General features: G+C 40.3%; 1 protein-coding gene across 2 annotated transcripts; it reads left to right on the top strand.

Moving 5' to 3' along the window:
* Positions 1-24903: 24903 nt before the first annotated feature.
* Positions 24904-58610, top strand: FBXO25 (F-box protein 25). 2 transcript variants are annotated; one of them, XM_086482504.1, is made up of 11 exons: positions 24904-24932; positions 28707-28850; positions 36680-36789; positions 38098-38147; positions 40791-40883; positions 45225-45318; positions 46066-46250; positions 48172-48354; positions 50457-50600; positions 54610-54636; positions 57356-58610. In XM_086482504.1, the coding sequence occupies exons 2-11, from the start codon at positions 28714-28716 to the stop codon at positions 57443-57445; spliced, it is 1113 nt and encodes a 370-aa protein (XP_086338630.1). In that variant the 5' UTR covers positions 24904-24932; positions 28707-28713; the 3' UTR covers positions 57446-58610. The 2 variants fall into 2 exon arrangements, with proteins under 2 accessions (XP_086338630.1, XP_009954548.1); XM_009956246.2 differs by lacking the exons at positions 24904-24932; positions 28707-28850; positions 38098-38147; positions 54610-54636 and having other exon boundaries at positions 36703-36789.
* Positions 58611-72089: the final 13479 nt, after the last annotated feature.

Here is a 72089-nt window from a genome sequence, read left to right as displayed (position 1 = left end):
GAGTTAACTCGACAACCGGCAGGCAGTTAAGGTACGTTTCACTGCCCACAGTGCCTGTGCTGCTGCATGCGAGTCAAGTGCAACCGAGCTCTACTTGTCAAAGGCTGTAACAGAACAAGTTGCAGTGCAGGAAGCAGAAATATAAAGCCACCAAAAAGAAGCTGAAAAATGTAACCCCATAACCCCATTGCTAAGGGATACTCCTCAGCTGGAACTCAGTGACACCCTTTGGGAAGAAAAAAACACAAAAAAGTGAAGGTAAAGACGAAAGATGGTGTGAAGATGCCTTTATCCTTAGCTAGATCTGAACTACTCTGTAATGAATGCAGCTCTTAACATCCATCAGAGCATCCAAAAGGTGCTGGAACTAATGATTTCCTTATTTCGCAGCCTTCAGTAGACAAGATACCACGTAGCTGTATGTACTGTGAGAACGTGCCTTCTATTCCAGTAATGCCCTCTTTCCCTCCCTTCTGCCCTAACCTGACTGCCAGCATTTGTAGAAGGTTATGAATTGAATTTTACTTGCTTTTGTCTTTTTTTTTTTTATGCTTTTAAAAAATGCAGTTCCTGAATTTTTATACAGGCACATTCAGATGGGCTCCTTCTCTTGGACTTACAATTTCAGAAATTAAATGGGTGATGTTTAATGGCCTAATAGGTCATGCTGAAAAGTTTGGTTGATAACCTGCTTCACAACTATATAAAATCTCCATGTGGTGTGAATGTACCTCTCATTTTCATCTACTGCTGTCACATAAAAAAAAAACCCAACAAAACAAACCAGGAAAATATGAAAATTTTTTACTAATAATGCAGGACTTGCGCTATCCTGTGTTCACATGTCTCAGAACTAGCTAAAAAAAATCAGGTCTCAATCACCTCACAGATACACTAACAGAAGCTAAAATTATTGTTAATTTGAAATTTAATTTAAAAGTCAAGAGAAAAACCCAGAGTTTATACAAGGAAATGAAATCAAGACTATGACGGTAGACACTGTAAAATTTAAGGTTGGTAATTTATATATTCCGTAGTCTTACAGTCTAACATATTTCTGTTACCCTATCCTTTTCTACACTTTTCTCTAAGGTACAAGCTGACAGATTTTTACTGAGACTTCTGCGAATCAAACTCAACAGAGACATGGCTCTGAACCACCTCCTATTCTAAGAAGTACTGTTTGGTTTTGGCTTTCCCAATCTTTGTTTGTAATGGTAAGAAGCCTTTAGGTGGGTCTTGCAGTCTGCTCCAAAGGAAATCTTACTATGGTTGTGTCTAATCTCTTTGAATCAAATCACAAGGAGATTTGATTCAAGAAAAATGCTCTGAAAATACTCCACTACATGCTCACAGTTACAGTAAGCAATAGTTCAGCAGTGCAAATAGCACAAAGAAAACATCATGTCCCCATGGTTTTGTGACGTATCGGAGGCTGTGAGAGCAAGAAAGGGAATAAAACTTATTTTAAAGGAGATTTAGGATTTTTCCTTTAAAAATCCAGCTTGGATGCATGAAGATGAAACCCTACATTGAGCATTGGAGCAATCCTGTCTATCAGAGTGTATGACAAAAATCCTGCAATAGTCAAGTTACTTTATTGCTGGGACTCTCATGGAAAAGAGTGCTAGTCATAGCAAGTGTTGCCTAGAATAAGAAAAACAGTACCACCGTAGTGACATATCTGTTTCCACATTGTGGATAACATTACTGAGCTCTTTTGTATGTCTGCTTTAGTACAGTGTTTAATTACATACTGCATACAGTTCTTCCCAAGCTGTGCTGAGGATCAAATCAAGGCAGAATACTGAAGGAGGCTCTTATCTGTAGCAGTCTCATTTCCTGAGGGAATAAGAGGGTCTCTAGTGAACGAAGCAGGGTACTTCTGGAACAAAAAAGCTGATCTCAAGCTTAAGGCAACTGAATCTTTTGCTCATCCTTTTGTTTTCTGTCTTTGTTTCTTCCACAGAGCTCCTGTGTGACGCCAGGCTCTCTCTTAGCTAAGTATTTTACAGATTATCACTATGTTCTTGTTTTCTGTCTGTCTTAAGAGCTGGAGGCTTGACAAAAACACTAAATGCCCCTTCATCCCATCCCAAGCCAATCAATTTGGAAGATCTGCCTCAAAGACATGAGAATCTTATACTTTTACAGAAAAAAAAAAAAAAAAAGGTTGTCAGTATGTTCTCCCTTGAAAAGACAGCTGTATTTCTCTTTTATTTCATTCTTAGTAAAAAATTACTTTGTTTTCATTGAAAATTTCTGAACAAAAATCAGGAGGAGGCTGACACTTGAAACTTAGTGTATTAGTAAATCAAACACTTATATTAGTAAATACTTATATTAGTAAATCAAACACTCCAGAGACAGTGCTCTAGCATTGAGTAGCCAAATATCACAATATGATTTGCAGGCATACCACTAAATTTTCTTACATCCCAAAACAGAATGGCCACAGCCTGACTGTCTCCATGGTTTGTGTTTACTGAACTATGCCCAGGCATCAGCTGGGAGACTGCTGGTTTGCATGTGAAAAAATTTTGCCAGGACCCAGGCTAACAATGAACAGTATAGGCAGTCAAGTGCCCTGTCTGTATGTAGCCTTATAGTGTAAACATAGACTCCAGGTTTCAGCTTGGATGGGTACAAGTAGTAACACTATGAACAACTGAGAAGAGCATCTGATCATGATACATCTGTAATAACAGGCAGTGATGCAAGTACTGATCATCCTGCCCTGAGTTCTTCTTTAGGGGCCTTTTTTAAGTGGCACTTTCATACTGTCTTCACGAAGTTGCCATATGAGTTTTATAACTTTTAATTGAAGCGCTCTAGGATCAGGCCATTCATCATTTCTATTTCATTCATTTTTTTTTAAAAAGGAAACATATATGAATTTATGTAAGTAAAATAGTTTGAAGTCTGCCTTTGTATGACAATGTCATCTGAAGTGCTGTTTTTGGTTTACATTGATTGTGCATTTATAGTTCAATATCAGTATAATTAATAATAAGAAGAATAGTTCAATAACAGTATAATTTGGGGGTTGGACTAGATGACCTTTAAAGGTCCCCTCCAACCCAAACTACTCTATGATTCTATGATTTATTCCATGAAATGACAGTAAAGCTATATATGTATTAAATACTTGATTAAATCTCTGAAACATTTGGTGTTTAGACATGATAATAACAGGACAGCTGATTCAACATTGTTTCAGCACTGTTATTCCCATGTTGTTCTTAATACACAAACTGTACCAACCTACCACAATAAAAATACCACACACCTAAACAGCACTTTTCTCTGTGAAGGATGCCTAAACATTTTACAAACTATCCATCATTCTTCATTACAGATATAAAGACTTTCTGGAATTGCCTCTGGCATTTGATTAATGGTAACAGCTCAAGTCAGTCTGAGTCAGGAAATAATGTTATACTACTCAAAATGGGCAAGAGTTTACATATCCAGGATAAAGTCACCTGAATTAGACTCCAAGGCAGTCTCTTGAACTAGTATTTCAGCATTTTCAGAAAAGGGCATGGATTATTTCACAAGTAAAATTATTTAGGACCACACTTTTTATCAACCATCCCTCTTCAATGGCACAATAGTCTTCTTCTCATTTTGGGGGTCTCATCCATTGCTAATTCCTGGGCCTCATTAGCACTTCTGGGTTGGATAGTACTCATACCTAAAACCCAAATAAATGGCTACTGGAGCTGCACTGTTGCCTGATTCATCTGAATGACAGCGTGAACAGGCTTGCACAATCACCAGCACTATCTACAAGACCCTGGTTTCTTCTCAGCGTGCTTGGGTGGTTGCAAACAACTCGGTTGCTGAGAGTTGTTAATAACACAGTCTGAAGTGACTTGTAGTAGCTACAATACAAAGTTACTGAAAAAGATAGCTAATATTACTTTAGAGAAATGTGAGGAGGTTTAATTAGAATTTAAAACAGAATCACAGTATGGTAGGGGCTTGAAGGGACCTCTGGAGATCATCTAGTCCAACCCCCACTGCTAAAGCAGGTTTATGTACAGCAGGATCACGCCCAGGTAGGTTTCAAATATCTCCAGAGAAGGAGACTCCACAACCTCTCTGGGCAGCGGGTTCCAGTGCTCTGTCACCCTCAAAGTAAAGGTTTTCCTCATGTTCAGGTGGAACATCCTGTGCTCCAGTTTGTGCCTGTTGCTTCTTGTCCTGTCACTGGGCACCACTGAGAGAGCCTGGCCCCATCCTCTTGACACCACCCCCTTAGATATTTATAAGCATTGATAAGGTCCGCTCTCAGTCTACTCTCCTCCAGGCTAAAGAGCCCCAGGTCTCTCAGCCTTTCCTCATAAGAGAGATGCTCCAGTCCCCTCATCATCTTCGTAGCCCTCCACTGGAGTCTCTCCAGCCCAGAACTGGACACAGTACTCCAGATGCAGCTTCACCAGGGCAGAGTAGAGGGGGAGAATAATCTCCCTCGACCTGCTGGTCACCCTCTTCTGAATGCACCCCAGGATACCATTGGCCTTCTTGGCCGCGAAGGCACACTGCTGGCTCATAGTCAAGTTGTTGTCCATCAGGACTCCCAGGTCCTTCTCTGCAGACCTGCTCTCCTTTTAATGACAATTCCTAAAGGGTATAACATGCTTGACACTTATATGATCTTACACTAACATGTTTATGGGCAGATTTAATGATGTATATGCGAAGTGACATTAGTAAGAAAGCACATATGAAAGTTATTCCAGAGAAAACGCAGCTTTAAAGCAGAATACCTATGCTAGATCAAGCCACTTGATGGTGGCCCACAGAAGTTTAAGTAACTTAACCAAGGACAACCAGTGAGACAACAGCTAAATGACGAAGAAAATATGACATTGTATATATGAGAAATGTGAACAGTGATAGCTTCAAAGAGGCTAGTTATGGAGGTGGCTAATTACAAATAATTGATTAAAGAAAAACAGTATTACATATCTGTCTGTTGCAAAATTAGACATGAGATGCAGCATTTAGTTTTAACGAAAAGATTTGGAACTACATTTATGATTTTTTTTTAAAAAATCACAACTAAGTAAAAGTGGTTTTCTGAGGACATCGAGCTAATGAGCTATGGTATTTGTAAATAAACAAGCCTGTGCAGATTTACTTGCTAAGTACCTGCATGAGCTCATGTCTGCAAGTTAAGTGAAAACCTACTAACAATACAGAAAACCCATTTTTGCTTCCATATGACAGAACATGGTGGGATGTTTGCCTGAGACACTAGACACCACAACAATTAACAGCATCATTTCAGAGCTCACTGAATCTGGATGACACCTTACTAGATCAGATCCCTTTTATGCGTAATGTTTACTTGTGAGTTAGGCTGCGTGCGACATACTGTATTTTCTCTCTTCAAGCTACTTTAGCACATTTCACACTCAAGTATGCAAATGTCCTCCATAACCTATAAAGCTTCAGGCCTGATTCTGCAAGGCCTTGCAACTTCATAGCAATAATTCACTTTACGGCTCAGAGTAAATAACAGGTGGCACCACATTCTCGGAGACTTTTCTGTGCTAGGCCAGACACTGACATCTCTCCAACCTCACCTGTGCTATCCGATCTCGACTACTTGGAACTACAGATCACCTGGGGATTACCATCACATTCCGTATGCATTGGAAATTTGCCTTCTAATCTAGAATTGTCAGGAAGCTTATCATGTTATATCCAAGAAGGTCAAGTTAGTCCATAGAACATGTTCTGGAACATTATTTCTTATATATATTTCTTTAGGACAAGAGGAAATGGCCTCAAGTTGCGCCAGGGGAGGTTTAGATTGGACATTAGGAAAAATTTCTTTACCGCAAGAGTAGTCAAACATCGGAACAGGCTGCCCAGGGAAGTGGTGGAGTCACCATCCCTGAAGGTGTTCAGAAACATGTTGATGTGGCACTTGTAGACGTGGTTTAGTGGGCATGGTAGTATCAGGTCAATGGTTGGACTTGATGATCTTAGAGGTCTATTCCAACCTAATGATTCTATGATTCTATAATTTTCTGAAACTCAACTAAAGTCATTGCCTCAGACAGGTAGGACAGTTTGATTGCCAAGGGAACCTCCCTCATGAGAAAGCAAGTGAAGCAAAAGGAGTTTCACAGGCAGTTCGGCTGAGAATAGCTTCATAGTCAATCCTCACAAGCAACGACAGTGCTAGCGCAGAGTGTAAGAGAAATCGTTCAGTTTCAACTATACGTTGTCTGCAGATGCTCTTCAGCACTTTTTATCCTGCAAAAGACAACAGGGGCACAGTTCGAGAGTAGATGTCGCATTTTGTTCCTTCTACAAAGACCTGCCCTCTCAATGGCAAAGCCTTTATTCTGAACCGGTTGAATCTGTCCATAGAAACAGCCCTTTGTGGAACACCACCAAAACTTCCGCAACACAAATGCTTTTTATCTCCTACCTCCTCCGTTTGGAGTTTAACCTCCCTCCAGGATTGGTTCCTCGATGCACTGCAATATCTTTGGTTCCACAACATCTCTAATTAGGCAATTTGACATTAAGACAGTGTCTTAATTTTCTGGTGCCTTGACATATTTCAACAGTTCAAGCATGAGGTGTTGGTTTTACTCCCATTTAACTTTCAAATCATCCTATTGTACACTTTAGTCAGATGTGTAAAAACATACCTGTGATACTGCCAAAATAGTTCCCTCGTTTCACCATAAACATTGTAGTCCAAGTCCCTAGATCCCAACATATAGCTTTGGGAAGCCAGTTATATCCTGCAAGGTCTGGGAACTGGAATATTCTGTGCAAGTTGTAGAGCAACAATAAAATGCCTTGTCCTGCTATGCAATTAAGGGCTTCAAATACAGTAGGTATATTAGTCAGTATATGCTAAAACCCCATTGACTTCTGAGGGATTTGCATGTGTTTTATGTCAAGAATGTTTTTTGTTGAATCGTTGTCCTTTGAGATATACTAGCCTAAGAGTTAATGTACCGCCTACACCAAAGAAGAGGGTAGCTCATGTAGACACGTATTCAACAGGTCTGCTCTTGTTCAACCTGAAAATCTCCTTCTGTACAGACACAGAAGAGTTTCTGGAACATAGCTCTGCAGTGCCCAGGAGAGTCTTCCTGCTATTCCCAAACATCTTAGATTCTCTTCCTTCCCCTAGTGAAAGGATCATTTGAGGTTTACGCTGAGTCTTCTGCTCTTGCTGACTGTGTCAGGGAAGGCGAGTGTGCAGAATCCGACTCATATGCAGACACATTATTCACCAGACAGGGACAATAAGATAGTTCATATCTGAAAGAGGACAGAAAATAAGTAGGTATTATCATTCAGAATCAAATGGAGATATGTCCTGAAATAGGAAGGCTCACATTAGGGTTTTTTTTTTCTCTCTCCATGCACTGTTGCCACCAAGAAGCTTATAATATCTTATAAATACCTCCTAAGGATGGAAAAGAAAGGCATTGTCAGGAAGTGGACATGACTGCAGAGTCATTTTTACAGGCTTTGGAAACTACATTTTGAAAAACAACAATAATAATAGGATCTTTTTAGATAAAAGCAAATCCAAGGACAGTCCTGGCAAGGCAGGGTTGACACACCACGTGTTTTGCTGGATTTAGATTGTGAATGCTTTGAATATGAATAAATGCTTTTAAAAGTTAAGAATGATTATTGCTGCACATTGATAAAGAAGTCCCTTCCTTCTCAACAGTACTAATAGCATCTGCAGTGCTGAGCCTCATAAAGCATTACTGTTGGCTTTTAGGATGATTCATAGGCTTATTTTAACAGAGAGAGGTATCTTAGCATAGCACTGGGAGTCAGCAGTTCCTCCCTTCTGATCTGGGCTCTGATACAAAATTTATTTTATAGCCTTGAGCAGTTCACTTAATCTTTCTGCCTCATATTCCACGTCTGTGAAATATGAAGTTACCATATTCTCCCAACAGTAAAGAAAGGTCATTGTTTCTCTCCTCCAAAAATATTTCCCTTAGGACATACCTCATCTCAAAGTCACGTGAGAACTGAAAGTTATCCTGTGGATTTTGAACCTTTGAGACTGACTTAAAAGGTTGCTTGTGCTTGATGCTACAGAATTTCTCTTCACAGAAATACCTACTGGCAAGCTCAGAACCTGAATCCTGGATACACACACTATCTGACCATAGCACAGACCTGAATATAGATAATGTGGATCCTTAGTGAGCTTCTGCTTGAAGGTGGAAGGAAGAGTCCACTTAAAAGACAACATAGGTGCAGGTCTTGCAGTTGGGAAGACAGCTTCAGTGCCTATGTTTTAAATCTCTACACTACTGTATGATTTTATACCAACAAAAGCAGGTAATTCTCACTCTGCCCCAACAAAAGATCCCTTTATATTCTTTTATTGTGAAGCCATGAGTACTGCTGTGGTTTTAGTCCTGTAGGAAACTGCAGCATGCTAATTCAGAAGAATATTCTACAAAAGAAATAGAACATTTTTTTCTTTCAAAATAGTAGAAATACTAAAAGGATAGCTCCACAGCCCAGAAAAATATTCTACAAAAGAAATAAAAGGTTTTTTCTTTCAAAATGGCAGCAATATTAAAAGGATATATTTGTGAATGGCCTAGGAGTTTTACTCCACATTTTTTTAACCCTTAAATAGCCCATTCATCTATTCTTTAAAGGTCCAATGATCCCATTTACTTAGAAATTGTATTATGGTATCACAGAACCAATGACTCATCAGCACTCATGGGATGTTGACAGTTATGTGATGCTCCATAAATGATGTGACTGGGAACCTGGCAAGTTCAAATGACAGTGTACTGGGTCTGGCCAGGATGAAGGTATTTATCCTAAAAATCACCACAATGAGAGACATATATTCAGAAAAATTATCCTAAACCAACAAGCAGTGAGGATTAGTGAAGTTTCCCTGAGCAGCTGGGAAGTCCTATACAGATATATTCATGCTATCTCCTCAACATGGTATCTCAAGTACATCAGGAAAGAAAAATGAACCACCAGCATCAAAAATTCACATCCTTCTGTTCCTCTGCACTGGCTAATGACACCGACCAAACCAAAAGGTTTAGACCATTGTGAGAGAAGTGCAGCTGTGATCTCTCCTCCCAAACTAATGCTACAATTTCATCTCTCTGCAGTCTTTCAGTCTATTTTTTTTTTTTTAAATTAAATGAGTCATACAGCATAGTGTCTCTACTACTCTGTTGCAGAGCCGGAAATGAAAATTTCATTTGTAAATTTTATGAATGTATTTGATCATAAAGTAAAGCTGCTCTCAAGCTCTATGAATACACTCATTTGTTTAGGAAGTTGAGGAGCAAAGGAGTGGAGCCTTTGACTTTCAGACCCCCTGTAATCATCCAGTCAGTAAAAGCTACATTTAGCCTTTGTTTAGACTGATGAACTTCTAATAAATATTCTTGCATGGGAGGGCAGATTCTAACACAGTGTAACTATAGGCTTTTCAACTAGATTTACACTCGTTTCTTGAGGTTCTATATCCTGATAGCAATACATATGGTACCCTAAACATGCTTTATTTTTTTCTAATTTCATGCAAAATCTATCATCTTTGTGATTCTCCTTCATTCAATTCCTTGAGTAATGTTTTATTTTTGCTGGTTGAGAATCCACTATTTCTAATGTATACTGTTGCCATCTAGTGTCAAAAAACCACCTGTGTATTAAAAGTTCTATTTTCCATTTTTATGAGGTTAAGCACATATTTGCATGTCTCCATTAATTTGTTTGTATAAAATTAATGTTTGTAACATGTTTAGGAGCAGTCAACATGGCTTCACCAAGGTGAAGTCATGTTTGGCCAACCTGATAGCCTCTTATGAAGGTGGCTGTCCTTCAGGTGGATAGATGATGGTAGTGCCGTGGATGTGGTTTATCTTGATTTCAGTAAAGCATTGGACACCGTCTCCCACAGCATCCTCGCAGCTAACCTGAGGAAGTGTGGTCTGGATGATCGGGTACTGAGGTGGATTGTGAATTCGTTGAAGGAAAGAAGTCAGAGAGTTGTTGTCAATGGGACAGAGTCTAATTGGAGGCTTGTATCTAGTGGAGTCCCTCAGGGACTGGTACTGGGACCAGTAGTATTCAATATATTCATCAATGACCTGGATGAAGGAACAGAGTGCACTGTCAGTGAGTTTGCTGATGGCACAAAACTGGGAGGAGTGGCTGACACACCAGAAGACTGTGCTGCCATTCAGTGAGACCTGAACAGGCTGGAGAGCTGGGTGGGAGAAATTTAATGAAATACAACAAGGGCGAGTGTAGAGTCTTGCATCTGGGAAAGAACAACCCCATGTCCCAGTATAGGTTGGGGACTGAGCTGTTAAGAGAGTAGCGTAAGGGAAAGGGACCTGGGGGTCCTGGTGGACAGCGGGATGGCCATGAGCCAGCAGTGTGCCCTCATGGCCAAGAAGGCCAATGGCATCCGGGGGCGTATTAGAAGGGGTGTGGTCAGTAGGTCGAGAGAGGTTCTCCTCCCCCTCTACTCTGCCCTGGTGAGACCCCATCTGGAATATTGTGGCCAGTTCTGGGCCCCTCAGTTCAAGAAGGACAGGGAGCTGCTTGAAGGAGTGCAGTGCAGAGCCACAGAGATGATGAAGGGGATGGAACATCTCCCTTATAATGAAAGGCTGAGGGAGCTGGGTCTCTTTAGCTTGGAGAAGAGCAGACTGAGGGGTGACCTCATCAATGTTTATAAATACGTAAAGGGTGAGTATCAGGAGGATAAAGCCGGGCTCTTCTCGGTAACGGCCAATGATAGGACAAGGAGCAATGGGTGCAAGCTGGAGCACAGGAGGTTCCACATTAACATAAGGAAAAACTTCTTTACTCTGAGGGTGACAGAGCACTGGAACAGGCTGCCCAGAGAGGTGGTGGGGTCTCCTTCTCTGGAGACATTCAAAACCCACCTGGATGCGTTCCTGTGTCACCTACTCTAGGTGGTCCTGCTCTGGCAGGGGGGTTGGACTAGATGATCTCTGGAGGTCCCTTCCAACCCCTAACATTCTGTGATTCTGTGATGTCTACTGCATAACTTCTCCAAGGTCAGCTAGTGGGAATTAGTGCTTTGGTTTCAACTCTATTGGGCCACGTAGGCACGGTACAGCACTTTGGAGCTATGGTGGGAACTGAAATCATTCCCCAAAACCTGCGAGGAATATGAGGCGCCCTACATGAAAGTGAAAGGTGATCAGAGAGGCAGTGAATTTCACCTAACCAGACATATTTACAATGTAGACATTTACCTTTTAGGCTCCCTCTCCAGTCATTGGAAAGACTCAGGTACTCTCAGGGAACAATTTGTTTCATCCTAAGGTAGAAGTGTAAAACAGGTCAAATTACTGATGTGCCTTAAAACTGCCTATTTCTCTTCTCCCCACCCCGCCCCTCAGTATATAGCCAGCATCAGGTAGAAAGCTCAGGTGGAGATATCTAACTTGAGATGGCTAAAGTCAGACGAGAGGAATCCTACCTTAAGTCACTCTCATGAGGTCTGGAAAGAATGTACTAACTGTCCAAATTTGGACTTGAGCCTGTCATTTAAATAGCCCTGTTCTGAATATTCCTCATGACTGGTAATAAGATTTTTGAGTTCCGTGCTCACTGAGGGCATCTAGTATCCTTTAAATCTTTTCTTAATCATTTCAAGAGAGGTCTACAAGAACAGAGGAGGAGGAAGGACAATTTGATTACATAACTGATTGAAGTGAAGATAGAGTAAAATTGCCAAGACAATCCCTTTAGACCTGGAACCCCAAAACACAATAGAACCCAATAATTCATCATAATGGCAAGTAACTGGAGAACAGGAATCCACTTGTGGCATTTTCCTGTACTATTTAGAAAGACAGCAGAAAGGGTTTTGGGTTTGTTTTTTTTAAGCCAACATTTTTCTTGGAACGGAATGTACATTAAAAGAGAAATTTTATCTCACCCTAGTCCACTGGAGTCTTGTCACTGACTTCAGTGAGATCAGGACTGCATTCTCAGTGTTACTGCTGTACTGCTACATACTCTATCAAATAGCTATGACTTATGGAACACAGTGATACATGAAGGAGCATATGAGGTGAAAGCTTAAGCCAAAAGGGAGAGTGTCTTGGAAAGAGTAAGATTCAAGAAATGTGCAACTTCTTCCTCTCCTTTCTGTCAAGTGTTCCTGTCTGACTATTAAATGTGCACTCCCAGGTCTCATAATTCCTGTGACTCTCCCCACATGTGTTTAAATTTCTGTTAACAGTTAGCTCTGCTTCCATATGGCACAGCAGTGGCACTTAGTTGCTGTGATTAACTCTAAGCATTGGCTGAGAAGGTAAATGAAAAGGCATGCTTTATGCTGAAGCAATTTGTCAGTGAAGTACTGCAAGCCATATGTTTCTCTATCTTCTTCCAAATATTTGTGCTGATGTTGCTAGAAAGCGATTTCATCCAAGGAAAAGGAGATGCATGATAGACCATGCTGTGATAGATTAGTGAAAGTATATAGCACTTGCTTAATGCATTTTCATTCTCTGAACTCAGTGCTTTACAGCCACTGAACTGCCACTGTCATTAGAATTCATCAGACTATTCTTCCCACCACCAAGACTGCCAGTTTGTGGGCCCCATTACATTCTTGCAATGTTGGAAGATGTGAAAGTTTTGCTAACATCTATCTCCTGATTACGCTCAAAGTACATACATACCGCATAAAATTGTAAAAAAAAAAAAATTAGAAAAAATCTTAGATCAGTGTCTGGTAGTCCATTAAATTAAATGGACAGCCTCAAGTAAGGGTAAATAACTTCAGACTTATTTTAATTCAGTAACTTTTCTGACATGAATATAAAATAAATTCTCCAGACTGGCACAGACTTACCTGAAAAATGCTGTCTTTACATCTTTATGCCTATAATTAACCCAGTGCTTCTCTTTCTACCACACTTATATCAGCTAGGATACAATAAAAGTTGAGGATGAGGATGCACTGGTCTTAGGCAAGAAGAATAAAAACCATAAAGAGCACTCTGTCACCGGTCTCATTCCTCCTTCACACACAGGAAGGTTCTGCCAACTTCTGGATTGGCGTCAGGAGCAAATGTGCAGGTGGTTCAACTCCCTTAGCACTGAAGAAGGCTGCTAGACCAGAACATTCCAGCTACAAGGCTTTGAACCAAGTCCCAGGAAAATCATGCCACGTTGCTAGCCATGTTGACTAATCAGTTAGGGCATAATTATGGGTGGAAACTGCCTTCAGCATCCTCATGGGAAAGGCACTGTACTTAAGACAGCATTGTCAGCACTAATTTACTTTCTGTGATCCCATGAAAATTACTAAGAGCTGGATATTCTGGAAGTGCAGCTGCTGCAAGATCCGTGGGATGTGATTGAGGCTATGTTGAGAAATAGATGGGAGCTATTTTAAAAGTACATAGCCTAAATCTCATACCCATATGCACAAGCATTGGGCTTCATAACCTGGGGGTTCCACTAATTCTGGGGTGCAGATATTTTGGCAAATAGCTTTTCCAGTGTGACAGAATCATAATGTTATGAAGTAACATAGCCTGTGTTCAAGAGATGACACAGCTTTTGACACAACAGCATCTTGTGGCCAGTCTTCTCCCTGCCAAATTCTGACTGAAGTTACCTAGCCCAGTTCATCTCACAGATGTAATCTCTGCAGCACCACTTTATTCCAGTTACTCTTACGGGACTAACACTCCTACAACAGGTAGTTTCCATAACAAGAATATAAGTGACAAGGACATAAGGAATGGCCATCCAAAATGGTAGTTACATCCAGATGAAGCTTCTGCTTTTCCCCTGACCCTCTTACCTCTACTATGCCAAATACGTTTTGTACAAATCCCAACTCTGGAGCTGAAAGATCTAGTATATAAGGTATAAATTACTTCTTCCCTCATACTTTTTATTTAATTAAATCAATAAAACATAACCATCCTATAAAATAGAAACTCAAAAACACTACATGGCATGCATTTAGATTTTAGAACTGTCAGCAAATTTAATCAGGAAATTATCTCCTTAATATAAATTATTACAGGAAAGCGATTAACTGTTTTTAATTTAACAACAACAAATTGTAATATCTTTCAGACAGGTAAATCAGAATGATGTGCTAGCTCTAATGATCAATAGGTAACTGCTGCATCCTCCCGAAGCTGAAGAATTAATATAAGGGTAGAGGTTAACAGGCAATACAGTACAATCATAAACAGGTTCTTTTAAGCATATTGATTTAAAAGTGATGAAGATCCCATAGAACAGAATTCTGTGAGGTGCAATCCTGTTGCCACTACCTAGGCAAAATTCCTTTTGGTTTCAGTAGTTTTCACAGCTGGTGGCACGACAGAACCGGGCCTTTATATCCTAGAATATAAGAGATCTGACTGGGCCATCTTTAAACAAGTTAGCTATATCTTTAAACAAATTTGCTACATCTTTACTGTACTTTACAGACTGCTTCAAATTCCAGTTCATCCCAAAGACCTACTGCTACTGATTACGACTGCTAAACTCCCCCATTACATGAACTCTTCAGTTTTGGGAAGGTGAAAGAATTACATATAGACCATAAGAGATAGCACATCTTTCTGATTTACATACTTCCCCCACATGTATCCTGTTTTCTGTTAATTTTCTATGAAGGATCCTTAGGAGTTGTCCTTGAGATTGTCTTTTTGCAAGAGCGGCTGGAACATCCAGAGCGTGCATAGTGCCAGATCCACGCAGCAGGTGATGCACCCTGCAGGATGTTTTAAGCACTGTACACACCTGAACATTCCTTGAGGGATACTAGAGGCATACACCAGAGAGATCTGAGATGCCTGTTACGTTACATCAGATGTAAAAGAATGCCATTTTACCCTAAAATTCATTTTCCAGATGTTTAATATGACAGTGTGGATGCAGTCATTTGGTACCATTTTTTTCCTCAAAGGGCCCACAGGATGATCTAGGTGCTAAACACCATCTCTTCAAAAGAGCAGAGAATGACCAGTCTAGGGAGACAATACTGGCCCAGGGCAGCCTTTGTCTCAGGTCAGAACTGGGAAGAACAAAAACCTGCACAGAACCCAGAAACCAACTGAAATGAGACAAGCGACCAGTTATCTGCTCTGTGTGTGCAAGTTCTTTGCTTTTTTACTGAGGAGCAGTGTGAGACGTACACTGTCTGAAACCTAGAACGTCAAAGTAGGAAGAAAGAAGCAAAAGAAAGGGCAGAAACAAATGAGAATCAAGGAAATGTGGTTCCTGTTCTGTTCTCAGAGTTTTAAAGACATTTATTTATCCTTTGGGTACAGATAGGCAATCATTACTGCAGTAAATGTTATGTTCATTTAACTACGATGACTGCAGGAGAAAAATATACAAGTGATTCTCGCTTCTAGATGGTGGGATAACTGTACACCTAGCTATACAATGTCAGTCTAAATAGCATTCCCAATGCTATCAGCAAGACTATTCACATTGTTTATCGGTATTTGCTAGCATAAATTTCCAACTTGAAAGGCTCATTGCTCACTTCCTGCTGTTTTTTTAGTCTAATATGAGGTTAATGAGTCAGTTTTATCTTAGTAGGTTTAAAAATTATATAATTCTTTGCATACTGCTGGTGTTCAAATAATGAATGAAAATCTATGTGTCTTCCAGCTCTATGTGCTTCTGAAAATGACTATGCTTAGTTGAATTATAATCCTCCTTTTTCTATCAAAATGCACCAGAAAAAAATAATTTTGCTACGCACAAGGCCTCTAACTGTTTCCTAAAAATTCCTGTTCATTTCCATAGATTTTATATTTAAGATATCTATAAAATCATAATCAAACTTTCCAATAAACATGTGAAGAAACCTACAGTCAGAATTAATAGTTCTAAACCTTGCTGAGAGCTCAATAAACAGGCTGCCAAGGGTCCTGGTTTGTGTAGCAGAATAGTCCCAAGAGCTATGCAGAGATCTATTGTGACTTTGAATAAAATGCTGCTTTTGTTTCTTCCTTCTTACAAGGCAAAAAAAAAAAAAAAAAAAAGAGAGAGAGAAAAAAATAAAACCACCAAGAAAACAAACCTGAAATTTGCACAGATCTTTTTTGACTGTTTTTAGTACTAGGCTGGCACTGAATTTCACTACAAAATTTAGACTTGTCATCGCATATATGCAGTTGCTTTCCTTTCTATAAACAAGCCTGATTCATTTCCTGTGAAATAAAGGTCAAAATTCTCCTTGACTCCCATGGGACTTGGATGGTACTTAGGAAAGGCTGTCATACAACACGGTGTCCATATTAATACAGTAAGCAAAGAACAAATAACCAAATGCAGGAAGTTCAACCCATAAAGCTTTACTGGACAAACTCACAATAACAATAAAAAGCTAGCCTTCTTCAGCAGGAAATGCGAATTTAGGGATTGTAATTACATGGTGAGCAAGACTATGAACAAGGATCATATAAGTATATTGTGCTCTATTTCACAAAATATATTACTTTTTAATACTTCCTCTGGTTAGTGCCAAAGTGAACTCTTTACAACCACAGATCACATAGGATCACTAATCATCAGGATTACTGATAATGAGGTATAGAATTACTGATCATGTACTAATCTCTGAAAGACTTTTGAGTAGTTAAATTAGCTGAAAATATACAATACATAGAGCATATATTTTAAAGCAACCTCCAGAAAAGTCAATGGTTTCACTCATTAGAATCACTTATTTTCGCATCTTTCCAAGAAAGGATAACATTATTCTGAACCCCATCACTCTAATCTTGCCAGCTAAAGGCTTTGTCAGCTTGCTTGCTGTTTCATGTCTGGGTCAGATTGATTGGTGACACTCTTCTTCAGCAGCACTGCAAATTACTCTATTGAAAAAAAAAAAAACAAAACACCATTATGTTATTAATAAAAAAAAAAAAAAAAGCCTAACAGGTAGGCTTACATGTGCACAAAGACCAGATAAAAACATTAATTTCCAGCTGCTGTGAGGAGATGATGCATTTTAAATATGACAGTGACTCCCTCTGGCCAAAGCCATGAACAGCCTGAGCTCAAGAATGAACAATGGCTTTAAAGAGAAAGCCATCATAATGCAGAACCTCCTGAGAAAGGAGCGAGTGAAAATGTGAGGTTTCAAAGTCATTACAGGACACCTGAAAGGGATGAAAGCATAAACTGTATCTATCCATCTATCTGTCACTGTTAACGGCAGCCATAACACATTTCAAAGAAAGTAGCCATTAAAACCCCATCTAATACACAAATGCCTACAATGACTCAATGCCCCAAAGCTGCTAAAACATCACTTCTTGTCAAAAAGTCACACTATTTTGCTCCTGTTTTAAATCTTGGAATGAGGTAATAAATATAACCCATGGTACTAACTACATTCGTAATAAAAAAGGGATCAGGGCAAAGCCTGCATCCCACGGAAGCAGACACACATGCCAGCAGAATTTACAATGGTCCAGTGTTCATCATGTGATTATCCCAAAATCCTAATTCTGCTACCTATCTCTACAGAATTTTTTTTTTTCCAATTATTTTCCTTCTTCCTTGTGCCCCTACCTCATTACAGCCTTTTCCCCTCCTCTACATTGTCAAAACTGCAAGAACATAAGACATGGAAACAGAACTACCAAAACCTCAAGAAATTAAGCCATTCAGTTCAACATGCAAATTTACCAGAGAAAAATTTCCAGTAAAAGTGGAAGATTTTCCAGTTCTGAACAATAACATAGGTATACTATCAAAGTTGAAGTAAGAAATTGGTTATCTTGTTTTAGAACTTACTCTGGAGTCTGCTATGGCAGTGGAAACACACACTGACTTTAAGGACCTTCCATCAGATTTTGTATTTTACAAGATTTTTTCTCTTTCCTTACTACACATCTGCAGTTCACTTCAGAAAGCAAACCTGAAACACGACATTTAGGAAGCCCGAATCACATTTCTTTGACACCGCTGAGCTAAACTGCAGGAACTGAGTGTATGTGTAAACCAAGAACACATTCATTTCTACCTTGAATTACTGTAAGTTAGGATTCTGCATCTCATGTGGATGAAACACTTAGAATAAAATGTGTTTGTTGGCTTACATTAAAATTTTTGATAAATCAGAGACCCTGATTCTGTTCTCACACTTCCATAAGCAAGACAACATAAGTTGACTGACTTAGCTATTATTTAAGGGCGCTTCACCTGTATAAGCAAAAGCTAAGTAAAGTTTAGGTGGTTTTTGTCTTCTTCAAAATGCTTTCTTTTTTATTTCCGGAATGGTCAGGTTTGTCCAAATGTTACTGTTATACCAGACTACAGCTTCTACTGTTGAGATAAAGACAGCTACTGATAGCACCAGCAATTTATTTTGGTTTTATGCAGTTCCATTAAACAGTGGTTATATCATAAGCACAGCTAGATGGAACAGAAGCACACTATAGGCAGATGTTTTAATTATGAGTAGATGTGCAAAAGAAGGTCTGTAGGGAATTTCATTATGTTTTTCAGACCACTTCTCCACGGTCATTTTTAATTCTGAACATATATTTCCACTACTTAGAGATCCTGCCAGTTTTCCTACTGACTGCTAATTTACCCTGCATACACTCTATTCCATATTCCAGCTGACTAAAGAGATCATGTTAGTTCCAGATTTTTCCACCAGAAGTTAAATTTCTATTTTTTCTTTTTTTTTTTTTTTAAATAGACACTGTACTTGCTTTTTTGCAGTTCTGCCGTACTTCTCCAATCCCCCATATGTTTTCTACATAACTGCTAGAATCTTTAAGATTGCTTCTGTCTAAGTAAGCCAATTTGTCAGGTCCAGCCAAACTGATGAACATCTAACTTCTCTAAATACTCCCTAGCTATCTTTCTTTTTCTCTGGAAACCCCTATTTCGCTCTATCTCTGTCCTCCTCTGGAAGCCTACCCTTTGCAGCTAGCAGTTCTGTTAGCCATCTCCTTTAGCTGAGCATTTTAGTAAACACCAATGCATATCACTTTGTGGAACAGCAGACTAATAGTTTAATACTTTTCTTAGCCTTGCCGCTACCTCTGGTAGTTTTCATTCAGTTCCCTGCAGTCAGATTCAACTACATCATACAGCCTGCTTCATATACTGATTAAACTTCTCTTGATAATTAATTAGATTTCTTTGTTGTAAATCTTCCTATGGGAAAAGCTGAGGGAAAGAAGAGAGGAAAAGGAGAGAGAATCTCTCTCCTGTTACAGTTAGATATCTTCTTATTTATAGATTAATTTCATATCTATTTTAATTATTACAACACTGTCTTCAGTTTTGATCCATTTTCTCCTTCAGCTGTATGTCCCTAGCTTTTGCTGCAGCAATCATTTTCTCTTAGGAACATATTTGAAATCACTGATCCAAAACAATGTATTGGTTGTATGGATGCATACAAAGATGGTGAAAACAGTTGGTAACTTACCAATAGGGGAAGTCTGTTTCTAAAAATTGGGGTTTTTCTGATTAAAGGTTTCAAGTACAAGGTTAGAAATACTCTCAGCATCCTTAATTAGCATAAAACAAATGAACCTCATTTTTATAAGTAATTTCTTACCAATTTCTATAGCTTGAACTGCCATGAAATTACACCCCATACAACAAATTCCTAAACTAGTTAATTTCCTTTCTTTGTTATCTCTCTTTCACACAGGCAAAGCTCATCTTTTTTGAAAAATGAAAATTTATTTTCCAAAACTTAGTTTTGACCTCACATTTCCCCTACTGCAAATGAGTTAGTTGCGGTATCCAACCTGTCATTCAGCAAACAGTGTAATTTCTTTTGGTGTCCCTGTGCTTTCAATTAAAGATTTGTCTCAAGATATGGGACATGCTGTTTTTCAGATTGTTTCGATGGAGTTTAACCAAAATCATGTTTTCACTGCAACCCTGAAACTTCTTTTATTTCTCCCCTAATGTTATTTCCCATCAAACTGTTACCAATTTTTTTTTCCTAGAATAACTACTATTTTTCAGAATTCTTTGCCCTACACAATATAGTGTTTCTTCCAACCAAAATAAATGTTTTTACATTCAATGGTGAATTACTATATAATGAAACATCTTTCATATTAACATTCTACATCCAACATTGATTTGCAAATCTGCTGAAAATAGCTACATCTTTGAATGTAACTGTTAATAACCTATTGTATATCTGCAAATTCATTTTTTTTCCACAAAGCTCATACAAGATGTTTCTTTTCATAAAGGCTTTCCATTCCACACAGTCTTTGGAGAGGAATTTGTCTGACTACATTACATCCTTGCAAACTGGGGAGCGCAGAGGGATGCTGGGGCCGGCAAGGCAGGGGCCTCACCAGCCAGGGCCTGTCTGCATGAGGCAAGCAGATGAGGGCAGGCTCACAGATGGTGGCCAGGGTCAACCAAGAGTCCAGATCATCAGGCAAGTGGTGAGGCAGGTCCGAGGTCAAGCTGGGAAGTCAGCCTGCGGGTCCAGCTCGGGGCCCAGCTCAGTGCGTCTGATAGCCAGGCCAGGCTGGATGCCCACAGCGCTGTCGGAAGCCTCTCCCCACTCTTCGCCAGGGGAAGGAGGCTGCCCTGGCTGCACCACCCCTGAGCCGGTCCTGAGCCTCAGCAGCCAAGCCTCCAGGAAGAGGGATGCTCTCTTACGCATCTATACTGACCCTAACATGCTTAAATCTCTCTCTTCTCACAATTTGGGGAGAGTAATAAACGTAATGAAGGAAGGGCAGAAGCATTACCTCTTGTTTTGGCAGTACTGATGACAAAGATTTAGAAAAAAATTATGCCAACCACAAAAGAAACTTCTGAAGAACTGTGTAACACACTGGAAATCACACACTAAGTAATATTTAGGACAATGAGGCTTTTGTCCAAGCTTTGCTTTTTTTTACAGGTTGAAAGATTTCCTGAAAAATGAAACTACAAGCAACTGACTCCTTGGGAAAATGACAACTGCTTGGATTAGCTGTTCTTTTCCAGTTTTGTTTTATCGGTAAAATACTACAACTTCTGCCTTCATTATTGTCATGAGCTCCCTTCTGCTGTCTAATGATTTTGTTGCTGCTGCATCACTTTTCTGTTTCTTTTTGTTAATGCTTTTTTTTAGCATTAAATGTTGCTAAGTAACTGAATCAGGCTGTGGTATTACTTGGCATAACTATTCTGTTCTTTGAAATATGTATAGAGATTACTCAGCAAAATGAAAATGGCTCTCCCAAGGGAAATAAGCCCATTTGCATCTACCATAACCCTAGTTTTCAGATGATTTCTAAGAAAAAGTGAATGTGAATCCTATAAATGTGATGCATATTTCTAAACCAGGTAACATGAATATTGATGAAAAATTGCTTCACCTTCTCCATGCAGTTATCCTAAGCCACTCTAAATGACGTCATTTATTTTAATCATGTGTCTCAGCTCTTACAAGAAAAGTAACTTAAAAGCAAAATAGCTTGGCTTTCCATCAGTGAAAACTCATTTAGAGAATCCACCTTTGCTGCAGCTTATTAAATAGTAATCATAATTTAAGTAATTCAATAGGAATGAAATGGAAAAGATGGAATTCGCCAATTTATTTAGGTCTCCTAATTTCATGTTAACGTGGCAATGATCTAGAGTGTCCCATCTGTAGTATTCACATGGACCTGCTCTCAAAAATAAGGGTAATCATCCCAATTGCAAAACTGGAGACCGTCTGGGTTTAATGCAGTCTTCACTTTACATCCCTCTGAAATAATCAAAAGCAGTAACAGTCACACTGCAGACCAGTTTGTTTGATTTCCACTGCAAATGCTTATACTGCTTTAGTGTTGAATAAAACATAATAGAGAAGGTCCAGATGAGGACTGTGACACAAGAATAGAAAAATTCACAGAGAATTTTATGATGGATGTCTGAAATAGAATAGTGTCAATCATTATTAAATTACTCAAGAATTTTTTGAGCTGCTCAGTGTTGATTAGAACAGTCTGAAAAGTTTCCACATTCCACTAGGTTATTTGTTTCAAATCTCCCTAAAATGAACAACATATTTTCTTTTGTACATTTTTAACATAGACGTGCACTATACATAAAAAATACTTTAAAATAAATATCTCAGTCTTAGAACATAAAACCCCCAGATGAACTTTTTTAAAGGTAGGAGCTTGGACCCTCAAGATGGCAACCATTATTTCCATGGGAAATATCTCTAAATTTTCTCATTTGAAAATTTATCAGCTTTTGTTAAAAAAAAATAAAGACAGATGGACAAATATCATAAATACTAAATAGCAAAAATACTTCTGTTAAGGAGTACAGAGAGCTAAAATTACATTTGTAATAGAGAGGATGGCTCAACACTAACTATGGACAATAATCACTTTCCATTTGGTTGTTGAACTAGCACAAGCTTTTTAAACATTTGGAATGAAACCACATATACAGAGTCTTATAACAAGTGGCCCTGTACTTAAAAAAAAACCCCACACACATTGTTGCAGCTCTCTGTAATGTATAATTAATATAAATACGTTGAAGCCAGCAGGTAAAATACTATAATATGTGGATACGCGTAGCAGTGAATATTCAAGAAAGAGAGTTGTCATGGAAAGTCCAATTGCTTATGTACCTCAGCATTAACGACTTTATTAAATTTACAGCACAAGTCAAAAAGTGTGACTGCCCAAGCTGGGAAGGCACACTTGTCCTTGCCCTTCTGGAACCTCTACCATCAAAGAGAAAAAAGCTACAACAAACACATCACTTCCTCTGCTTCCTTCTTCCATGTTGTATCCTTCCTAAGGTGTGAGTTATTCACCCAGGGTACCATCCACCAGACGGGCCTGATAATTAAGGGACTGCGGTGGGCTGACCTTGGCTGGCTACCAGGTGCCCACCCAGCTGCTCTCTCATTCCCCCTCCTCAGCAGGCAGGGGGAGAAAATACAACTAAAAAGCTCTTGGGTCCAGTTAAGGACAAGGAGACTACTCAGCAATTTCCACCACAAGTTCCTGGCAGAGTAGTGTGGTTGAGACATACATTAACAACAGAATCCTTCAGGCCAGTGAATGTGAGGATAATTGCAGGTAGACTCAACTATCTTGCTAGCTGTGTTTGGTCAAAGGCTGTCCACAGCAGCCAGTGGTGTCAGCAGGAACCTAGACAAGTTGAGGAAATGAGAGACGGGGACTAGCAAGGCTAAAATCATTATGAGATAATGTGCTGCCCCACAAAAAGTTCCAGACCAGCATAAACCATCAATATTGACTCACATCCTTTTCCAGTGTGAGGCTAGGAAACTTTTCAATCACCATGTTCTCCGATGTGACAGGCAGACAGGGTGGCCCACCGCCTTTTACCATGCAAAGGCAGCACCTTTGCCGTGGCTGTATTTGTGTCAGTTCTACAGGATCTTGAAAAAGACTACAGTATAGTCTTTTTCTCTCTTCATGAAAAGAGATGAATCCTACCTCTAAGACAGTATTTTTTTTTACTAAAAGTGACATACTGAGAACATACAAAATCAATCACAGGTCAAAAAGAACTATTCATGTAACTGTTTCAAGCCTGGAGACAGAAAATAAGCCCTTCTAAGACATCTGAGCCTATGCTGAATTCTGTGCTTTTAGAGCACTGAAGTTATAAGATCACAACCTCCAGTTTCATATGGGAAAGAGCTGCAAAAGGATTAGGGAATGCTTCCAGGTAGAGCCAAGTTGCAGCAATTGGAGTATTGTCAGTCCCAAGCATTCAAATAATTAAAGGTCAACCCCTTGTTCTACAGCACAAAATATTTAAGACTGATCACAATGTTTTAAAAGACAATTTTATTTTTAGGTCCTTGACTTTCTCTTTTCGTATCCTTCTCCACATTCATACAGGGGAAAATTACTCATTTTTAAGCGAAAGCTGAAATATTCATACAATCATGTATTCATGACTTCTGAAAGGAGGTTGTAGTGAGGTGGGGGTCAGTCTCTTCTCCCAAGTAACAAGTGACAGGATGAGAGCAAATGGCCTCAGGTTGCGCCAGGGGAGGTTTAGATTGGACATTACAAAAAATTTCTTTACCGAAAGGGTTGTCAGGCATTGGAACAGGCTGCCCAGGGAAGCGGTGGAGTCACCATTCCTGGAGGTGTTCAAATAAAACTTGTAGATGTGGCATTTAGGGACATGGTTTAGTAGGCACGGAGGTGCTGGGCTGACGGTTGGACTTGATGATCTTAGAGGTCTATTCCAACCTGTGATTCTAAAGCTTTAAGAAACAAAGAGCTCCACAACCTTGGTTTCCTACGCGCTTGTTTCCTATTTCCCCCAAAATTCTTTACAAAACCAAGCCCAGCGTAGCTCCAAGCCCCCCATAACACCTCTAAGCCACCCCCAAGGGCCGTGCCCGCCCGGACAGGAGGCGCACACGGACTGCAGCTGGCCGAGGCACCGCCTAACACCGCCCTCCCCACCGCTCCCAGGCCCCAGAATCCCACCGCTCTCCCTGAGGCCGCCCAGAGCCGGCGCCTTCCCCCCGCCACCCGGTTCCCTACGGCCTGCCGGGACCCGCTCGTCCCCGCGGCGACCGCCTCAGCCCCGCCCCGCCCCGCCCCGCCCCGCCGCTGTTCGGCCCGGCGCGCGCCACAACGCCCCGCCCCCAGCCGACCAAAACATTGACACGTGCGCCTCGCTCCCCCCACCCCCTCACGTGACGCTCCTGTGCCGGTGACGCCGCCGCTCCCTTCCGCCAATGGAGAAGGGCGCCGCCGGGTAGCAACAAGCGCGGCGGCCGGCGGCCAATCAGCGGGGCGGGGGGCGTGGGGAGCGCAGCCCCATGTTACTTCCGTCAATAGCCCCGCGGCCCGCGCTGAGCGCGAGAGGAGGTGTCGGGCCCGTCGTGCGCGGTAGGGAGCGGCGCTACTGCTGTCGTGAGGGGCCCGGGGGGCGGTGTGAGGGGCCCGGGGGGCGGTGTGAGGGGCCCGGGGGGCGGTGTGAGGGGCCCATGTGGCCGGGGCGGTGAGGGCCCAAGTGCGAGGAGTCGGGTGTACAGGAGTGAGACGCGGCGGGCTGTTGGGACCGTGTATGTGAGGCCCACGGGCCCAGGGGTTTGGGGCTGAGTGTGGATGGAATGGGTGGGCATAGCTTGGGGGGTGGGGGGGTGGGACTGGGCCTTAGGGGAGTGTGAAGCTGGAGTAGTTTGGGACAAGGTGTTGGGGTCAGGATGGGAAAATGGGGCCGGGGCTAGGAACGGAGCAAGCAGCATGGAGAGGTCTAGTGGGGAGATGTCTGGAGCCTGCCTGGAGGAGTGGGGTGTTGGGATATCAATAGAGTGCATGAGGATGGGGAAATTGGGAGAAGGCAGGGCTGGGGCAGCAGCAGGCTGGAGGGAAGAAGCCTGGGGCAGGCGGCTCAGTTGGAGTGGAGGAGCATTTGTGCCTGTTGAGAACTGAGATCTGCATGGCCTGGGTGCACTAAAATTGTTATTTGGGGAAATAAGAATCAGGGTAGAGGTGGGCAACAGAAGAGCTGAGGAGTTGTTGAATCATAGCCTTGCGGAAGTTTGAGACTTAATTTGAGCAGTCGTTTGATATGAGAAAACATGGGGTGTGATGAAATCTCCAAGCAGACTCTGACCGCTGAGTCACAGAGGTTGCCTGGGCTAGCTCCTTAGAAGGTAGTTCAAGAAGTCATCTGCCTGTAAAGGAGCAGTTTCTATTGGAAGTTGAGCTGCTAAAGAGATTTTGTTAGCATGCCAAAGGAAGAGGGGCGTGCTGTTGGATTGTTAGGAAACAAGAGGACCTTGCCTGTTCCCGTCATGTTGGCAACAGTCTTGCTACTGAATAACAAAAATGGTTTGGGTCATAATGACATGTTCTTAAGTGTAGGATTATATAGACAGATGAGATCTGCAGTACAGGGGCAGAGTAATAGGATGACTTGCTGCAATTATGAATGGCTTTGCAGTGATTTTTGCTCATGTGGTAAGTGATCTACCTCATGGAAAGTAGAACTCCCTTACAAGCACAAGGATGGCTGGAGGATTACAGTAATCCCAAACTGTTCTAAACTGGCATATGCAGCCCTCCTCTGCTTCTTTCTGGTTGTTCCCGTTTCCTCAGTCCTCTTTCCCCCTCTCCTGAGGAAAAGGTGTATGATGCAAGGTGAAGAACTCTTGTTTTTAGGAAGAAGTTAAATGCGATCAACATCTTGTCTTAAACTCTTGTTAGCTAGTGACCAAGTTCCTTTCCCAGTCCTCTTTTGCTTTAAAAAACCCTGTCCCACTGCATTTTCCCCAAAATTGAAATCTAGGCAGCTCTTCTTTTGTTGTGGTGAATGTTTTAACAAGTAATCATCTGCTTGCTGTTACTGAAAGTATACTACGTGAAATATGCTGGACCTCTTGAAAGCAAGCTCTGGTCTGGAAGCTGCAGGGATGCTTTGGTGCAGTGCTGTACTGGGAAGCAAAGTCTGAGTGGAGGCAGAGCAGAAGCATGACTCTTCTTACCTGTCCAGTCAGTCATACTCTGTAATTGCTTCTCCTGGTAAAGAGATGCGTAGGAGAGAAGTTTAATGCACTGCAGCTTCTTAAAATTTGGTCATCTGCTTCTGAAGAACAGTCAAATCTACACTTCAGTCCTACAGGAATCGCGAAGCAATGGGATTTTTTATTTTTCTAGTCGCATATGCCTTGTTGCTCAAAGAATACTTTTACATTTCTGACTCCATAAGCTACAACCTTCGAGCATGACTACAGGTCATTTTGTGGAATTGCTACTGATAGATGCGCTCTCAGCTGGTGCATTAGTGAAACTATGTCTTGGACTAAGAGTATCTGTTTCTTTGGAGAAAAATTAGGTCAACGTATACCAACCTCACTCATTTCTTGTAATCTTCCACAAATATTTAAGTAATTTTAAAGAAATTTGTAATTTTTTAATAGCTTTTTTTCTCCTTAGAAAATAATGTGCTGAATATATCATACGTGTGCAGAAACCATTTGTGTCTCTGTGCTTTTTGTCTTACGGATGGTTTTGCAGGAGCTTCCTACTTTCTGGAGCAGACATCAGTAGTCGTGTGTGCACTTCTGATACCATTGTTGTTATTTTGAAAACACTTAATGTAATTTTTTTGAGGAGTGACAGGACGTTTATTCTGTGTTGAAACCTTGCAATGAAAGACCATCCCTTTTCAGGATCTAAAGAACTGGAAAGCAGTCTGGTTCAGAGCGTGTAACTATTGAAGCATGTCCTTTTAAATGCCAGTACAGCTTCCTAGGAGGAAGTTACACATAGCTCTTACACAGGTGCCCCAATACCTTGAAACCACAGGGTGGGGTTTTTTTTTGCGAAGTTTAAGAATTTATAAAGCATACTAAGCATCCTAATCTGTAAATTATGATTAGCTTTGGACTTCAGCTACTTTCATCCACTTGAACAAAATATTCCATGTTTTCCTGTATTGTTTTCAGTAATCTTTTTTCTTTATCCTGATTTTTTTGTAACTTATCCTGTTAACTTCTAACAATATGTTCCCACCTTGCTGCAAGTATGTTGTCTCTGTGTTTTCACTTCCTTTTCCCAACAATTCTTTATCAATGTAAGTATTTTTGAAATATTTTAAATATTTTTTCAAGCTAATAAAAAAGTAATAATAAACAAAACTACTGGCTCACTCAACTTGTATTTCTTCAGGCTTTTTATGCCTCTGTGCCTTTTCCTGTTCTAGCTAGTATATTGGGCAGATGCTGTCAAGAGTGCAAATGGATAAATAAATTCATAGCAATGTTTGAGGCCTAATCAGCTTGAAAAAATACTAGAACATGCATACTTGTTCGGAACAAAGCTGTTGATGTTATGTATTAACATATGTTTCAAATATGATAACACTATTTTCCCTGTACAGCTTATATGTGAAATCTCTAGTTAAGGAGCAACAGCTGTGCATGATGAATGGAAAGAAGAGGGCTAAAGCTAGCATGGACAGAATCTTCCAAGTGTAGAAAACTGCTGTGTTCAGATTCTTACACAGTGTGTCAGGAGCAAATCTGCCTTATGAAAAAGGGTAGCAGGACGCTGTTTGAATGATACAACTGTGATGACTTGTATCAGTTTGTAGGAATTTGAGGAGACGTTTCACAATTGACTTTATGTGGCAGTCTCTGTTTGTCCTGGTACCCAGTTAACAGCCTAGTGTGGGAGGTGACCTTCAACAACAACTGAAAAAATGTTTGGGAAGATGAAAATTCCTTTACTGAAACATCACTATATAGTGTAGCTCAAAGTCAGTATTTGTAAGCCTTAGAGAGAATGAAAGGAGACACATTGATATTTTTTTTTTTTGTGGCCTGTCAAACTCTTTAACAACCATTTATTAGTCAGGTCTCATCCCTTTCCTGGACTACCACGATTCTTTTCCTTGTTCTCTAAAGAACTAGGAAACCTACCTTGATCTAATAAATGCTGAAAGACAAGAAGAATGAGGTTACAGAACAAAAATGTTCTTACAAAACCACTGCATCTCTTTTTAAAAAAGGACACTTTACAGAGATCTTTCTTTCCTCAAGGTAATCATTATGATTTTTTTTTAAGGTTAAAGAGGAAACTGAAATAATGACAAGAAGTTTTGCGACTTTTCTTAATAACTAAATAATACACAAACAATCTTCTTGTTGCTTGTAGAGAAACCATGCCATTTTTGGGCCAAGACTGGAGATCCCCTGGATGGAGATGGGTTAAAACAGAAGATGGATGGAAACGATGTGAACCTTTCAGTCCTGCACTTGAGGATGGGAATAATCAGCTGAATGAGATCAGCCGCACTGTGTGAGTAAAAAAAAAAAAAGTGGTTCTGCATGAGTTAATAGCAGGTGGAAAGGTCAAGATTGGCTTAATTTCCATTCAGACTGCAAGCATTTGTGGTAGATGGTGTCATCTGCATATGCTAGAAGTATTCTAATGCAACCATGTGTTTTGTTTAGTTAGGCAGACAAGAGACCCCCTATGGAGATTGTCTTTTGTCACTGTTTTGTGAGTTGCTTATTTTAGGTAGACAGATCCCTTCTTATATTGTATGTCTTTAAAAGTAAAAAAAAAAAAGCCTTAAAAAACCCACAACAAAACCAAGCAAAAACCTGTCAAGTACTAGGTGATACTTCTAAATTGCAAGTGCAACAGGCATATTGAAATGTTACCTGGAAGTGAATGAAGACTTTCTGCTGATTGGGTGTTGGATTAGAGCTGCTTATGGCAGTCATATAATGCTTTTGCTCAAAATACACAATTAATGTTAGTTTCATGGTATTTCTCCAACACAATATGTGACTGTGTGTGCTCCTGTAGAACAGGTGAGAAAGATAATAGTCAAATAAAGTAATACTTGTGGCAGATGCCCATAGATTGGCGTGATGTAAATAGTTTTGTCAAAACAAATTTCTACTTGGTTTCTCCATGAAGAAGTAGGTCTCAGGGATAGCATTCTTGGTCCTAAATTCCAGCATAGTGTGCTCATAATGAGAAAAGGGAACTTTCAGTGTTTTGTTGTTAGTCCAGTAACTGATACAGTAACTGATCTGATTTAGAGGGAATTTACTGGCAAGCCATGACTTGCTGTGGTTGTACACCTGTGTTTTCTAAATTTGTGAAATAAACCTCAAGAGTTATCAAGCACTGAAGAATTATTATTAAGCTTACTTTGACCTACTGTTTTCTTCATGCCTTTTTTCTTTTTATGTTCATCTGTCGCTGATCTTATTTGGGCTTCTTTTTCCACACAGTCTGGCCACTGTGGATACAAAAGACTATGCTTGTCTGGAAGAGTGGTCAGTAAGCCTCCAACATAAAGTTGCCTTATACCTTTGAAAAAAATCTTTTCTTCCCTCTTTCATATGCCTTTAATGATATAGTTGGCAAATGAAAGGAAATTAGCGTAATTTTGATAGCTATTTGCACAGTTACTGAATAATTATGTCTTGTAGGTCACTTTAATGAATATCGTTTGGCAAGTGTGACAAATGATCATTGTCTTTGCGAATATCGTTAAGACTTTTGCTCTTCTGATCCTGATTTTATATATATATATATCTCTTCTCAAGAGAGCAAGGTGAGGTATTTTTATTGTTGCTTCAAGCAAAAATACTAATTTATTTTTTTTTCTTAGTCTTGAAAGGTGTTAGTGTTGAACTCCTCTAGAGTTGTCTTGCTAGAAACAGGTTTAAATCAACTGGTTTTGGAAAGATATGAGCATTAAAGTTGAGCACTAAAATAGGTACATTAATTTGAAGGGATTATTCATTAAATGCTCTGGGGGGGAAAAAGTTTTCATGCAATCCAAGATGTTTCATGATTTGGGTTTCTTAGGCTAGCTTGTCAACTTGTCAGGGTCCCCAAACACAGGGACCAACCTAGTCTGCAGCAGATGCCCTCATCTGTAGTGATTCCCAAATTCCCCACCTTTATCTCACACTTCTTCTACTTAGGAAAGGCAAGCCACACCATATTCTGTGGCCCTATTTTTTTGATTCTGCTTCTATGTATTCAGTTAAAAATGTGTATTGTCCAAACTTAGACTGCAGAACTCAAATTGGTACCTCTTGGCAAAGTAGCACCACTTGGGAGTAATTTCACTACACCTTGAACTTTGGATCTCTGACTACAACTTGAACTGTGGATCTATGAGAACTTCTGCTGCGAAACAGCAATTAGTGTCTATTTGCTTAATACTGTAGAACAATTTAGGGTAGAAAGGACCTCTGGGCGTCTTCTGTTCCAAACACATACTCAACTGAGGTCAGGTTGTATAGGGCCTTGCCCAGTTGAGCTTTGTGCATTTCCAAAAATGGAAATTCCTCTCTGGGTTCCTGTTCTAAGCTCCATTGCCCTCACTGTGATTTTTTTTTTTCTTGTTTGTTTCCCTGCCCCTCCGCCCCCATCCAATCTAATAAGGTTTTCTCTTATCACAACAGATTGTGTCCATTAACACTTGACTTATTGCTGCCCACGTCCTCTAACCTTACAGTCTAGCCCCACCTTATGTATACCCTCATGTTAGATATTGACAGTAATCACATTTCCCTCCACCACCCCTCTGAACACTGAGGAAGCGCAGGTCTTTGACCCTCATGCATCATGTGCTCCGGTATCTAATCACCTCTGTAACTTCCTGCTGGAGTTGTTCCAGTATGCCAATGTTCTTGCTGTATTGGGGAGCCCCAAACCCTACCCAGTACTCCAGATGCAGTTTCTTGTGCCAAATAAAGGGGGAAGGTTACTTCTTTCAGTCTTTGGGATATGCTTCAGACAAGGGTGCGGTTGGCTTTATACAACACAAGGGCACACTGCTGACCTCTGTTAAGCTTGTTATCCCCAGGAGCCCTGGCTCCTTTTCAGCAAAACTGCTTCCTATCCAGTCATACGCTGGCATGGGGTTCTTCTATGCCATGTGCAGGGCTTCATATTATAGAATTGTAGAATGGCTTGAGTTGGAAGGGACCTTTAAAGGCCATCTAGTGCAACCGCCTGGCAGTGAGCACAGACGTCTTCAACTACGTTAGTTTACTCAAAGCCCTGTCCAACCTGACTTTGAACATTTCCAGGGAGGGGGCCTCTGCAGCCTCTTAGGGAAACCTGTTCCAGTGTTTCACTATCCTCATTGTAAAAAATTTCTTCCTTATCTAGTCTAAATCTGCTCTCTTCTAGTTTAAAACCATTACGCCTTCTCCTATTGTTACAGGCCCTACTAAAAAGTACTGAAATACAGCAGTGTGTTGTGTCTTGCCAGCTGGTTCTCTGTACAGTCTTAAGCTATTTTGAAACAAATGTCTGTGTATATTGAATAGACAGCTCAGCTTGAGATATATGTTAACCTGATGTAGAATTGAGGAGGAATGAGGCTTCCTTCCTTGTGGAAGAAGCATATGGTAAACAGTACATAAATACTTATTTGTCTCTTTTTAAACTGCCCTGTGAATAGGGATGATGGTGTATGCCAGTCTGGCAGTCTAACAGGGTTTTGTTTATTTTACACCCATTAAATGAAATAATATTTTTTCAGCAAAATATTCTGTAGAAATAATGCTACAGGTAGTACTTCAGTATTGTATTCCAGGGAGCTGTTATAGCAGTTTTCCTTTAAAAAGAAATAAATTCAAGCTCTGTAGTTGACTGAAACCCTCTTTCTCTCACAGAAGAGAATACAAGTAAAAGTATCAATAGTTATCTGCTGAATATTCTTTTATCCATTACAAATACTTTCTTTTCAGAAATTAAAAAGGTCTAATTATAAACAGATTCAGAAATAAACCTTCAAGAGATAACTTACTTAAATTGAAGAATATGTTTTTATTAAAATAGAACTTTTTACCTTATTCAATTAGTCATCTAGTGCCTTGGTGAATCCAGTTGATGAATTAGTGAAAAATGGTGGACCTAATGATAACCATGCTTGAACAAATATAATCACTTGTGCAGACACAATTTAAATGATTTGGACTAATGCTTGAATAGTTGCACGTTAAATTAGTTCCATTTATGGAAACAGAGATTGGAAAAAAGAGACCCAGTTCTGTAGCTCTTCCTTATTTGGGTAATTAATATTAAATTATGTAAGTGAAGTGTGCCTTGTATTCAAGATATACAGTAACTGGAAACATGGTTGAGGCAGTGGTCATTCAGGCTCTGTGGGCTGAATATTGGCCGCAACTACTTGCAATTTGTACCCATAAATTCTAGCACAGATGTTATCTCCAGTGCCATGGCACTGTGTCCTTGAAGCTTGGTGGGGGAGAGAGAACAGCACTGCCTTACAGAATTGTATGTAAGTACCTCTCGTTAGCCTGCAACTTAGGAGTAAAGCTGTCTCATACTTTTCCTTTTGAGGTAAAAGAAAGAGAATCGGACTAATCTAGTAAGATTTTAATAATGGTGATACTCTTTTTTGTGTGTTAGGCTCGTATGAACTACTTGGGTTGGCAGGGTAGTCATCTGAGCCTGCGGTGTTGCTTGTTGAATTCTGTGAGATACAGCGTTCACAAAAGTGGGTTTTGGCACTGGATAGAAGTCCTTGGAATTGAATCTGCCTTAGATAATTTTGGCATTTGACAAATATGTTATACAGTTATTTGGTGCAGGCACTTACCTCGGGATTTTCCATTCATAGTCAAGCTGGAAATAGCCTCGAGTGTCTTCTAAAACACTTAGTGTGTCTTTGTAGGTAACTGCTTGACTTGAGGGCATTCCTCCTCCGTTAGAAAAGAAGCAAAGGGATGAGGAAGAATTGGAGTTTGGATGAAAAAACTGTCAAGTTTTCTGTCACTTTAAGTTTCATACCCAAGAGGTTATTTAAATACTGCTATGAAGTTACTTTTTTTGAAAAAGTGGCATTCTTGCCTGCTTTTTATGTAGGGTATTGTAGTTCTAAGGACACCAGGTACTTTTGCTTTTAGAAGCTTTAGAATAATTTTTTTTATGAAGTGCATCATCAAGACAAGAAAGTAAGACTAGCTGTAAATTCACACTATTATGTATGTATTTAAGTCCTTCCAGGTGCACTCAGATGTCATGTGCAGTATTATGTTAAAAAACATCAAATTAAGGCTTCTGTTGTACCAGATGGCACCTGCAGCACTTGATTTGGTTTCTTGTATCTTAGCTTGGTGTTTAGGTGTGGGGCAGGGATTGCTTTTGAAAATGATGGAGCAGCTTTGTTACTGTCTTCATTTAGTCAGTTTTTTTATTACCCAGTGCCGCCCCCCGCCCCCGCCGCACCCAAGGAGGGGACTTGCAAAAAGGAAAGGAAATCCATGGGTTGACATGGAAACAGATTTAATAAAATAATAATAAAAAACTAATATTAATACAAATATAAAGTACACAAAGTTCTACTCGGCCCATGTAGTGGTGGCGAGCTGCACGCTCCCAGCAGTGGGTGCTGGATGTCAAGGCCTGCAAGCACCACAGCTCCAGCGAAAGCAGGGCAGTCACGCAAGCGGCAGAGATGGCCTCCAGAGCAGAGTGACGGCAAGACCCTGCAGGGATGGCGACCACTGAGGAAGAGGGCCCATCCCCAGCAAACTTACCAGTTTATAGTGAGCATGGTGTTTATGGTATGGAATACTTCTGTTGGCCCGCTTGGGTCAGCTGCCCCGGCTTCTGCTTCTCCTAGCTTTAGCAGTTTTCCAGATTTCTGGAAGGAAGGCTGACAGTCACTGGGAAACTGCCTGTATTTCTGTCCCATTCTCCTGATGTCTGTGGGACCGTTGCTTTCATTCTTGGTAAGAGACTTAAAGATTGTCAAGAACAATGGCGATGGTTACAGATAGGTAGGGAAAGACTCTCCATGTGAAGTGAGGCAGAACATGAAGAAATAAAGCCTTATATGAGAAGATCCTCAGAGATCAGTCAAATTTGTCTTTTTCCTAAAATGACTTGAATTCCAGGAATGTCACAGGCAAATTTGAATGTTTGACAAAGTGCTGAAATAGCCCTCTTCATCTTTGCAATTCCTTGTATTAATTGACTGTCCTTAAGCTGCCTTGCTTTTTTATCTGGTGCTTCAGGAGGTGTATGTTGTTGGGAGGCAGGGGTGGGCTTTAAATCACTTCAGATATGTTACTGGTATAAATTGCTTTCTAGGGACACTTCCTCTCCAGGAGCAAAAGGAATCCTGCCAGATTAACCTTCCTTTTCTAAGGCAGGCCTTCAGGAATGCTGCTTCCCCTCCTCGCCCCATTGCACTGGGTCAGTGGAATGGGTGTGTTTCTGTTCTGCCTGAATTATATTGCAGAATATCAGGCTGTATCTCTGTCTTGTATCTGTTGTTAGGACGATAAAGCTAGGTCTGGGAGCTTTGGGCTCTTACTTCTAATTCTGCAGCAACTTTTCAGATTCTGCAATAACTTCTCACACAATGTGATGATGCAGTCAATGTGCTCAAACATAGCTAAATTAATATTTTTTTGTGATTTTTTTTTTAAAGAGAGATTTCCTTTATGATAGCTTTGGAAAAAAACCTGATGGATTGGAATGCTACATAATCAAAATAACCTGTCTGTGTTGATGTTCTGCCTTTGTCAGTTGCCCGTTCCTTTTCCCTAAACTCCTTTGCTGTTTGACCAGATATGGTATTTGGCAATGTTGCATAGAATATTGAAGTTGTTGAGTCTTTATCCTCTGCTTTAAAAATGGTAAGACGTGAACTAAGGCCCTCACCTTGGATTGAGCTCTATCTGAATGCAGGAGTATGTTAGATTTTTTTTTTCAGGATTTAAACCTAAGAGGAAAACAAATTTCTATTTCTGAGTATTCTCAGTTTGTGTTTCTTTAAGCTGAGCTAGTGTTTACTGATTAGATCAATTAAAAAAAAACAAAGCTTTTTTACAGTGTAGTTTAGTCATCCTCCTTAACAGATGGTTCAAGCTTGAAAATTTTAGCTGTATAAGCTAGTAGCAATAGACAATTTGATTTTTGCCACTTAGTGCCCAAATACAGGTTACTTTTTAATAAACTGGTGTCCTTCAGTTTTACAGTGTTCAGTTGCTGCTGGTGCAATTTGAAGTTCAAACTGACATTGATAAATAGATTCATCTGGCAAATTTGGATTAAAAAATAGTAATGAATGGGAGGAGTTTTATATACAACTTTCTTGTCAAAGAAGAATGGGAAATAAACAGTCCTACAGTTAAACAACACTACCAAATATTCTTAGTTATTCTGGTTATCTATATGAGACTGTGGCTTTCATATGAAGTATCTTCCTTCTCAGTGTTAGAAAAATGAATGCCCATTCTTATCTGTATTGCTGGTCCTGATAATTATCTGCAAAAACAGAAAGCCAGACTTATGGAAACTGCAGACTTTATGTAGCACAGGCAGTTTTTAAATGTATATGAATTTTAGAAAGGTTAGTTCATCCAGCAAAACTTTTTTAATAGTTTCTTTATATATTTTTTTAATATATACATATATATTTAATATCGCGCTATCTATATGATTATTCAGAATAATCCTCAGTGTTAGGTTACATAGCTAACTGTCGGAAGTGACGTAGGTATAGCTGAGTCTCTGGGAGAGAGGGGGGTAGACCACATGGTCCTTGGTGCGGTACAAATCATTGTTAAACAGTGCTGTGACACCTACATTATAGACAGTGTTGTGATTCAAGCATTTGATAAAGGAAAGACTTTCTTTGCCCCAAAGTTGACAGTAGTAAGAGAGATGTCTGTCTTTGCTGGCTTTCTGCCTATGCAAGGATATGCAGTAATTCTGCACTGACTTTTACCTGTGTGCACAGTTTTTTCACAGCTTGATCCATTTCATATGATGAACTTTTGTACACCAGAGCTTTGCAGACAGCCAGTTGTCCAGCTAGTACTGTCTCCTCAGTAGTCCTTCCTAAATGTCAGTAGTGGCTTACAAGATACCTGTTAGGAAGATACTTTTGTGTATTTGCTTTGATGCAGAATTCAGCCCGACTTGGAAGAAAAGAGCAAGACAGCTTCTCTCTAGGTATGTGTTGCTATAGACAGTCAGGTGGAGGAATATCATTAAAAACATGATAATTTTTTTCTGGCTGGCAGACTTTAATGCAGAAAATTATAAGCTGTATACATCTTAAATATTTAATCGCTGCTGTTCTAATTAGATGTGTTTTATTTCAGCATCATAACTGATGATGATGAGGATGAAGAAATATACAGTACTGAAGATTGTGAGTTTGCAGCCAAGAAAAGGAAAAAAGACCATTTTAGGAGTAACACAGATTCACAATGTAAGGCTGTTTTTTTTCCATTTATTTTAGAAGACTTTTTTAGGTTTAGTAGACTTTTATAACAGCCATTTATTTATATTCATCTATAGAGTAGCCTCCTGAATTATGTTTATTTCTGTGGTGGCAGCAAAATCTGGTGTCAAAGTGATACGTCTTAATTGAACTGTGGCATTGATTTTTTTAATTTTTTTTTTCCCCCAAAGGTAATTCATTTAAGAATAGTAAATATCTTCTGATACTAACCAGGTTCTGTTTTGTGGGTTAGTTTTAGATGAAATTCTTCTGGATGCTTATGGAAGCTTCTGCTTACCAAAGCAGCTCGTTTATTTCTGCTTAGTTTGAATTCTATTTAGTGATACAACTCCAAAATCAGTTCATAAATAAATATATTTTGTCATAATACCTACAGCTCTTAGTAAAGACTTTATCAGTATTGAATTTTTTGAAGAAAAGCCCCTATTTTAAAAAATTAAAATATGAAAGCTGTTTTGTCAATTCCCATTCTTAAAAGATCACCTGTACTTTGGACTGCAGATATGTATGACAGCAAGTAAACTTACTGAAGCAGAGAATTTGGTAGAGTAGGTAAAAAAAAGGTAGGTTCATTAGCAACTTTCTGGCATTTCTAATGCTTTGATCTTAAAATGATCTCCTTTATTTGTATATTCCCAAAATTGTAACAGAGATGGTCTTGCAGAAAGCTGCAAGCTTCCCCAGGCTTGTCTGAGCTTAAAGGTTCAAGTGGCTCTATCTAAGGTCATGCTTTCATTTGACAATATACTAGACTTCTGAAAGCTGAAGGTCTGCCTAATTGCCTTTAGTAGTCTTGTACGACTGACTTTATATTCTACAAGTAGTTGAACCAAGTGGATGTGGAGCAGACACCTTTTACAGAAGTAAAACAGATTTAGAGGGGTAGAGTGGTCAGGAACAAAAAGGTTGCTCATTTCGGTACTTTCCTGTGTTAAGTGCTAAGGAGCGTGTTGGATTAAAAAAGATCAGGGGTTTTGGATGAGAAATTGACTGTTGTTGGTACACTGTCGACAAAAGTTGTGCTACATCTTCCAATTTTGTACCAACTGTAAAATTATATAACTTTTTCCTTTATGTTTTTGAAGTATATAACTTCTGAAAATTTGTAGCCATCCTTCTCAGCCTTTATAAATTTCCTTCATTAAAACTGTTCTACTATCTCTCCTATCTTATGAAGCATTTTATTGAGGATGATCTGTTTTGTTCAGTTTCTTTCTAGAAGGCATTACCTAAAGTGGGAGCCTAAAAATGATTATATTTTGGTTTTTATTTTAGGTTTTTATCGTGAAAAATGGATTTATGTTCATAAAGAAAGCACCAGGGAAGTAAGTCCTTCATGCTGTGGGTTAATTCCTACAATCTTTGTGCTTCTTAATTGACAAATAGTATATTTAAAAAAAAAAAAAAAGCATTTGTGCTGTCTAGTCTTAGGGGTGATATTCAGCTGTCTCTTTCCTGGCAACATAGTACACCTGCACACAGTGAGGCAAAAGCAGCTAGCAAAGTGACTTTTATGTGGGTCACTGTGGCAGAGATACAGGAATTGCAAGGATGGACATACAGTTCTCTGCTACTTCAAGCTCATCTGTATCTGTACTGCGTGTCTTTGCACTAAAATTGAAAGTATTTGCAAAACTGGAGTAATGCCTTCAAAGATGGTTGCAGGTAGCTAACTGATATTTCAGATTTTTGGTGTAAATTTGAATATAAACAAGTAAAACTTCAGTTTTAAACTTTACGAAGGGGACCTTTGTATTCCACAAAGTCCAGATGCTTTCAGTTTGGGATAGAAACTGTGTCATGCAACAATGAAGAGAACATGAGGGTAGATTTAGGCTTGGATATAAGGAAGAAGTTTTTTGAGGAGGATGGTGAAACACTGGAACAGGTTGCCCAGTGGTGGTGGTAGAAGCCTCATCCCTGGAGACATTCAAGGTCAGGTTGGACAGGGCTCAGAGCAACCTGATCCAGCTAAAGGTGTCCCTGTTCACTGCAGGGGGGCTGGACTAGATGGCCTTTAAAAGTCCCTTCCAACACAAAATATTCTGATTCTAAACCACAAATTGCCTAAAATCACTCATTGCTGTCCTTCGTAACCTGTATGTTGGGATTATTTTTTTTCCCCTACTTGTGCAGAAGTTGGTGTACTAGTGATGTGTGATTTATTTGCTTGGGTTTCATGTCCATTCAGAGTGGACAAAATATTTTGGTGTACAAATCACTTTATTCTTGTCACTGCTGTTGTCATCTAATAATTGACCATTCACCTTTCCTGTTTTTTTAATTTATTTTTAAAATATAGGAAAAAAAATTAAAATGGGGATGTTTAGAATTAATCACTAATACTTTGCAAGTAATACCTTGTATAAATTCAAAAGCTTAGAATAAAAAGTTAAAAGTTAAGAAGAATGAATAAGTAGGAAGGAATAAGCATACTTGAACCAAAAAATTCAGAACAACTTTTTAAGCTAATCTAAACCATAATTTAGAGAGGCTCTGGTTTTCCTTTTAGGTTGTAATCTTACTTGATTTTGAAATGTCTGTCTCAACTAGGAGACTTTTTTTCCAAACTGAATACTGAATTTTAGGGCAAAATGACAAGAGTAGGAAGGTCTTGATAAGGAAGATGTGAAAACCAAAACAAGCACAAGTATATAGCTGAAATGAAGTAGGAGAAGCTCTTCAAGTAATGTTGTTATGATAGTACGTTGGAGAGGTAGAGATGAAGTTTCATAGAAATCTGCTTCCAGCTGTTCAAGAAAATGTACCTCTCATGTTAATGCATTTAAGCATGCCCTTTTGATAACTGTTTAGCCAGAGAACAGCCACAAATATTTGAATTTCAACAAAAGTTTTTTGTTTGTATTGATTCACTGCTGTTCACCAGCCAAGTTGTGCATATTGTGAAGTGTGCAGCACACTTGGTTCTCAGGTGTATTAACTGGATGAGGAAGCAGAACAATCCTGAATTTGGTCATTAACCAATAGGGAGTAATTACCACCACTCTGCAGTGAATAGTCAACTGTCTCTGGTCCCACTGAGGTACATCCAGGGTTGCAAAAAGGAACATTAAGTTGCATGGCCATCTTTTCACCGTCACACAATTTAGTAAGGAAATCGGTCTAGGAATGAACTTCAAGTAGTTAGTTATCCCCCTGCTTCCCTGGGCTGATAAGCCACAGTAGTACACTGCTCTGCAAGTATCTCTTTCATCAGTTGTAGGGGTTTTCTAGCTTCATTATATTTGCTCCAAGGCTCCTGTGGCTTTGTGGCTCTAAATTTACTCAGCTTATGTGATCTCATGTCATTTCGGGCTGATACTACCACCTTAAGTAGTTCCACAACAGCCTCTGAAACTTCCATTTTCACTTTAAGACACCTGTGCAGAAGTACCAAAAGAAAATGCAATTCCTCTTGCTCTTGGTTCCTAAGAAAAATTGTGCCTAAACTTCTAGCATCTAGAAAATAAATTCTAGATGTTGAGACCGTTTGTTCTTCCAATTCCAGGAGCAAGTAGCTGTGTTCTTACCCTCAAATGCAAACTTCAACTCGGTCAGTTAATGCTTATGGTTGTAAGCTCAGGCTGCTGTACAAAGCAGCTCTACCTCGTGCTGAAGCAAACGGGGAGTGTGTTAGCCGTGAAAGAGTGCCAGCATTGTGGCCGTGCAATAGTGGAGGAGATTCCCAGGGTGCTCAAATACCAGTGATTACAGATTGCATGATTAGTATGAATTTATAAAGGCCTTGCTGTCGAGCAACATCGCCTACGTACCATTAGTTCCAAATAGCGTGTCTGGTTTCATTTGTTCTGCAAGAAATTAAATAAATCTTCAGTCCAGATACATTATATTTCCAGGGAGCATGGTATACATAAGCACCAGTTGCATGGCAGAGTGCTTTTCTGGATATTTTCCTCAATTTTATCGTTGTTTTTTTCCATTTAAAGTGTGTTTATTCTTCTTCTCAGAGACATGGCTATTGCACTTTGGGAGAAGCTTTTAACCGCTTAGACTTTTCAAGTGCAATTCAGGACATCAGAAGGTTCAATTACGTGGTCAAAGTAAGCTCTTTATTTTATATAGATATTTTAAAAATGCATTTGCTGTTGTGCTTATATGTACAAAAGAAATAATTTCGCACTGAATAGCTGATGATTTGTGACTGTATAAATATCCTGTCCGTATGTAATTTATACTGCATGAAGCAACTTTAAACTGAGTAATTTTCATTTGGTGAAAACTCATTATATGGCTCTGTGAAAGCCTTTAGCTCGAGGAGGACGGTGATGACCAGTGTGCTGTTTATTTACAGGGAAGCGCTGGTGGTCATTTCAGTTGTTGTTCATCAGCCTGGGTAGTGAACTCTCTTGAAAGGCAAAATAATCTTATACAACCAAAAATAGTGAAGTGTAATACATCTTAAATATGCTTAAAATAGCAATTTCCAGAAGAATATTTGATTTGCAAATAATCTGCAGTTTGTTTCTTCTGCAGCTTCTTAACGGTCCTGTGATTCATTGCACATTTGTTTTTTATCTAGGACAAGACAGATATGCATTTATCTTTGTTAACATCCCTTAAAACTTGAGACCCCAGCTTTTTCAGCCTTCCCCCTTTTTTTTTGTGTTCCAGAAATGAGTTTTATTGCAAGTTGTCTCTACATAAAATTTGTAGAAACAATTATGATATACTAATATCATGATTCCTTGGAAAATCCCTTTCTAACTATGTTAGCTTCTCTGTGTCAGGTCATCTTAACTTGAGAATTAAGTGTGTCGAACCTGGGAAGTTCTGGACAATGGTGCTATCTGCCTGTTTTCCAAAACTACGTAGCTTGTACTTCAGGGAGCCACATAATGTTATGCCTTAATTTCCCAAGTTCCTAACCAGCTACCCACTTGGAAATACCTGTTCTGGGAGATGGTGATCTTTCTCTAGCCCCAAGTATTTTTTGTCTTCTAACCTGAGATAGTAAAGTGCATGTCCCAACTACTAGAGAAGCTCACAATGTAAGATACATCAGGACTAGAGTTCAGTTCAGTGGTGAGGCTGTTCACAAATAATGTAGTGGTTGGAATGCATCCAGAACTTGGAAAAGACACAAATAAAAATTAAATAAACATACCAGGAGAACACCCTTACCACTAGGCCGTGGAGTATTTGGAGAGAAAACACATTCCTACCCGTCCTTGTGAAGCTGAGACAGTGTGTTATACTTCCAGAAAAACAAGAGATGTGGGACCAAAGGAAACAAAGCAAAAGGGATTTGCTTCCAGGCTAGTGGTTAGGGTACTTGCCTGTTTTATTCCCCTTGCAGTTTTTTTGATATACGTATGCATTGTCATTTGGAACACTGCTTTTTAGTGCTGTTTTGGGAGCAGAAACAAGAACATTGATCTTTCCTAAGACTTTTCAGCCTCGACCAGTAGGAAGAAAAAAAAAAGGCATCTAAAAAGTTTGTGTTATAAACTGTGTCAACCTTGAGTGCCTCACTTGAATGGTAAACAGGTAGAATGAATCCACAACTAGTTTTACATGTTTTTTAGATGCTGCAGTGCCTAAGCTGGGTTGCTCAAAATGCTTGATCAGAACAAAGTACAAATTCTAACATAGGCACATTGACCAGTTTCTCTGTTTCCTGAAGAATATTAAATGGCTGGTTTAGTTATCTAGGGTTAAGATTGTTGAAAAAGGAGCGATACTTTTAAAATTTAGGAATTTGGCTTTGTGATCCAACTGTTACTAGAGTAGTGGTAGACCCCAAGTAGTTAGGGTGGATTTAGGATAGCAGGCAGGCTTCCCAAATTCTTTTTTTCTAACGTTTTAGCGTTTATTTGAAATTCTTAAATTTCTAGAATTGTTTTACAATTTACAAAAATGTAATTGTATCTTTGCATCAGTTCTCTGAGGTGATGGAGGCAAACTGACTTTTATCAACAGGGACAGAACCTGTACCTCCAAGACCTTAAAAGCTACTGAGCTGCTAATAAACACGATCGATGTGAATGACAGCTGCTGCTCAGAACTTGCTGTAGCTGTAGAACTTGTTGACTTGAGAAACATTTGTGGTGATGCATCTAATAAATTAAAACATCTGTGTGGATGTCAGTATTATGTGAAGTTGCAAAAGATTTTTTAAAAAGGATCTTTAATCTGCTTTATCAGGTTTTAAACCAGTCTGCAATTATGAGATCTAACTTAAGAAGCAGGTCATCCCGTGCCTATCTGCGTTACACAAGTTCTCATTTACTTCCCTGGAGTTTCTACTGGTGAAAGATGTTTGTGTAGATCTCACTTAATGCAATGCAGCAGTTCCTATCTTTTCTTCTCCAAGAATTATTCCTAGTTATGCATGAATGCAATGATGATTACTTTTATCTGTGTTCTTCTGCTCGTTGCGTTTAAGGTAGCAAGATATAAATCAAGACGACTTTTTTTTTTAAATACCAAGTGCTACTGGATAGTTCTTCTTTGATCCCAGACCACCAAAATGATCCATTTTGACTCTCCAACTAACCAAAACCCTTCCAATTGTTATTAAAAATTAATACAGATGTCTGCCCAGGATCCTTTTAAGGTGGGCAGTGGGGGGAGGAGGTAGGATCAGCTGTTTTCATGTACTTAATTTGTGCTGTAGCGTAAGGATCACTTCTTAGCTGTTAAATGTCTGATACATTGAGTTTGATAATGAATAATCTTTCTTCAAATGTTTCTATTTGAATAAACAGCTGATCCATTCAAAGTTACAGCCTCTAGTAGACAACATAAGCCATGGCTATGCACAGATCAGTAAGACTGAACTCATGTCAGATCCTTGTACTCGTGCACCTGTTAAAATTACCTTACTTCTTGCTTATTGACTTTCACTGGAACTGGAATCTTCATTAAAATCGGACAGGTGGAATTTGTTTCTTCAATTGGAGCTTCAGTCTGAGTGACATAACAGAATTTCTTTTTAATTGAGAAATGTACATGCTTGCCAGAATTGGCGAGCTGCCAGAGACCTCTAGGTGTTCTCTAAATTATTAATCAAACTAAAAGGCTTTGCAAATACCAAGAAAGAAGTCCTGATACTTAGTCTCAAACGGTGTGAATAGGTTGCTTGTGTTTAAATACATCAGGAGAATTATTTCCTCCTTTCATAGCACGTAATGTTTTGTCAGGGATCGTGCAGAGAAGCCAGAAGGAATGTTATTCAATCAGGGAGAGAACAGGTGTATTCTCTCTTCCTCCAAAGGAAAATTAATGTTGAGTGTAGTATCAAATTGATGTTTTAGAAATGAAGATACAAAATAATTTTTGGCAGGCTTAGGCTTTGTTCCCCCCCTGTGCCAACAGTTCATGCTGTCCTACAAAGCACAGCTCTGCAGGTTAGTGTTTTGAGCACTCTAAGGGCTGCTGGTTTCTGCTCCCTGCCTTCCCTTCCTGATGTACTGAGAACACTTGTTCTGAGCTCAGCATTATGAATCACAATTGTAAAGCTCAGTGCCACACTTCTAAGCATTGCAGTACTGTCATAACATTGAAGTCTCTCTTATTTCATACCGAGAGACTGGGTTTTGTTGAAGAGGCAACAGTCCTTAGCTACAAAACTGAATGTAAAATGTAAAAGCAAAGGTGTCAGAATGGAGCACGGGCTGCCTCTAGTAGCTACAGCTTGGCCTTCATGTGCAGCAAGAACTTAAGCTATTCTGGTTACTTTCCCCTAGACCATTCCCACTGTTCTTGCCACTTTTCTGTTCACAGTGGTTCCAGAGAGAAACATGTGGACAGCTAGGAGATCCTTACTGTGTAGTTAAGGGAAAGGTACTAATAGAGTATGCATACTGCTTGTTACTAGGTTACTGTGGTTTCTTCTACCAGGGACCTGAACGTGGGAGTGATACAGAATTTTTTTTTCCTGGTTTAGGTAAAATACAGCATGTCCTCTCCATGAGCAGAAAGTAGCGTACTAAGTCCATCACACCTCGGTTTGACCAGTATGATATTTTCACTTGGAAATTAGAAGTCTGGTAGTTAGTTTCAGTTCAGAGTAATGTTCCTGGCCACCAAATCTGTCAGGGGCTTTAGGACCCAGCCACGTCAAAGACCACATCTCTATTTGTGAGCCTGCAAAACAGACTCCCTCCATTGTTTCATTACAGCTTATAAAGACCATATATCATGTGCTCTATCGCAGAGATAAACACTAGTATTTGTGTAGTATTTTGAAAATGCACATCTCTTTGAGTGGGAATGCCTAAAGCTTTCCACGTTTGCCTTGCTTCGTTTTATGAAATCTGCAGTTGTGTTTTCATGAAATACAGTTGCAGTGCTCAAGGCTGTTATAGGTGAATGTACATACTGAAAGTGTGTATTTGAAACCTTCTGTCATTCTTCTGAGTTTTAATTCTTTTTCCTAGCTTTTGCAGTTAATTGCAAAATCCCAGTTAACTTCACTGAGTGGTGCAGCACAGAAGAATTACTTTAACATTTTGGACAAAATTGTGCGGAAGGGTAAGACCTCAGATTTTGTAATCTGCTTGTTCACATTTCATTGCTGTGACTAAGCTATCAGTTGAGGGGGTTTTGTTAGCTTTATTTTAACTGTTTTTACATTGTAAGACAATGCAATAGCATATTTAATTAGTGAAAGGTTTCATACTTCCCATCCCACAGTTACAACAAGTTTTCTCTTGATTATTGAATAATGTCTGTTGAAACAGATTGGTGAAGTTAAATGACAATTAGATTCTATTCAGAAACTATTGGTTACTATTAAGTTAAACTCTTTGTGACTTGTGAAAGCTTTTAGATTAGTAACGTATTTGTTTTTCAGTTTGCATCATGTACTGAGATTTAAAATGCATAACTGCTTTTCTTTATTGTTGCTTTTAAAAAAGCTATTACATAATATTGAACAAAAAAACTTCTGGTAACCACACTAAATGGAGATGTAATACTATCAGCTTTGAACAGAAGAAATCGGATTTGTAACTAGTTGTTAAGCATTAAGTTTATTAAATGCATAGCATGAAACATTGCATCAGATTTGCCTGTGAAATTGTTAATTATTGATCTTGCACTTATGAAACAGCTTTAATGACTGTTATGGTGGGAATTAGGGCAGCTATTTGTAAACAAACAGTTGAGTTGTAATTAGTTCATCTAAAAAAGTGTTGATTAGTTTGAGCTAACTGTATTAGCTTGGTTAACTCAGTTAACCAAATTTTATTTGTTTGCATTTTTTTGTTTGTTTTCCAGTCATGGAAGACCAATATAATCCACGATTAATCAAAGATCTCCTACAGGATCTGAGTTCTACTCTCTGTATACTGATTAGGGGAGTAGGAAAATCTGTGTTGGTAGGGAACATCAATATTTGGATTTGTCGATTAGAAACTATCCTTCTGTGGCAACAACAACTAAAAAACCTTCAGATGAACAAGGTATGTTATTAAGTCATGCTAAAGTAACTGGGGGAGGGAAGCTGTACTGAACATGGGTTTGTGATTTGTAAGTGAACAAAGTTCGAAATACACCTTAAACAGTTATTCTTGTTTTCTATTTCAGAAGGAATATGAAATTAATGAATTGGAATCAATTTTCTAACATTTTAGTAGCTCTTTTCCAATGAGGGCTGCTGCAGTGCCTGTACTGCTGATTTGTGGTAAAGATGTGTAGATGTAATTGTTTTTCTCACCCAAATAAATTTCAAAATGTTTGTCTCTGGATTGTCAGATAGAGATGGAAAAATACCAAATTTTAATTCCAAAGTGAATGTTCTACTACTGAAAAAATAAAAATCTAAAAGGAATTTTAGAGGTGGATCAAGATAAGGGAAATAAAATATTCAAGTAGCAATTTTACAACTTTATTCATTAGCACAGTTGCTATTAATGGGGAAAAAAAAAATAATGACTTCAGCATCTGGGTTCTGATCGTGCAATTTTGTTTAAAGCATGTGGTATGCACTGTTCCAGGTTTTTATAGTGGAAACTTCTGATGATAAGCAGGCAATCTTTTTTTTAACCTGTCTGGGTTACTCCTTGAAGAAGAAATGCTGCAAGATACCGCTCACAGTGAAGTCACACACCTGTTTCATCTGTTTGCTTTCAGCTATGAAATCTTGAAATTGTCCTTGCTGTGTGTGCCGGGTATCTGAGTAAAACGGCTAATTTTGGAACAGAAAGGAGAAATGGGGAACCCAGTCTCAGCAGTTCTCACATGCCAAGCAACCACAGCACAGACAGTTTTGAGACACTGCGGTTGCTACGTTTGTTTCTTTCCAGCGTGCCGCTTCCATCTGAGCTGTTTTATGCTGGTTGAAGTAACTGATGAGAAATCTTGCGTCTGCAATGCTCACATAGTCCTGAACATAACGATAGTCCCAGAGATGTTTATAACAGATGACACTATGGAAAGTCTAGTCTATAAGTGAGATGAATGGTTGTGAAACAAACTGACAGAAGTGAGAGCCAGCTCGAGTGCAGCTGCTGTGCTGTTAGCGCCTTGTGACGGGGCAGCTCTGCTCGGTGAGGCCGGCAGTTGCCCACGCTCCCTCCCTCCCTCCCCAGCTGGGACACCACCTCCAGCCGCACCGGGCTTTGTGCCACCTGGCAGTATCGGCTGCGGATTCCCTCACGTAGGAGTTGCGCTGTAGGTTACCACGTTAAAGAGAAAGTTCAGCGGAGGTGTATACGCTCAGTGAAAATTTTCTCAGTGCTCTGATCTGTCAGGCCCGGCAGAATTCCTCATTTATGTATGAGGGAAACTATCTCCAAACTTCAGAAATGAACCTACTCTCTTCTGTCTCTGACTTTCATAATGTTTTTCTGCTCTTCAGTCCTATATTCTGTATTCTAGTTGTGTTAAGGCAAAATGGCATGTGCTCTGTTTCTTAATAAAAATTGAGAAACTGAAGCTATTGTACAAATCATAAATAATTGGTTCGTACCTTTATTATAGTTAGGGTTTTAGCACACTTCTTGCAAAGGTGGAATTGAATACACCATAGTTTTCAAGACTGTATACTCTTGAACTATTTTCTGAGAACAGAAGTAGTTTAAAATTATTTGAAAATTAAATAAAGAATTTAGGATATGTTTATTTTAATAGTAGGAAAGCTGAAAGTTATGAAGCTACAGTCTGTAGTTCCTTCTGTACCTGTAATCATTTAAGTTTTCAACAACAGCAGTTAGAGAATATGGTAGCCAAGTAATCAAAGTATCACAGAATTATCCACAGATATTATGCCATGGTTTTGTATGAACTAAACCTAAGACCTGAGATCTTTCTAAAGTAAGAGTTTTATTTATACCTTACTCTGTCGAGTTTTTGTAGTTAAAAGTTTTCAACTCTTATTTCCAGCAAGTCAACAATGGTCTTACGCTTAGCGATCTCCCTCTCCACATGCTGAACAACATCCTATACAGGTTCTCTGATGGCTGGGACATTATTACTCTGGGTCAAGTGACCCCAACTTTGTACATGCTCAGCGAAGACAGACAGTTGTGGAAAAAACTCTGCCAGTACCATTTTGCGGAAAAGCAGGTAAGAAACTCTGTCACTTGCATAAATGTGGCCCTCTTCTTTGCAATATGGTATACTAATAATGAAGTGTGAATTCACCCTTTTTGCCGTAAAAATGTGTCAGTGTGCAGTAATAGTGAAAATGTTCTCTTTTGCAGGGGTTGGTTCATACTAAAAATGGTATTCAGCATGTCTGTGAGTTTAGGATCACTATCAGGATGTTTCCTTGCGTTATTTTAAAAAATGTTCACCGTAAGATGATTTTTTTTTTTCTTTAAACTACACAATCCCCAACAAGTGCAGTAGAGGATACCTCTGAGGTGTTTCTAATTTTAGTAGCCAAAGCAGGACTTGTTTGACTAGCCAAGGTAGGCAGACAGATTGCTCAAACTTTTAGGCTACATGAACGGTCTGGTGAAGCTGAAATTGGATAGTTGCAAAAAAGAATAGAACATGTGCTTGAGATTTTGAAACTAAGAACAAAAAGCGAAATAGTACTGTTCTGTCACTTCCTCCTAAAAAGCATTAAAGTAATGTAGGAATGCCTCCAGAACTGTCTTCATTTTCTGACACTAAAACATGCTGGGACAAAATCAGACTAGGTGAAAATAAAGCTAGGAAAATAGAAGTTATTTCATTAGAGCTGGAGGTAGAACTTTAAAACCCTAGTATGTTCCGGACTGGAGGAAGTGAAAATACACATTCTTAAATCTGACAGGTTGAAGTGACACTACTCGGTTGGTGACTGCCAGATTAAGTAGTATTATAACAGGAAAGGTAGAAGTGAAGATCAATTAACTCACGTGCAGTTGACCCAAATGAGAATTTTGGTGAGGTGAAAGGCTTTAGAATGAACTGCATGGAGAATATAGACAAATATAAAGTGAAAAACTCCTTCAGAAGCAGCTCAGAAGAACGCAAGGTGAAGTTATGAGGAAAAGAAGTTTAAGCTTAATGTAGCAGTTGAGTGGATTTTGAGGCTAGATGAGGTAAGTGCTATTGAACAATGACAAAACTGGTCGGAGAGGAAGCTGTTGTACTAAGGTAATGCTGGGAAGAAGAGCATTTCAGTAGAATTAGGTAGCCCTGTGCCCTATAAAGGACACTTGTATGCAGTGTTTCCAATGCATTCCTAAATGTTCATGTTCAATTTCTTGTTAGGTTGTTAATGATAGAATTCTAATGATTTTATTTATTTTCCAATATCAGACTGCTTTTTCTGGCTAAAAGTGTACCTTAATAAGCTACAGGATCATGTTAGTTGTTTTTCCTGTCCTCTGCAATATTATTTATTGAATCATTGAAACAACTTCAAAAACATGCTTGATATCTGAAGAGCACTTTTGGAAAATGAGAACTCTGCACAGAGAAGCTATTACGAAACAGTGAAGTGTAGCTGAAATCAGAAAGGCAGTGCTATTTTCCCCATCTAGGAGTTGTCATCTGGATGAAGAAAGCCCTTAATGTATTGGCATTAATCCACACTGAGTGGATCAGAAGCCTTTTGCACAGCCAAGGTTTATTAAGGATGTATTTGTACTAAGCTAGGGAGAAACAGCCATTGTGCATCAGTCTTTATATGCAGATTATGTCCTCAAGAAGTACATCAATCACTGAATATTGCTCTCCTTCTAGAAAGATCCTAACTAAATGTGGAAAATAATCATGTATCTACTTTTGAAATGAAAGAAAAAGCATTATTTAAATCCGTAGTTACTGTCTTAACAGAAAACCAGTTTGTAATGCATAATCATTTTTTTAATCTCATTCCCAAGTGTTGTTTTTTTAATACAAAAGTAATTATTTACAGCTCTAAATATTGGTTTTGTTTTATGTTTCTTTACTATAATTAGAATAATTTCAAGACAATAGAGTTAATCAGCTGTGTGTGGCCTACTTTTTCTTGGCAAATATGCTCCCTTTCATTTTTAGTGTTTTACCTTCCATTTTTTGTGGCTAGATCTCATTGCTTTGCAGAGATGTATGATGTCAGATTATTTACTTCAAAGAATTTCAGTTCTTTCTGAAAAACTTCCGTTTTACTACCTTATTTTTCCCAGTCCTTTACCTGATTTGACTAGTTCTTTAACAATTTTAAAGGAGGATATTAATTTTATGTCCAGTTTTGTAGGCATTTGATTCCATCAGAGAAAGGTCACATTGACTGGAAGCTGATGTACTTTGCACTTCAGAAATACTACCCAATAAAGGAACAGTATGGGGACACCTTGCATTTCTGTCGACACTGTAGTATTCTGTTTTGGAAGGTAAGAGCTTTGAAACAGATAATCAGAAATAAGTTCAAACAGCTGCTGGTGGTCATCTGAAAGGAAAAATAGTAAGATCATCTTGTCAGCTTTCTCATGTGAAATGTGACTGGACAACTAATACCTAACTTCTAAATAATATGTAAAACTTCCATATAAAATCGGTATTAAAGGACAAATTTGGAATTTATCTAGCATTCTAATCTGCTCAGTATCTGATAACCTCAATACTTAGAATTGCAAGGAAAAGCAAGCACCATGTGGAAAGAGTTGCACTCCATCGTCTTGTGTCTATTTAATCTTATGCCAAGCTGTCGGGAACTTGCATGAAGTTAGCCATTTTGTGATGTCACTTTTCTAATGATGGCACGGCAAGCAATGTCTCCAATGAGAATTTATTACTATAGTGTTCCTGCCACATTGGTGTAAAACTCTGTATTTTTATAGTCTTGCTTGTGTCCCATACAAAGCTTGCAGGAATGTTTGCAACTTCATTCAAAATGCATTTTACCTTGGTTTTGATGTTTACCATGAACTGTCTTACAGGATGATTTTAAATTTCTATAGGATGTTCTCATGTTTAGCTTGTGCGTGAACAGAGTCCTGCTTTTACTTTGTGTGGCACCACAATCTAGCCTTCTAGAATAGTAAGGCTTCTTTAATTTTGCAGCTCAAAGACCAGATATGTCTAGTGCTAAGTGGACAGCAAAGAGCAAGAAATGTTTGAGAAATCTTGGAAAACACTCATTCTGATTCACAGAAATGAGTTGCTGTTGTGTCATCTTTCTCTGATTTTTGAGTTGCATGTCAGTGTGAGGTTTTTTTCCATAGAAAAAAGTAGGCTATCTAACAGGATAAGCTAGCCTTCACAGAAGTATGTTCTTTTCAAGTTGAGTGTTCTTGATATCACAGGAGCCCTTACAGGTACTACTATGTTTTGCTAAATTAATAGTAGGAAAGCAGGTAGTCAGAATTGTGAAAAGCCTGGGCATTTGCTGAAGAACTTTTGTCAAGAGTGTCTAAAATCTGTTCATTACAGTGGAATAAGTCTTCGACATGTTGCCCAATATGTAGGGTAAAGTTTTTCTCTTTGAAAGCAGACATTTTAAAGGTAAGCACACAGCGTGCACGCGGGTGGGCATTTTTGGCATCGGCTTTGTTTGGATTGTCTGGCTTTGCTGTGCAAAGGGTTAGTGCTTTCTACAGTAAATTTCTCTCATGCTGATCTTGGTATAATTGAAAGTATAGCACTGTAATATTAGGAATGACCAAAATGCGTTTGGAATTAAATGTCTAACTTCAGAGATTGTGTGCGACTGTAAGAGGCTGTGAACCTGTGCAGGCAGATGTCTTGTTACCTTGACTACTCCAATCTATTACTGGAATAAAGGCACTCATTTTGTGCTTGTGTAGCTTAGTGAAACACAGCACAGTAAGTTCTAAAGGTACTTTGGATTGATGAGCAGCACCTACTAGATCACCATTCCAGTGCTGCCTGCCTCATCCTGGAGATTTGGGCAGGTCTTCAAGGGGTGGTGTGGTTATAGATTAATTGTGTGCTTCTGCACTGGAATTCTGTAGCAGGTGTTTGGAGTCAGCTGTTTTAACAAGAGCAGGGTCAGCAGCTTGAGGACAGTGATTATCTCTTTTCACTTGGCACTCATTAGGCTGCATCTGGGATACTGCACCCAGCTGAGGGTCCCCAGTACAAAAAAAAAGATACTGATAAACTGGATGGAGTTCAGGTGAGGGCCAAATAACCAAGAAGGCTTAAGGGCTTTCCCTGTGAGGAGAGGCTGCAGAAGACAGCTTCAGAGGAACCTAAGAGTCTGCCATGAGGACAGCCAAGCAAGGGAATGGTTTGATCATAGAGGCTGTGCAGTTTCCATCCTTGGATTTTTTCAAGACGTGACTGGATAAAGCTCAGTGCAACCTGGTCTGATCTTACAGCTCACTCTGCTGTGGCCTGGAGACCCCCCGAGGTGGCCCCCAACCCAGTTGTTCTGTGAGCATGCATTGCAGTTTTACTTCTCTAGGTCTTGGAATCTAAGCCTCGTCCCTATCTTAAAACAGATGTTTGATCAGACTGAAATAGATTGTTAAACATATTGATCTCTACACAACTGGCACCCTTATTGGCAGGGGCTCCAAGAGGTTAATCATTGCTCTGAAAAACAGTCCCTCTGTGCTGGGCAATGTCAGTGAAGTAGTGCACTTGTATCTATATGCGCTTGTATCTATACTTGTATCTTTCCCAAGCCCTCTGAAGAGAGATGGGAAGCAAAGCGCGGGGCAGTGGGACAGGAGGTACTTTTAGTCCTGGAAAAATTCTGTGCTAGGTGAAAATATTTCTTAATTAGAAAGAGCTTTTATCAGGCTTTTGATAATTCATTCAAGCTTCAGTATCATACTTGATGAGACAGATTATTAATTTAAATATGTATACGAGTGGTTGACTTGTAATTGTGCTTATAATGTGCAGATTTTTGTTCTCACCTGAAGCTTTTAGTCTGCCGGATTCCATTGGGCGTATAGCAAAAACCACCAAAACCAAACTTTAAAAGAGAAGTCACCGTTACTTTATGCAGGAAATGTAGCAAGTGTTTGAATCTTGAAACAAATGGGAGCACTGGATTCTTCAGATAGTTTATAATATGTACAAATTTAATTTCTTTTTAATGGTATGCTTCAAAAGTTGGCTACCTGTTGCTTTCAAGGGCATTCAGAAGAACTTGAGGCAGTGAGCTGAACACTTCCTGAACCTCTTATTTTTTTCTTCCTTGCATTCAAGAACAAAATGGAAATAACTGGAACAACATTAGAATAGTTGTGGAGGAAAAAGTACTGAAGTGATCAGGGCATGAAGATGACTAGCAGAGGCTAATTTCTTTTAATTTAGCTCCGTTGAAGTTAATATGTGGCTCCATAAATACTTCTCAGACAGGGAAGGGATGCATAAATGTGAGACTACTTAGGGAAATTACTTAAGCTAAGGGACATCCTTGATGCAAGTAAGTTGTAGAAACCAGTTGTGTTATGCTGAGAGTTAAGACTAAAAACCCAAGCAGTGGGACTCTGAAATAGCCACAAAGCACAGGCCTAGCTAGCGATGAGAAGAATTTTCATCAGTTTATGAAACTGGTAACATAGTGTAATTGCTGTGACACGAGAGGGTTATGCACAGGAAATTCTTTCAGTCCTGCATTTTGTGTCCTTTTAAAGAAGGGACTGATGGCTACTGAACTGAATTAGCAAACAGCTGAAGTAGAGAAATGACTTTTCACTTTCAGTATGCTGTAATAATCTAGTGTTACTTCTAATAAGTCTTTAAGAGCTTTTTAGGAAGCAGCATTTGTGTTTCTGTATTTGATTAAAACCTGTGACCATAGTAATCTTAAATACGGTAAGAAGGAGACTCGTAAATTCATTGTAGGAAGTACAGTGGTAGAGTAGAGGATCTTGTACTCTTCCGTGTTAAAGGAGGGAATGATTATAAGAAATGCTTCTTACTGAATGACTACCTTTCAGAAGGGATTTCTTGGCAAAGGATTTGTCCATGATGAAAGTGAGAAAAATATATCATTTCAGTAGTGTAAAAGTAATGGCAAACTAATTATGGACCGATGCCTCTGTGAATGCTTTTTGTGTATACTGTTATTTCTTCTGTTCCACTAGACAACGCTGCAATTGCGGGCCATTCTCTTATTTTCTTAGCTCACTCGGTAGCACATTTCAGTTATCCCAGAGATGGCCAAGAAGCTGAAATACCTTTTATTCTTTCAATAGCCAGGGATTTATGTAAAATTGTGTAATTGTTTTGCATAAGTGATATGCTTCACACTTGGTTTTAGTCATCTTGGGCTGGTTTGGGTTCTCCAGCTGCTTGTGATTTGCCACAAGAGTAAAAGACTATTTTTCTAAATGGAATATGAACCTTAGCGTCAATAAACCTTAACTCTGCTTCTTTTACTTTACGGCTCTCCTTCCTGCTTCCTTCACGATCTCAAAGGACTACCACCTTGCTTTGTTACTCAAGGTATTTCCTGTGTGTCCCATCTGTTGTCATTGCTGACTATTCTGTAATGTCAAAGTGAATAACGTGTTCATTTCTAATTGTTTGGTGCTCTTCATTTTGCTTCCCCACATCAATTTAGCAGCAGGAATACTTTGTTTCTTGTTTCTCTATTAGATAAGGTAGCGATGACTTTCCATCTCAGTTTTTCATCAAGATTGTTTTTTTTTATTATTGCCATATTCCTTGCTAATGCCATTTAAACTAGGGACCGTAATTCAACTTCTAATGAACATAGGTGCGTGGTGTTAGTGAGATCACCCAGATTTTGCAAAGAAATAGGTTTCTCTGCATTCAATGTTATAAACTGTTTCTGCACTCCCTGATGTATTTAATTCGGTACTTAAATCTGAAAAGAGTAACGTGAACCTCAGATAGCTTTCCTGAATGTAAAGGTACTAAAATTGAGTTAACTCTGTATGACTACAGCATTCCAAATATACTTTTAGGAAGGAGTCTCTCTAAAAAGAAATTATCAAAACAGGCTGCATATGGCTTGGGAGGATGGAGGAGGCAATTATGATGTTGCTTTCTGAATGAAGAAATGGTGGAAATATACAGAGAAGGCCCGTAGCTCCAAAGTTGTTATAGGAGCTTCCTAATGTCCAGTTATGATAAAATTTGAGGAGGAGAAGGACTACATTTGCCAGTAAATACTCCTGCTGGTGAATTCTCTTGCTAATTTAAAAGAATTCTGTTTTAAGTAGATACCTTGAAAATCAATATGATTTTAACACTATTTATTAAATGTAATTTTAAGGGAAATAAATTTTTCTTGGAAGGAGGAATACTCATAATTACAGGAAATTCTTTTCAGTCCCCATCATTCTTTTTCACTGTAAAATTGCTGTGTCTGATCTTACTGAGATTTTTATTGGACCTGTAATTCCTGACTGAGCAGAGCTTTCAAAAATGTTTTTTATGATGATATGCAGGGCAAAGCAGATAGTGTGTTACAAATTCTGTCTAAAATACTTAGGAGCATAAACACACACTAAAAGGGGATAAACCCTAGCTTCTTTCCCAGAGTGTTAGTTCTGATGGTGTGTTTTCCTGGAAACTGGGAAAGTAATAACATGACCTTGGCATGGCAATGCATAGAGAAGGTGATTGTTCATTAGCAGCTACCTGTGAGAGTGTTTCTGCTGTGGTGTATCTCTTCCCTCCAGATGCCATCTCAAGATGGAGGTGTCAGGTTTAGCAGTACTGGTCTCAGTCTTCTGTTCTCTCATCTGCAGCTTCCCCGAATAGGCTTCCCCCAGATTCTACCTGGGGTCTAATCTCTTTGTTCTCTTTTTTTGTTACATCCATGACACAAGAGGGGAAAAAACAAACAACTTGGTCTCAGGTGATGTTAAAGCAATTATTAAAAAAAGTGGTAGGACGAGGAGGTGATACCACATGATATTTTCATGTAGTCTTCTATAGACTTAACAGAAAAATACAGAGAATATATCTGTAGAGTAACAATTTTCATTGGAAAAGCTGTGTAAGATTTAGAATGTGTTCACCTAGTGCACTTTGGCATTGCAAAGAGTTTGGACAGGGCTGTGGCATCTTTGACAGCACTTGCCATATGTAAGTCTCCAAGTGAGAAAAAAAAATTTCACTTACAGGTTCTTTCTATTAACTGAACGGCATGTAACTTCATTTCCGATGGAAATGAAAGAAATGAAGACTGCAGTGGTCTCATCTACTTACCATGTGTTTACTGTAGTTTTCTTGCCCCACATGGTGAATTCAGGAACACTGGTGGAAAAGGGAGAGAAGCCCCTTGAAACTTTGGGAGGAGAGTTTCTGAGCCTTACAGCGTTATGGATAAAGGTGTTTAACCTCTCCATTGAACTGTCTGGGACCACCTTCTCATTACACCTCTGGCATTTCCTTCCTTTAGAGGGTTCCAATATGGTGCAAAACTTTTCATTTGAAGAGGAATTTGAATCTTACGTAATCAGACAACTGTGCTGAGTTCCGGTTTCTGTAATATTAAGGCAAGCACTGCGGGCTTAGTGAGTTTGTAATGGCAAAGCTTTTCATCCTGTCCATCTTCTACACTCCTAACGTGCCTGGGTGCTGACTTCTGTTTTAAGGCAGGGCTTTCAGGTGGGGAAAAGGGAGAAATGAAAGAGAAGGAAAAGATGTTGGGGGGGGCAAAAACAAGCAAAGTCGAAAAGCTTTTGACTGCGACTTCAAACATGCCGATCACTTCTTGGGGGGGGGGGGGGGGGGGGGGGAAGTGCCTGCTGCCCTTCACTTAAAGCAAAGAGCACATTTTTGCCCCAAACAGATAATTTAGGTTGAGCAAAGCAGTTGCCTTTTTTTTTTTTTTAAATTATCAAAACCTAATGGATAAGGAAACTTTTTTTTCAAGAGCTCTGACTCAGGTTCTGGTTTTGGGAGGGGGAGGGGGGCTGGGTTTTTCTGAAGTCTGAAGTGACCTTGCACAACCTCACTCAAATTGGAAAGGCCTATTTTCTTACAAGTTAGTCTAAAACTGTTAAAGGAAAACATGGTGAATTCTTAAAAAGAGCAAGTTCCTATCGATTTGCTTACAGTGGAAGTAGTTGCATGTGTCCATATGTGAATTTTTGCCTTTTTTTTTCTCTTCATTTTTCATTGGGGGTGGAGGGAAAGTGTGGGCATGGAAAGAGAACTTACTTTTTTTCCCTCCTTCGTTTTGCAGGATACAGGACACCCCTGCACAGCCAGTGATCCAAACACCTGTCTCATGCCAGTATCTCCTCAGCATTTCATTGATCTCTTCAAATTCTGAGATGTTCAGTAGCTGTTCTCCTGTGTTTGTGGCCATTTTTGTGAAGTCAGGCAGGATACGTTATGCTTTTTTGTGCAATATATTTAAGTGTAATGTTTTGTTGTAGTTTAAAAAAAGAGATACGGGGGAGATTCTCAGACAGGTTTATTTGGTGTATTGTTTTTGTGCAGAAAAGAGCTGAGGAGGAGACACATTAAGAAGATTTCTTTGTCAGGAAATCTGCAGTGGACTTGTTTTCAAGTCCAAGAAAGACCATTTTAATCTTAACTTTAAATCCATTCTTTTGACGCCTTAATAGTTGGTTAAAATTATGTGGGGGAGTTCTGGAAATTTCATGGAGGAGTCCAACTACTCTTACAGGGACCAAAGGAGGGGTTCTTTTGTTAATCCCTCTTTCTTTAAGCCACTGTTTTCAAAACACCTCCATATAATTTGCACTATTATAAAGAATAGACCAATATTCTCTTGGACTCTGAATAAATCAGTTACCAAGGTGGCATTAATCATTGTGAGCTAGTGAATAAATTACAGCTGTGGTTGTGTCTGTCGCTGAACCTATGAATGAAGGAAATCAACCAAGCTTTGTACATACATTATGCAAAAATATTTATTTTTCTTAAGGACTTTATTAAGCATACATCCTATCTCAGCACATCCTGCATAACTCAAGAGACAGATCTGAGGCTACTGGAAAGTGATTTTATTATGGTAGTAGCTACAGCCTTCATTTATACTGTTTGGTATGTCTCCAAATGCAATTGCATTAATTCATCTTCTAAGAAGAAGACATTATTGAAATTTAATGAGAAGGAGTTGCTTGTTTCTAGACTAGTACTGTGGCAGGACATTATGCTACCAACTGAGGTTCTAACCTGACAGGTCTCTACAAGCTGTGGGAAACATGGAAAATCAGTCTGAGCTGAATCACCTTCTGCCAAGTTAATCAGATAATTCTCCAGGAAGCTGTTTTCTTCTGTCCTGTAGAACAAAATTAGTTGCTTGGCTTAGGCAGGTAAAGGAAAAATTAGGGAAGTTTTGAGTTTGTCAATGAAATTTAACAAATACTATGTAATGTACAGAAAAAATAAATCAGGTACTATATGCTGCACTTGCTTGTTTTGAATCTAATTTTGTACAGTGTAATAAATCATGTTTTTATCTATTATTCCTAAAGTCTCTTGTGCATAGAGATGAATCAGTTTGAATTTTCTAAGATCTTTCTGTAACCTCTAGTAATTGTTAATGGAATGAGACGCATACATGCAGTGCAAGTGCCATTGCCTTTCAGTAGTGGTTGTATTAGCACTTTTTTAATAGGATGGCTGGACTGTTAATAGGCTGCTCACAAAGAGGAGAATATTTACTTCCTCAAGGGATAGTTTATTTGCTTTAACTTGCATTTCAGTGATATACCACCCTTAGCCATTGAATTTGCTGGTAGGTGGATTTTTCAGTACAGGGTTTTGTGGGTGGTTTCTTCCTTTCCATTAAGGTGTCTTCTATGGCTATGGTAATGATCAGGTGTGGAGCCAATGACATCCCTCCTTATTCCTGTTCCTTCAGAACATGGCTGCAAGACTCCCTTTCCCAGCCCAAGCACTGCTGTAGCCACTGGATTTGTTAAAGAACCGGCAGCTGCTCTTTAACAACGATTTGCCTCCCATTTATTTAACTAACGTAAGGGTTCCGGGCTTGCTTTCCTGCCTATGTGACCCAGGTAACCCCGACAGTGGTTGGTGATGGCTGGCATCCATTAATCACTCCTTTAAGATGGTTACAGTTTTGCTACCCTGCATGAAACTTCGTGCAAACAGCTCTAGGGATGCTACCTGCTTTCTTCAAGAGCTTTAGAGAAAGGTTCTGAAGTCAGCGTTTGGTTTCATGCTGTGCTGAGCTGTTCACCCGCCATGCCGGCTGAAGGTCTCAGAGCAGGGACTGTAAGGAACCATCCCTCCTGCAGACAGAATGCAAGCTCCTGAGGACACGCCATTGCCTAGGAAGCTGCCTGTTACTGGAGATGCAAGTAATGGGAGAAGCGGAGAAAGGTAGTGAGAGCTGAGTAGCTGCTCCCCAGCCTCTAAACTGAGGGGGGAGAGAGGTGGCTTGTAAGAAGTTTTAAAAAAGGTTTGGAAAAATTGGTACCTGTAATAACTAATTTTCACTTCTTAAAAATGTCAGGTGACAGGAGTCAGGCTGAATCTGCCTTTCCCTTCCACCCCTTGCTGTCTGCTTTTTCTTCTGTGGCAAAAAGCCTTTCACAGGCTGCAGGAGAGGTGCTGAGGTGTTTTCCTGTGTAGGCTATGAAGGGCAACGAGGCCCTCCCCCTGGTCTGAGGTGGCAGTTGCTAAGGTGATGAGAAGCCGGACTTGAGCTTGTAGTCCTGTACTCCAGAGGCCTTGTTCTACAGTCACAAGAGGGGCTGAGGGTGGAAGGGACCTCCTTGCTCAGGCAGGGCTAGCTGGAGCTAGCTGTCCAAGGCTGTGTCCAGGCGGGTTTTGAATGCCTCCAGAGAAGGAGACCCCACAACCTCTGTGGGCAGCCTGTCCTAGTGCTCTGCCACCCTCACAGTGACACAAACTGTTTCCTGGTGTTCAGAGGGAACCTTCTGCATTTCAGTTTGTGCCTCGGGTCCTTTTGGCAGTGCCCAGTGACAAGAGCCTGGCTCCATCCTCTATCCACCTTCCCTTCAGCTATTTATAGACAAGATCCCATCAGCCACTCCCAGCTCTCTCAGCCTTTCCTCGTAGGAGCAATGTTCCAGTCCCTTCATCTTCATGGCCCTTCACTGGCCTCCCTCCAGCAAGTCAGTCTATGTCTCTCTCACACTGAGGTGCCCAGAACTGGACACAGTACTCCAGGTGAGGCTTCACCAGCAGAGGGGAAGGATCACCTCCCTCCACCTGCTGGCAACACTTCTCCTGGTGCAGCCCAGGATACCATTAATCTCAGACAAGGCCACAGCGCTTGGCTTATGTTCAACTTGGTGTCCACCGTGATCCCCAGGTCCAAGAGCCAGGGCCGTGGCTTTTTAAACCTTTCTTCCAGATTAAAAAAAAAAAAAAAAATAGGATATGCACACATGCCCTGGGATGCATTTCAGTGCAGGACTACTCTAACTTAAAAAAAATAAAATAATAATCTTGAAGTCTTTGAGTGCAGAATCACACTCTCAGGAGCAGCGTTAGAAACTTTTAACACTTGGCAAAACTGAGCTTTGGGAGTAGTTCTACAAGCTAGTTAAATATTTAGTAAATATATTTCTTAGACTTTACAAATACCAGAGCTTGATGAAAAGTGACTATATGGTGTGAAATCATCACATGCAGAAGAAGATGATAGATTTTAACTGTGTCACCTAAGCAAAAAGCTGTGGCAGTGATAGGGTCAGTATTGTGGTGTTTGTTTTTTAAAATCTCTTCATGAAATGGCAAGGGGAGAGGATTTCACCTTCAGGATATAATCTTGTTAATATCTCACCTGTAGGAAAGAACATATTTTGACAACCTGAATTAATCTCATTGCCCTTCACACCAGTGCTTACTCATGTAGCCAGGAGTGTTGTAACCCATGAGAAGGGTTATGTCTTCAAGTAAAACCTCCACTCCAGCCTCTTGTATGCTGGCTGTCACACAGAAAGGCAGGCACACGCTCTCTCCTAAAGCAGGGATCGTGCCTTGAAATGTGTCACATCACCACGTTTCTTTTGCTGAGCGGCTGTTGTCCCAAGACCTGGATCTGTTTATATATAGAGATTTTGCTGTGGCAATGACAGGAAACCATGTTCTAACTGTGGCCCCCACATGACTACTTCCCAATCTCAGGTGCTTCAGATTTTATTGAATTCTAGTCCTGAAAAACAACACTGACCCAAAGGCAATAGAGACATTCTCTGCTCCCCTCCACAAGGAGCTTGCAATTACAGTTTTGAAAGACAGGACCTTCCTTCCACCTCCTGTGGAGGGTTGACCCTGGCCAAAATGCCAGGTGCCCACCAAAGCCGCTCTATCCCTCCCCCTCCTTAACTGGACAGGGGAGAGGAGAAAAGAAAAAAAAAGAAAATAACAACAGGCTTGTGGGGTTGAGATAAGGACAGGGAGATCACTCAGCATTTACCATCATGGGCAAAACAGACTCAATTAAAGGAAAATGTGATTTATTACCAATTAACTCAGAGAGGAGTAATGAGAAATAAAACCAAATCTTAAAACACCTTCCCCCCACCCCTCCCTTCTTCCCAGGCTTAACTTTGATCCCAATTTTCTCTCCTTCCTCCCCCCAAGCGGCACAAGGGGGAAACAGGGAATGGGGGTTGGGGTCAGTTCATCACTGTTGTTTTCTGCCGCTTCTTCCTCCTCAGGGGGAGGACTCCTCACACGTTTCCCCTGTTCCAAGGTGGGGTCCCCCTCATAGGAGAAAGTTCTCCGTGACTTCTCCAGCATGAGTCTTCCCACAGGTTCAGTCCTTCATGAACTGCTCCAGCGTGGGTCTCCTTCATGGGGTGCAGTCCTTCAGGAACCGACTGCTCCAGCATGAGCCCCCCTCACGGGGTCACCAGCAGCAAACCTGCTCCAGCGTGGGCTTCTCTCTCTCCACGGGCCACAGGTCCTGCCAGGAGCCTGCTCCGGTGCAGGCTTCCCACGGGGTCACAGCTTCCTTCAGGTATCCACCTACTCCGGCGTGGGGACCGTCCACGGGGTGTAGGCAGTCATCTGCTCCACCGCCCATGGGCTGCAGGGGGACAGCCTGCCTCACCATGGTCTTCACCACAGGCCGCAGGGGAATCGCTGCTCCAGTGCCTGAAGCATCTCCTCTCCCTCCTTCTTCACTGACCTTGGTGTCTGCAGAAATGTTTCTCTCACATATTCTCACTTCTCTCCCACTGCAATTGCTGCTGTGCAACAACTTTTTCCCTTTCTTAAACACATTATCACAGAGGCGAAAAACGCTGTCACTGATGGGCTCGGCCTTGGCCAGTGGCGGGTCCGTCTTAAAGCCGGCTGGCATTGGCTATATCCGACATAGGGGAAACTTCTAGCAACTTCATCCAGAAGCCACCCCTGTAACCCTCCCTGCTACCAAAACCTTGCCACGCAGACCCATTACACCTCCCCAACACCTGCACTACCCCAGTCACTGCCTCCAAAACCGTCTCTGAGGGACTCCAGACCTGCTGTACTCAGATCCTCTCCTAACAGTTTTGTCCTCCTGTTCCTGGGAGAAGACTCTCTTGACTGTTAAGGCAGTAGACATGGACCTGTTCAGAGGGCACTGAGTGCGCCTTTCTGTTCGGACGGATCTTCTCTGGAAAACATAGAACTCCGCTTTTCTTCTTTCCCCTGCTCCCCTTACCTGGGAAAATGCATAAACCTGCTTTTGGAAAAGGAAGAAGCTGAAATGCGAGAAAAAACAGCTCAAACAAAGAGATGCCCACTAGGACCAGGACTGAAAGACTCGTGGTATTTTGTGGTCTAGAAGGCAGAAGCAACACAAGCTCGCAGAAAGGAATGGAGAATAGTAGCACGATGCTTTGGATTTGCCTGGGTATTCAAATTAGCATATTTACAGTTCCACCACTGGCAAAGAAAGAATTGTATTAGCCAAATAGTCTTGTATATGAGTGTATTTCTGAGTCAATAATAAGCATGAAAGTAATTCCTACACTTGCAGAGAAAGGAGGCAATGGAAGGAAAAAATCATTAATTTTGCATTTATGCTATTGCTTTCAACCTCCAAGTCTTGTCATATATACGTATATACAGAAAGAGACTGAGACAGAGCATATGTATTTTTTAAAAGCCTCATCACCTGAAATCAGCCAATTGTACCGGAAGCTGATTTCATCAAAAAACCTTCAAACTTCACAAAAAAATCAGTCATAGATACTTCAGCATCTGATGCTTAGAAGCCCTGTAACCCAAATGTAACAAACCACGCTTCTTACAGAAGACAGGGGGAAAGTGCCTAAGAAGTCACTTGGCAATGGCGAGAGAGAAACAGGACACCAGCTCCAGCAGCACACTGAAAATGGCCTCAGGTGCTTAACTTTTGACCAGAGAGTAAGCAAGTCTTATCTCTAGCAAGGTCGAGCATATGAATCTTCTTCTGGGAGGTTGCTGCCTGCATTCTTACTTTGAAACACTGAGGAGAGCTTGTCTCTTTCAAAGTCCAGGAGAGGTCCCATTTTATCCCAAATCCTTGCAGTTAGAACATGAATTCTGGGGACTCCCTGTCCCGAAAGCTACACTTGAAATTGCACTGTGTCCCGCCTCTCCCCTGTGCCGTGGCAGGCATTGATGCAGCTGCACTCAGCCAGTCAGTTCAAGTTGCTGATCCAAACAAAAGAGAAATTATTATTTCTAGGGACAATTTTCATGGAACCATTCTTTCTCAGTCTTTTCAGCTGAACCTACTCCACTCCCACAGAATAATTAATTTTCTCTAGCCCTCAGTCAATATTTAATCATGGGGACAAACGTTCAGGTACTCAGCCTAAGAAAAAGAACAGGTCAAAGCATCGCGGCCAAATGCAGGTGGCAGCTGCCTTGCTGAATGGCATCCTACGACCACGTGTATGCACCCAGGCACGTGTCGCTAGGAGAGCGGACTACGATCCGACCTCCTGTTTGCTCGATAAGTGGTCCTGATGAAGAGGAATTTTTTCCTTCCATATGCTGGGCATCACAGAAAGGCTAGACCCTTAATATCCAACTACGGTTGCCAATTCAATACAAAGATACCAACATTAGTTAAAGCAAACAATATCACATGTTTGGAAACAGCTGTTAAATTATGATTCAGAATATTGAAGTATTAGCTAATTATGCTGCTCATTTGCAGTGTTTCTATGCTTTCAGCTGCAAGGCTCAGGTCCAACCCCTTAAAAGACACTGGAACATAATTCCCAACTCCTACAAAGTTCAGTAGGATGAAGGTTGCCTTTAAGGCTCATCACGTCTGTACCCACGGACACAACAGACTGTGGAGTCAGAACGTGGCAGAGGAGAGTGCCACTGAAGCTGGGTTTCTTTTCTTTCGATTCCCATGGGCTGTCCTCTGTGCAACACACAGACCTGTCCCACTGCCTTTCAGACATGCTGGTAACGTTTATTTTCCGCAGGTTTATGTGTATGTTCTTCTACAAATATGAATAAAACATGTTCAGCTTTATATTTGTTACACTTCACGGGTACTTAGTCATTGCGCCTTCAGCTGAAAGCCTTGCTAACGATTTTCAAGGCATACACAAACAGCCCCCACTTAATTCTAAATTTGCTTAATTTTTATATGCCCTTCCCACTTGAACACTGTTTTTCTGTAGTATTTATACCAAAACAATAATGGAAGACTAATTCATTTGCTGAAGTTGGTTGTCATTCCCACACAATGCTTAGATGACAACAAAGCTCTGCACGCTTGGAGCACCTCTCCCCCATGTTTCGGTCCCAGTTATTCTCTCAGACACAGCAGTTATTTTCAGACGGTTTCCTACCAGAGACTTTTAAAGCTGTACACCTGTAGGCCCCTTCTTGACTCGACAGTATTCCTTTAGAACTTGTATAACTTACAAAAGCACTTCTTTGGCAGTATTTCCATAAGTCACTAGAACTAGATATGCTCGGCTGTACCGCAGCAGCTCCTGCAGCAGCCTGCCCCAGCCTGTAACTCTGCTAGTTTTCCTTACTCAGCTGCATGGTGCGTGGCCCGATCCTGCGCCTTCATCTGCAACCCTTCCCCTCCTCTTACGCTGAAGCACAACCCTGTTTAAACAGTCACTGGGCAAAAGTGAGACCACCACCACTAACCAGGATGGTGTCGCTCCACCGCCACCTTACATCGAAGCAACTTTAACAAGTGAGGAGGAGAGCACCCCGACCCAGAACGCCAGCAGCTGGTGCGCTCCCAACAGACCTGTGAACAAGTCTCTGCCCTGATTAAGGTTGTCTGAGGCCTTCAGCCCATTGCACGTACGGCCATCGTAGCCACAGGAAGAGACACCAGGCCGCCCACCTCACACGCTCCTGCCAGGGAGGCTGGCACACGTGATTTAGAGGATCTGGCCCCACGAGTAAGTCTGCGAGAAGGACCCTTTGTGCAGCTTCTGATTGCTCAAAACAGCGTGCCTGGGGCAGGAGGTGGAAGCCAGGCGCAGAGCACTCAAACCACAGTCTCACCCATTCCAAAATGGGCAAGTTCCAAGTGACGCTTCATAAATTTCCAGATTCACAGGCTTAGAGGCAATAAAACAAACAAACAAAATCAACCTCTAGCATGTAGTTCATCCACTAAAAGGGGGGGGGGGGAAGAAATATCCTGACACTAATCAGAATCATGAGGGACCCCAGGGAAGAGAAGAAAAGATGGAGAAAGCTCTTAGAGATCTCAGGAATGTGGTAAGAGAGCAGAGAAGAGCAGGAGGCAGAAAGTACAGTATTTGAAACAGCAGGATACTGGATGGAGCTGTTTAGTTCAGCTGAAAGTTCTATAGTTTAATCCCACCACCACTTAAGTTCTTGCTGCAAACTGACCGTATGCCTGGTACTAATCCTACATTCAAACTCTTCCACCTGCACTTACCTTCTACATTTGTGATCAATTAAGTCTAATTTATAGGCATAGTAGTATGGAATAGATCTAGAGATGTGCCTGCTGTGAGTTACAAAGCACCAATGTTAAAGGCATCCAAAACCTTCATTTTTCACCTGTGCACGGAGGACTTTCTTTCCAATTGCTTTTCACAGCCAAAAATCCTGCTCTTGAACAGGATAACAAAGAAAAAGCACTAGGAAAGGGGACTAGTTGTGTGTTAGTTCTGATTCTCTAACACTAAACCCCTGGCCTAATAATAAATATTAATACTAACCTTCTAGGAACATTCTTAGCTGTTCTGGACTTCTTACTTCTCTTTAAACTATGCTTCATTCCTCGATGCCAGAGCATCTGCTCCTTCACTTGTCTTGAAAACCTTCCCCGTCCCCAGTGCAGTTAGTGCTCACCGCACAGGTCAGGAGCTCAGATCTTGCACGGCAGCTTAAGCTGCCAACAGGCCGTCCACCCTGGCCACGCCGGCTCTGTTCAACGTGCACGTACTCTCTGGCAGGCAGCAGCGTGACAGCCACGCTATGCAGACCAGGTAACGCGCTTCGGGAGCCGTGCGAGTTTATAAAATGAAAAAAAAAAGTGCAAGTATCTATTTCATTAGGTCTCTAATTTTCAAAATAGCCCTATGTGCAGCGTTACGGTATCTGCAGCATGACTTCTGGGAATCTTGTGCTCCATCCTATCAAACAATAGTTTACTTCCTAATGGGAAATGATGCTTGACTTGTTTTCCTTTGTTTGTCCTGACAAATGGTGGTTGCCAAGCTTCTGTCCAAATGCTCAAAAGATAAACTGTTTACAGGCATTAAACTGAAGGCGAGCCTGCCTAAAAGTGGGTGTCCGTCACGAGAGAAACAGCAAAGATTAGGTCTTTATGTAACCGGAGAGGATGCCTTTGCATATGTGACCCCCCAAAAAAGCTAACAGGGGATCAAGTACAAAAATAAAGCACAGCAGAGAATAATCAATATTAATTATCTTGCACATAAGAAAGCTTTAGCAGCAAAAAACCCAATAATAAACCAAGTGCAGTACTTGGACTCTGGCTTCACAACTCTCCCTTCCTTTCTCCAGCACAAACCTATGCACCACAGTATTTTCTCTGTCTCTCCAGTACCAGAAGAATTCAGCCATGTATTCTTGTGGAGAATTGCAAGACTCCTGGACAAAGAAGATGTTCAAGACAACAGCATTTGCAGGTTTCAAGGAAAGAGGTTCAAAATAAGAAAGGTCAGGCATTGCTAACTTAAAGGAATGGTTCTTGGTTCTGTGTCAAATCTGAGCTATTTTGCTACAAAACCTCAGATAATTAAAGCAGCCAATTCTCTGAAAAATTATTTAAACAGAACTGTTCAGTTAGTCTTTTCAGTACAAGGGGTTAGAGCAACTAGAAAGCAAAATATCACATGATTATTTTCGGTAGTGGACAAACTAGTCCTACATGACACAGCTGTGTGTTGTTCTCTGGAGAGAGCAATGCTTTTTCTGTTCCAATAGCAAACTCGCAGTTCAAAATGTGTTACTGAGCTTTCACTAGTGTTATTTGGGTCTCAAGAGCATAAACATTTAAGTGTCAGCCAAGCTTTTATCAGATTATTATGTACTTGAAAAGAATATAGGAGCTTTCTTGCATTTTCTAGTAAATACTAGACACAGAATAGGAATATTTTCTTCCCAAATACACATCAGGTATTTCTTTATTCAGTGCCAGTGATTAAGAGTTGGTAAATACCATATGAAAAACTGTTGTCTTTCTCCTTACAATTTGTTTACTACTATAACTTATTACATAATTTATATATATTATTATAATAGTTACTATTATATAATATTATATATGACCTGGACAAAGGGACAGCGCACCCTCAGCAAGTTTGCTGACGATACTAAACTGGGAGGAGTGGCTGACACACCAGAAGGCTGGGCTGCCATTCAGTGAGACCTGAACAGGCTGGAGAGCTGGGTGGAGAGGAACCTGATGAGCTTCAATAAGGGCAAGTGTAGGGTCCTGCACCTGGGGAGGAGTAACCCCATGCACCAGTACAGGCTGGGGGTTGACCTGCTGGAGAGCAGCTCTGCGGAGAAGGACCTGGGAGTCCCGGTGGACAGAAAGTTACCCATGAGCCAGCAATGTGCCCTTGTGGCCAAGAAGGCCAATGGTATCCTGGGGTGCATTAAGAAGACTGTGGCCAGCAGGTCGAGGGAGGTTCTCCTCCCCCTCTACTCTGACCTGGTGAGGCCACATCTGGAGTACTGTGTCCAGTTCTGGGCTCCCCAGTTCAAGAGGGACAGGGAACTACTGGAGAGAGTCCAACAAAGGGCTACAAAGATGATGAGGGGACTGGAGCATCTCTCCTACGAGGAAAGGCTGAGAGACCTGGGGCTCTTTAGCCTGGAGAAGAGTAGACTGAGAGGGGACCTTATCAAAGCTTATGAATATCTAAAGGGTGGGTGTCAAGAGGATGGGGCCAGGCTCTTCTCAGTGGTGCCCAGTGACAGGACAAGGGGCAATGGGCACAAACTGGAGCACAGGAAGTTCCACCTGAACATCAGGAAAAAATTCTTTATGTTGAGGGTGACAGAGCACTGGAACAGGCTGCCCAGGAAGGTTGTGGAGTCTCCTTCCCTGGAGATATTCGAAACCTGGCTGGAAGTGATACTGTGTAACCTGCTGTAGGTGAACCTGCTTTAGCAGCAGGGGTTGGACTAGATGATCTCCAGAGGTCTCTTCCAACCCCTACCAGTCTGTGATATCCTGTGGAAAATGACTTGGGCGTGCTCATGGATGAAAACTGAACATGAGCCAGTAACATGCGCTCACAGCCCAGAAAGCCAATCGTGTCCTGGGCTGCACCAAAAGAAACATGGCCAGCAGGTCAAGGGAGGTGATTCTGCCCCTCTGCTCTGCCATGGTGAGACCCCACCTGGAGTGCTGCGTCCAGCTCTGGAGTCCCCAGCTCAAGAAAGACATGGACCTGCTTGTGCAGGTCCAGAGAAGGGCCATGAAGATGATCAGGGTGCTGGAGCACCTCCCCTATTAGGACAGGCTGAGAGAGTTGCGGTTGTTCAGCCTGGAGAAGAGAAGGCTGCAAGGAGACCTTCTAGTGGCCAAGACCTTATAGCAGCCTTGCAGTCCTTAAAAGGGGGCCTACAGGAGAGGTGGGGAGGGACTCTATCAGGAAGTGTAGTGACAGGACAATGGGTAACGGTTTCAAACTGAAAGAGGGGAGATTTAGGTTAGATATAAGAAAGAAATTGTTTCCTGTGAGGGTGGTGAGGCACTGGAACAGGCTGCCCAGAGAAGCCGTGGCTGCCCCCTCCCCAGTAGTGTTCAAGGCCAGGCTGGATGGGGCTTTGAGCAACCTGGTCTATGGGAGTTGTCCCTGCCCGTGGCGGGGGGATTGGAACTGGGTGATCTTTGAGGTCCCTTCCAACCCAAACCATTCTATGATTCTATGATACATTTAATATGATTTTCTATTATTTATATCCCTATTTTCTGATTGTTTTCCTATTCTTTATTACTTTGTAACTGCAGAAGAAGCAATTTTTTTTCTCCTGTTACGTTGGTTGCACTTACAATAAAGGCACTCTCCTTTCAATTTCTAAACTGGATTCTTTGCCTGTCTGATTCCCTGTCTTGTCTGGTACAAAGCAGTCATGCTACAAGAAATTTTTGAGATGCAGACATCTAATGATACACACCTTTGCAAACTCTTACCAGTGACTAAGCCTTTTAGGAAATTATTTTTCTTCTTCTTAGGGCTGGTTTCATTTCCCAGATATATTAGAAACCAACTAGCAGGCACTCGGGGGTGGGGGGGGCAGGAAGCAACAGTAAGAACAGTTTAGATGCACGTGTTACTTGGCTGTTCCCTGTGCATTAGTGTTCTTTTCAGACTGTACAGAGATAGGACCTACAGTTTTTTCATCTGACATACACAAGCCTTTCAAAAGGTTTTGGAAATTGAGACAGATGCCAGGCTGAATTCACCTGGGCTGTGGAAACAGCTACGCTCAAAGTCTGGCAGGATCCTTGTGCACCCAGGGAAATGCAGGTCCCTCTGCTCCCTTTCACCCACCAGATGAGCGCCTCACCCACCTGGGTACAGTCAGAGCCATCTCAATATAGGGTTTTTCCCCTAAGAATGTAGCTTGTATTATAAAATTTTCTGCTTCAGCTAGTACACAGACTCTGACAAGAAACCCTATTTTGCCTAAATGTTCCCTAAATAAGTCTATTTAGACAACAACAAAGCCAGCAGGCTAGAGTGGAAGAATGGGGCGCTGACAATATGCTCCCTTCCACAGCCGACCTGCTGGGCACAGCGGCTGCCTCGCTGCTGTCACAGTCCGGGACGCGCACATCTCACCTCGTTACGGGGCCAGTCCATGCAAAAGCATTCCAGGTCCTCCAGTTTACACGGAGCTTGTGAAATCTTTAGGGAAAAAATGCTGCTCTGCCCAAGCTTTCATAACAGCCAATAAATTAAAAAAAAAAAAAAAAAAAAAGTTTAAACCAATAAATACCAGTTAAACAAAATATTTGCAGTTTGTCAAAACCAATGAATTCTTCCCACTGTGAAAGCAATGGGTGATGCTTTAAATCCAGGACGCTGCAGCTTCCGAGACGACACGATTCACTGAGTTTGGACAAACACAGCTATGACTTCCTTGGCTGTATTCTACAATGATGCAAGTATATCCACGCAGATGGAAACAAATTCATGTGACAAAATGGGACAAAAAAAAAAAATAAATCAAAGAATAAGGCATTTCAGTTCAAACTAAATCTTTATTCATATGGAAAATACTACTTTTCTTTTTCCAAATTATGCTAATAAATAAAAATACTCAGAAAGAACTTTGCTTAAAGTAAAGTGGCTAGTTACAGCCACATGAAGCTTTTAATTCCTGTTAAAACCACGCCAACAATCATGCAGATTGGCTACGAGAAAGCAATATAAACTATATTTTATTTTGTGCAATCTTATCATACAATCTTAATGCTACCTTCTTCTAAACCATTTCACATAGACTGAAATGCGATTTCAAACCAAATATTAAGGGACATATTCTACACTTATTCCACATATGGAGCTGTGTATAGCTTAAGCCCATAAACATATAATGTAGTTAAGCATCTAAAGAAGGTAAAAGAAAAGAAGACCCCATTCTGAAAATTCAGACAAGTTTATAAACATAAGAGAAGAAAAGCTCACACCAGTGAGTTCTCAAAAGATAAATACATTATTAAAGCATAACAATAAATTATATTAAATTTAATAATGTTCACCCTTAGAATGGTTACTTCTGAGGAAATATCACTTAAAAAGCACACCAAATCTTTCATCACCAGGAGTTAAACTGTAAGTTTACATATCTCAATTTCCCACTTGGATGCAATCTTGTTTTATAATAGGCTTCAGCTTTGTGAGCATACTCTTTATCATACATTAAAAACAAACTGAAAAATGTTGCGGTTAAGCTGTGCATCAAACACATCATCAAGGTGAGAAACAGGCACTTGACAGTATAATGTGCAAGGCAAAACCTTTACTGGTCACAGTATAAAGAGTTTCTTCAGGAGGGAAATTAAAAGTTCTCAGCCCATCTTTGAGAGCAAAATATTGAGGGCTGCTAGCAGATCTTTTTCCATTCTTTTAAGTCAGCACCAACAACCAAACTAAATACTAGCTCATGCCTTAGAGGGCACTCCATAAACTATAAATTGCAGCATACTTTACCCAAGAATACTAATTCTTTCCTATAATTAACCTCAGCACACGTACTCGCCAAAGGCAAATACAGAGTTTACTCACAGACTAAATGATGCAATATAAATGCTAACCTTTCTCCTCTACTAGTATTTTTTTTAATATATAATGCCAATTTTACAAATACATTTGCCAGTTACAAGATCCTGTTTCGTAGCACAAAACACTGACGTTCTCTTATATAAACTTAAGAACAAACATCTTTTAACATCCTATTAATACCAGAAAAAAAAAAAAAAGCAAAAACAAAAACATTTTGCTACAGTTTCC

The sequence above is a fragment of the Leptosomus discolor genome, chromosome 2, assembly GCF_034619465.1.
Source record: "Leptosomus discolor isolate bLepDis1 chromosome 2, bLepDis1.hap2, whole genome shotgun sequence".
NCBI lineage: Eukaryota > Metazoa > Chordata > Aves > Leptosomiformes > Leptosomidae > Leptosomus > Leptosomus discolor.
The sequence above is the reverse complement of the archived record's forward strand: the minus strand, read 5'-3'. Positions and strand labels throughout refer to the sequence as shown.

Bases quoted from the DNA above. Each gene is read 5' to 3' on its own strand.
- FBXO25 (XM_086482504.1), top strand. From the start codon at position 28,714: ATGCCATTTTTGGGCCAAGACTGGAGATCCCCTGGATGGAGATGGGTT. The intron at 28,851-36,679 runs GTGAGTAAAAAA...GTTTTATTTCAG, and splicing joins AATGAGATCAGCCGCACTGT to CATCATAACTGATGATGATG. The intron at 48,355-50,456 runs GTAAGAAACTCT...TTTTATGTCCAG, and splicing joins ACCATTTTGCGGAAAAGCAG to TTTTGTAGGCATTTGATTCC.